The sequence below is a fragment of the Lasioglossum baleicum genome, unplaced genomic scaffold, assembly GCF_051020765.1.
Source record: "Lasioglossum baleicum unplaced genomic scaffold, iyLasBale1 scaffold0026, whole genome shotgun sequence".
Classification (NCBI taxonomy): Eukaryota; Metazoa; Arthropoda; class Insecta; order Hymenoptera; family Halictidae; genus Lasioglossum; species Lasioglossum baleicum.
Genome location: NW_027469086.1, coordinates 588,511 through 660,599, shown reverse-complemented (window position 1 = coordinate 660,599; position 72,089 = coordinate 588,511).

Sequence of the window (72,089 nt, the reverse complement as noted above, 5' to 3'; positions counted from 1 at the left end):
ATGTCTCGCCCAATCACGCGATCTCAAAGGGATCTCCGAGCAGATCCTAACGCAGACCTTCCTCCAATGACCGAGGAAGAGCTACTCCTTTATGCGCAAGACCTCGCCCGTAGATAGCAATATCGGTTGTCCTAGTGCATATGACAGCCCGCGGCTGTCTCGGCACGAAAGACCACTGTTTTAGACCCTCATTTTAATCATAATATCTCAACCGTCCGTCTGTCACTGTTCTCTTTTCTCTCTCCTGGTACCTGTAACAAAAACACAGTGACGGACGTGACACAGGATTCAGCAATTATACAAGACATTATACGACTCACCGCAATGCTGTATTAACGCCTAATAATATTGTTGCAGCAGGAACTGGCGGTACTGACAGTAGGTGTCGTACATCGGGTCTTCTATACAGATGTCCTCGAGGTGGGGAAGATCTGGCAGAGTTGCTGCTGCTCGGTTCGGGACGACATTAGTGGCCTTGGATGCTGGCCGCAAGACGACACGTTGATGATTTGGCAGAGGGACGTCACTGATGATTCGGCAACGGACCCTGGGAACGATGATCGTGTCTCGGCTGTCGTCGTCGTCGGCTATGTCGATCACCTCTGGACAATCGACCGGATGCAGAACTGGCGTCGGAGCTCGCGAGAGGTCCGCGTGGTTGACCTCTTTAGGAGGGTTGCAAGGGCAACCGTATACAGAAACGTAATCGGACGCGTCACACGGAATGTGCTCGGTGGTTCCCAGAAGTTCGGTCCACTCGGTAGTGGCAATGATTTGATCGAGCACCGCTTTATTTCTCAACGCGCGTCTCAATTTAGCAAGTTGATACTTGCGTCCCGCTCGACGTGGGCGTCGCATGGGTAAGGAATAGTAATGATGGAATATTAATAATATAATGAAAATGAACTTCCACTTGTTATTAACCTTTTTGGTAGTTAACTCGCTTCACGTCTATAGTGGCGGCTCAGCGTTTCCACTGCGCTCTTTAGACCAATTCTAGACGTGGCACGAGAACTTCTCTATGACTCGCTTCAAATTCCTTATTGGCGGCTCAGCGTTTCCACTGCGCACTTTAGACCAAGTCCGGATATGTCACGAGTTTAATATATTCGATGCAAGAACTGAATTGGAAGATGGTGTTGAACTAACACAAGAATAACAAGATCGAAGCACTGGTATAACAACGATATATTAAATAAGAACAGGTAAGTACACTGGTATACAATATGTAAGTAGTATTATAATAGGAGTAGTAATTGGATTAATGAATAATGGATATTGTAATATGTTATAGGATTAATGTATGAGAATTAGGACTTGAGTTGAGTTGAGTTAGAGTTGGAATTGGAATTGGAATTAGGAGTGAAGGATCGACACACTTCACTTCGCGGAGCTAGACTGAACACGTCTGCTCTTGAAGCCGGACTGGCGGCTGAGGCCAGGTAGGCACGTCTGTGCGAGTCGCTGGCTGAAGGCGGACTGTTGCAAGCGTCCGCTCTGCCTTGCCTCCTTCGTTCGGAGTGGGGATAGCTGACGCTGCAGTCTCTTTGTTCTTCAGTCGTCGGAGTGGGAGAACCGCTGACGCAGCAGCGTCTTCGCTCCCGGGGACTGCACGTGCATTTCTGCTGACGCTGCAGTCTCGTGGCTGTCCTATTGCCCTCTACGAGCGTGGGACTGCTGATGCAGCAGTCTTTGGACTTCTCGACGTTTCTAGAAGCTTCTAGATGCTTCCAGAGTGATGCAATACTTTATTGCATTATGTGTCGTGGTGATGGGTTGAAACTGAGGTAAGGTGTTGATCAAGGTGAAGTTATGGTGATGGGTAAAGACGGAGATAAGGATTAGAACAATAGAATATATGAGATCTTAATATTATGTTCTTATGTCTAGGGGACGGTGTATGGATCTTATGCAGATCAGACCTTGTATACATAGTGTGTGTACAAGGCCAACGTCGTACATCGGACGACGTAACAGAAGCTCTTTTCGTATTTCGTCGAGCATATTCTTTTGGTTTTGTGCGTCTTCTTCATATTTGAGACGCAATTTGGCAATAAAATCAGTTTCCTCTTTGAGATATTGCTCTCTACGGGCGAGGTCTTGCGCATAAAGGAGTAGCTCTTCCTCGGTCATTGGAGGAAGGTCTGCGTTAGGATCTGCTCGGAGATCCTTTTGAGATCGCGTGATTGGGCGAGACATTTTGAAAGATATAAATGGGATTTAAGAAATGTGAACTTCGTACTGACACGCGTCGGGGCTTATTAATGCAAATATCGGGGACCACTTCGATGTCCTACCGACTGCGCCAAATTTGTCACGTCCGTCACTGTGTTTTTGTTACAGGTACCAAGAGAGAGAAAAGGGTGGCACTCAAGAACAGTGACAGACGGACGGTGGATATATGACAAGTAATTGAGGAGTGGTCTTTCGTGCCGAGACAGCCGCGGGCTGTCATATGCACTAGGACAACCGATATTGCTATTGTTACGTCACGCCCCACGTCCTAGGCAAAGAAGATGACCCCAGGAGGCGGCACGTGGAATTGAAGAGGAAACGGTCTTTTACGCCAAGACAGCCAGACGGGCAGTCATATGCGCTAGGACACCGATAGTCATTTGGAAAACCGGCACCCGTTTGCAGTCAACGCGGATGGCGATACTTATACGTTAACGCAACGAACGCGGTGAGTTGACATGGGGTAAAGATGGATACAAGATACTGATTCTCACCAGTTTGTTGTTACGCCTTAATAATACTGTCGCAGGAGTTGTTTCCTCTGCGCTGCGTAGACCTCGTACTGTGGGTCCTTGATGCAAGTATCTTCCAGGCGAGGAAGATTGGGAAGACGCAACGTAATACGTTGACGTGGTGACAGGAACGTGCTGTTGGTGATGACGCAACGAGGACGTGGCAGGATCACTGTGTCCTGGCTATCGTCGTCGTCAGAGATGTCTATGAGATCGATGATCTCATAGCGGGCAGCTGGTGTATCGTTGACAGGCGTGGAACGCGAGAGATCCGCGTGGTTGATCTCTGTGTTCAGAATCGGACGGCACGGACAACCGTATACCGATACGTAATCTGACGCGTCACACTCGATATTCTCGGTCGTGACGTGATCGACGCATGAGGAGAGAGGAGCGAAAGGAACTTGGTTTAACAACTCCTTCTCAAGAAATCCTTTATAGGAATTTTGTCTATGTTCTGAATGAAAAAGGGAAAATTGGCCAGGGGTTCCCCGGAGGCGCTGGCCAGCGGTATTCCACCTGTGACTTTAATAAAATATAGTTATTGAAAAGGTCCGCTCGTTCATTGACACTACCCAAGCGGAGCGGACGAACTGGCCTCCAAGCCGGGTCACTGTGTAACGAACGAGGGCACTGTTAGAACTGTCACTATAGATCTAGCACTGCACGTATTCCTTGTGTGAACTGTCACTTGATGGAGACTTGATCGAACACTTGACCGAGAAAACACTTGACCGATCAAAATGTCGCTTGCAGACGTATTGTCTCGGCGGAGCTGTAAGCTTCTCCCTTTGTGACCGAGTTTCAATACTCAACAAGTGCACGATTGCTAATGGAAACAATTGTTCAAAATGTCGCTTGCAGACGTATTGTCTCGGCGGAGCTGTAAGCTTCTCCCTTTGTGACCGAGTTTCAATACTCTACAAGTGCACGATAAACGAAGATATAGTTTGAATATCGGAGAGAAATAGGTCACTGAATTGATTGAATTGTAAGAGAAGTCACTCACGAAGTTCTGGTAAAATAAGATATATTATAATAATAACTTGGTTACACTTGGTTACAATTGTATTAATATAAATGTGAATATGAATTAAATGAATTAATTGCGTAGGAGTTAGTAAATGAATTAGTATTGGAATAGAGACTGCGTTGAGTCGGAATTGGTATTGAGTTTGAATTAGAATTGGAATTAGATTTGGAATTGGAATTGTAGAACAAACGTCGATGAACGTCGAAGCGCGAATTAGAAGAGCGCAGATCGACACGTCTGCTCACTTCGCTGGCTTGGGCCAGACTGACTGATGTCGTTGTGTGAGAATGGAGTGAGCGCAGACCGACACGTCCGCTCACTCCGCTGGCTAGGACCAGACTGATGCAAGAGGCAGCTCTGCGTAGCCTCCTTCGCTCGGAGTGGGGGTTGCTGACGCTGCAGTCCCTTTGTCCTCGCTCGTCGGAGTGGTGACGGGTGCAAGACTGCTGACGTTGCAGTCTCTTTGTCCTCGCTCTCGACAGAGTGGTGACGCGTGCAAGACTGCTGACGTTGCGATCTCTTTGTTCTCGAGGTGGCGTTTACTCGAGCGGAGTTGAGGATTTGAACAAGTTGTAAGTGTAGATGAGGGTTTGAACAAGTGTTAAGTGTAGATGAGGGTTTAAACAAGTTATAAGTGTAGATGAGGGTTTGAACAAGTGTTAGGTAAGATTGAGAGTTTGGAGTGGTGGTTGGGTTTAGAACAATTGGGAGAGTCGAGATTTAAGTAGTGATGGGTATTAGAACAAGTTTAGGAAAAGTCGTGGGTGAAGTAGTGATGGGTTTAAGATGTATTAGAATTAGAACAAGAGTTTGATAGCGATGGGTTTAAGAGATATTAGATTTAGAACAAGAGTTTGATAGCGATGGGTTTAAGAGGTATTATGTACTTAATATTTAATCTTAGCCTAGAATCGAGGTACGGTCCTCGATTCGACCATAGTCGGAGGTCGTCCGACGTAACACTATGGATGCAGTCAAGAAGAGAACGTCCGACGCGGTTACAAGAAGTGTCCCGACAAGAATCACGCGCGCGATGATGCAACGGAAACGGTGAGTTTACAGGATTCAGCAATTATACAAGACATTATACGACTCACCGCAATGCTGTATTAACGCCTAATAATATTGTTGTAGCAGGAACTGGCGGTACTGACAGTAGGTGTAGTACATCGGGTCTTCTATACAGATGTCCTCGAGGTGGGGAAGATCTGGCAGAGTTGCTGCTGCTCGGTTCGGGACGACATTAGTGGCCTTGGATGCTGGCCGCAAGATGACACGTTGATGAGCTGGCAGAGGAACGTCACGGATGATTCGGCAACGGACCCTGGGAACGATGATCGTGTCTCGGCTGTCGTCGTCGTCGACTATGTCGATCACCTCTGGACAATCGACCGGATGTAGAACTGGCGTCGGAGCTCGCGAGAGGTCCGCGTGGTTGACCTCTTTAGGAGGGTTGCAAGGGCAACCGTATACAGAAACGTAATCGGACGCGTCACACGGAATGTGCTCGGTGGTTCCCAGAAGTTCTGTCCACTCGGTAGTGGCAATGATTTGATCGAGCACCGCTTTATTTCTTAACGCGCGTCTCAATTTAGCAAGTTGATACTTGCGTCCCGCTCGACGTGGGCGTCGCATGGGTAAGGAATAGTAATGATGGAATATTAATAATATAATGAAAATGAACTTCCACTTGTTATTAACCTTTTTGGTAGTTAACTCGCTTCACGTCTATAGTGGCGGCTCAGCGTTTCCACTGCGCACTTTAGACCAATTCTAGACGTGGCACGAGTTAAATATATTTGATGCAAGAACTGAATTGGAAGATGGTGTTGAACTAACACAAGAATAACAAGATCGAAGCACTGGTATAACAACGATATATTAAATAAGAACTGGTAAGTACACTGGTGTCACGTCCTGGCGGGGCTATAATAGCAAGAGAAGAGAATACCGCGGCCCGGCTACTCTACTCTTCCACTGACTGACATTTAATAAAAGTGTTGGTCTTTTTATCAACAGACTAGGACCCGATGCCGACACCTGCATGCAGTCTTACACAGATGAAAGATGCACGCGACCCTGAAACATACGCGATAATATGTTCCACTTACTTTTACGCTTCGCTTGTTTGTCGATTGACACGAGAAATGAATTCGCAACGGATGAACGGCTACGGTTGCGCTGATGACCTTGAATTCGGTCCGCTCTGCTTGACAGGCGTTAATCCAAATGGCTGGAAACGACCTTCAAGGATTGACGACTGCGCCAAACTCTGTCACGTCAATATTTGACAGGAACGACCTCCAATGATTGACAGCTGGCTGCTACGGTATTGTAGACGGATGCGCTCGTTGAGGAAACGGGCGTGGACGCTGTACGATACCGTGAATCTAACTCACGAATATCGTCCGCGTGATTGACGATATTTTAACTAGCGAAAACGGGCGTGGACGCTGTGCGATCCCGTGAATTTATCTCGCGAATATCGTCCGCGTGGTTGACGATACTTTGATTCAAGAAAACGGACGTGGATGCTGCGGAGCTTGCTATGCGAGCAAGTCTATCACTATCACGCACGTACGCGAACACGTAACAGGAAATTGAATAAGGAATACTATTCGCGAACTTTCCAGTGAGAACTCTATCTCTAACTAACAACGTGTCACTTCAAACTACGAAGTTAGGAGCAAGGAAATAATAATTGGGATTTAGATTGACTCTGGTAAAACAAAGTATATTATAAACGTAAAAGAATACAAAGGTAAAGATGCTTATTATTAACGAAATCGAAATACGTACTAAGTACGAAATATGAAACGCAATAAAAATGTTTAATTGAATAAACGAAGTAATATTTGAATTAAACGAATAAGAATACGATATTACTGAATGGTATTAGGGACTGTGTCTAAACAGTATGGATTTGGAAAGATTGTGTCTAAACAATCTGGATTTGGAAAGACTATGTCTAAATAGTCTGGACTTGGAAGATTGACGAAAACTCGACTGACCCACTCGGGTCCCCGGAGAGGACTGGGGACAATCGAACGTTCGTCGACGAATAACGTTCGTCCGAAAAATGCTGACTTCGCAAAAGGGGACCGTGTCCTCTTTGTGCCGGTCTTCGTCGTAAACAGCGCGATGGCCGCCGCACTAGAGTCAGCAGTTTTCGTTCCCAGTGGTGCAGGACTCGAAAATTAAGTGGTAACCATTGGCGTACCTATTTATTTATTTAAATAAATTGGGACTTAGAATATTTTCGAGCGCTTGGTTTTGCAAGGCGTTTCGATGTAAATTTTATATGTCATATGATTAGTTGACATCATTTGTCGACCGATCATATGTTTGAAAATATTCTAAGTACTTTTGAAAATTACCAAAAATCGAAATTTTGGTAAAGTCTAAACAAACGCGAATTGAGAACCTAACCTACAAATTTTTAGGTTAGTTTCATGATTTTCGCTCACGACTCCAATGATATTTCAATCTTCGAGTTTGGGCCATTTTTGGCTATTTTAGGAATTTGACAGATTTTGGATTTTAGGTTATGTTGATGGATTTCAATCAGATGTACGTGGTGTTAAGGATTCATTGTTATGAAGGATTTTTAGGAGTTTTGGAATCTTTAAAGGGGAACGCTCGCTCTTATGTATCTAATTTTACATGTAGTCTTAAAGCTAACGTCGGAGGTGCGACCGACGTCACACCTCCCCCCTTAGAGAAGAGATTTCACGCAGTGGAATCTCTGCCTCTGGGTGGCGGTAGACAGGATGCACTGAAATGTCATCCCTGTCTCGCAACGCTGGGTCAAGGGAATCGCAAATTAACGTTCGTTTCGTCAAGGGAGGACGGGTTCGGAATTCTCCGACACTGGCACTATCACTATCTTTGTCCTCGATGGCCGCTGAAGTCTTGTTGTCTCTCTGCTTCATGAATATAAAGAACCGGGTCAGTGAACTCCAGATGGCGACAACGAGATGCAGGCTCCAGCCGTATAGTGAGTGTAATGCGATGCCGTTAACGATCGTACTGATGATTGTTTTGATCGTTCGAATCGCTACGTACACTCCGATTATTCCAGCACTTATTGATCCGAATGTAGTGAATCCGGACCATAATTTCTGTGCTGTAGACTCCGCTATCTGCTGTAGGGAGTTTTCATCGAGCAGGTTGAACATATTGATGTTTCCTGCTGCAAACTGTCTTCCCGTCGCACCCTGTGCGATTGAATTTATGACTGCTACCTTCTCTACAGGAAACATTATATGATCCTGTAGTTTGTCCAGGTCGTCTTGTGAATAAATGCCTCCCGTTGCCAAGTTCTTCGGATCTATGTATTTCCAGGTTGACTTGGCGAGGGGGTGAAGCTCCGAAGGAGTGATGGCCTCCATCAATGACGGTGTTAGGCGATACCATGTTCCGTGCAGTCTATAATATGGGGGAAGTAGCTCATTGCATGGCTTTTCTGTCCCCGTATTTGAAATGATGTGGTCCCTTGGCTTCAGGAATTTTGATGTGTTCCGATACGTGATGGGTAGCTCATCATAACACCGTTCGGTTTTCCTCACTTGGACCGTGACTGGTATGCACTTTATTATGTGCACTACCTCTCCTGCTGGAACTGCGATAAATCCGACATCCTTCATGATGGCAGTGGCAACTTCTTCGGGTGCTGAATGTAATAATGTGAGGGCGTTCTGGAGAATCTGACGCTCTAGCTCACACTTCTGACGGATTACATCTTTGTAGAGTTGAGAAAATTGTTTCCGGAGGTGCTTCTCCACGTAAACAAATTTGCTGTTGACATACGTGAAGATGTCCAGATTGTTGACCAAGGTGTGTGTTTTCTCCTTGAATTTTCCTGAACTTCCAACTTCCAGAATGAACAGCTTGGGGTGTTCCGTTCGGATTATGACATATCCGCAAACTGACGATCTGCCTGTCTCCGTGAGTGCAAAAGTCGTGTCCTGCGATGCTACGGTATACAGGGTTGGAGAAGGATTCACCTTGGAGGATAGTTTAGTGGCTATCCCTTCGTACAAGACATCATAATTATTGAATTTGCACGAGTCCGTCGGCGTGGTTTCCCAGAACGTATGGCCATCTTGTGCGTCTAAGCAGCTTCCTTTTTGAAGGGGGCAGGTTTGCCCAGTTTGTAGATGAATCTGTCCGGTTGACAATCTGATTGGAGCGATGTAGTCGCGGATCGTGATTCGGACTAAAGCTTGTACCACGACATCGGTCCAAGTCCCAAACGGATCACTATACGTGGTTCCAGCGCAGCTACCATCGTTCTGAATAACTCCTGCTAACGTGAGGCCGTGAGAGGAGGTCGAGTTCGGCTGAATACCTGTGATCTGGGCGGCTGGGGTGATGAATATTGTCCCCGTCGTGTGTAGGCTCGAACAGGTTTCGCTGGAGATCGGTAATATATAGTCTTGTCGACCATTGGATACTACCGAATTATGTGAATGCATGCCACAATAGTATATGGTTCTGTCTATTCCGATATGGCATTGCAAAACACGAGCTTGCGAGAATTCAGCTAGCTGCAGGAGCTGAATTCTTTCTAAATTTTCAGCTGGTGCGATGTCTTCTGGCTCGCAGTTAAGAGTGTCAATAGTTGAATACGTGGTAATATTCAAGGTTGAACCTCCACAGTCATATCCAATGAGTGTTGAGGCTTGCGTGGCAATAGAGAGCAAGATAGCTGCTTGTATCGGCTGCATGGTTGCTGTTATAGCGTTGTCGAGAGACTGATGATCTTCAGGGGTGACGGTTTCTCCTTGAAGATCTCGTTGCGTCGCAGGGATATCGTCTTCCTGCTGTGGAGTGGGGTGATGCTGACCAGAGGTTTTAAATTTCGCTCTTGGGTCGCTGCGATAGTTTATCGTTGGCGTAACGATATTGGAGACTCTGTTAACGCTAGGAAGATTGAATTCGTTTCGCAAGATACATAACGAAAGCTTATAATCAGACTTAGTTGTCTCGGGCGAGTATAATGTATCGGCTTTATTTCTTTTTCTTGCTGACGCGAATCTCGCGGAATTGTATTTGCCAGACGCATGGACTTTGTTTTCGGTCGCACGGATACCTGATCGTTGAAGCTGCAAGAGGTCTTGTTCCGGCGAGGATTTGAAGATAGGAGTTTGTGGCAAAACATAAACTCCTTTTGATTTAACTTTAGGAATAGAAATGTTTTCTAAATTGTTCTCATATGAACATTCTAAAAGTTCATCTGAGGCGAAGGCGCTGATGTTTCTTTCCACACAGGACTTTGAATATAAATCGTCGGGATGGTTACCGGAATTCTTTAAAGTATCGGGATGGCTACCGGAATCGTCGGGATGGTTACCGGAATTATTTAAAGAATCGGGATGGCTACCGGAATCGTCGGGATGGTTACCGGAATTATTTAAAGAATCGGGATGGCTACCGGAATCGTCGGAATGGTTACCGGAATTATTTAAAGAATCGGGATGGCTACCGGAATCGTCGGAATGGTTACCGGAATTATCTAAAGAATCGGGATGGCTACCGGAATCGTCGGAATGGTTACCGGAATTAATAGAAGACGCGAGTTGATCGTTAACGATCGTCTCGTGCGCGCGGCACGCACGAGCATTGAATACGTCCGAATTGACTTCGGCTTGAATATTCGAAAAGGGAACCTCGATCTCTTCCACCTCCAACGTAGGCAGGGAGAAGGACGCCACTTCGGACGATGCGTTAAAGCATCGCAGGTATGCCTTTCCGTTACGGTTGGTGACTAAACAATCACCTAAGAACACATCGGGTTTTACATCTATTTTTCGCACATACCCTTCGCTTGGGCCCTTTACGTTGACGGCTATGCAGGCGGCGGTACGGCTTTCGATGGAATATTCCCGAGGATTCGAAAAGGGAATACGTAGGGTTTTATACTCTACGCATTCCTTCGCAAATGATATCTCTGCTCCCTCTCTGAAGAAGGGGGAGCCTAAGATACCATCTATATTAATTGGAAAACTGTCAGGCAGAACGTGTAGCGTGACTTTAATGGAATCTGCTAGCTCCGCATTGATATAACCGAGGGTCGCAATTTCTCCTTCTGTCACGCCATGGACGTGTATGACGCTGTCAGTTTTTAGATGAACGTCAGATTTGATACCAGACGCTCGGATTAAGTTGACCTCGGACCCGGTGTCCAAGAGGAACTCACACTCTTTTGAGAAGAGTGACGATTTTGCTTTTATTCGAGGGATAGGGGAGTCCGGCGCGAGATTTATTGCCGAGACTAATTTCGCGGATGGTCGTTCATTCTGCTGACCGTCCGGGTTATCTCTCCTATCTACTCGAATTTCATCTACTGCTGGTCGTCGCTGATGACGGCCAGCTGTGTTGCCTTTTGGCGATTCTCTTGGGATGCCTCCCGTCCTTTGGTCGCGTTTGTCGGGAGGCTTGATTCGTTTCCCGACTCATTTTTATTGTAATATTCGCGGCGGCGACATTCGTGTATGTCATGTCCCGTGCGCTTACAATATTTACAATACTTTTGATTCTCCGTAGGAAAGCGATCGCGACCTGGGGACTGGGAAGCGCGATCTTCGCGTTTATACGTTTCGCGCTGATTTGATTGCGACGGTTCGTGACGTCGCGGGGGAGGAGAGCGATACGCGTCTCTGTTATCGGGTTTCCTGTCTCGCCAGGATTCACGAGGTGAAAAGGAAGGTCGTTGATCTTTCCTTTCCGAAGATCTGTTGCGCTGCTCAGGCGCATTCCTATCATAATAAGAGTTGCTTGATCGCTCTGGTGTGCGATTACGAGAGTCGGAGAATGCAACGCGGCGTCCGTCGTCACGATAACGAACACGGTCAAGCTCGTACTGTTTGTACGCGGTTACTGCTTCATCGAATATTTTCTGTAATTCGAGTGACGCACAGAGCCTGACCTCGGCTCGAAGCGCTGGGATAAGACCACGCATGAAACAATCAATTGTGAATTTGTCAATCTCGTCTAGATTGGGGACCCCGCGGCCTGAATCTATGATCGCCGTTCTAAGGTCCTTTACTCGCGTAATATAATTCAACACGTGCTCGGACTGTTCCTGGTGTATCGAAGCTAATTCTCCGCGATACTGATCGATGAATTTATATGGGCCTAGTACATCTTTCAGGCGGTTGCACAATTCAGAGATTGTGTTAATATTTACGTCTTCAATCGCGGCGTATGCCTGTCCTCTAAGCTTATTGCATACTAATCTAGTGTGACGTCGGTCGCACCTCCGACGTTAGCTTTAAGACTACATGTAAAATTAGATACATAAGAGCGAGCGTTCCCCTTTAAAGATTCCAAAACTCCTAAAAATCCTTCATAACAATGAATCCTTAACACCACGTACATCTGATCGAAATCCATCAACATAACCTAAAATCCAAAATCTGTCAAAATCCTAAAATAGCCAAAAATGGCCCAAACTCGAAGATTGAAATATCATTGGACTCGTGAGCGAAAATCATGAAACTAACCTAAAAATTTGTAGGTTATGTTCTCAATTCGCGTTTGTTTAGACTTTACCAAAATTTCGATTTTTGGTAATTTTCAAAAGTACTTAGAATATTTTCAAACATATGATCGGTCGACAAATGATGTCAACTAATCATATGACATATAAATTTACATCGAAACGCCTTGCAAGAGCAAGCGCTCGAAAATATTCTAAGTCCCAATTTATTTAAATAAATAAATAGGTACGCCAATGGTTACCACTTAATTTTCGAGTCCTGCACCACTGGGAACGAAAACTGCTGACTCTAGTGCGGCGGCCATCGCGCTGTTTACGACGAAGACCGGCACAAAGAGGACACGGTCCCCTTTTGCGAAGTCAGCATTTTTCGGACGAACGTTGTTCGTCGACGAACGTTCGATTTTCCCCAGTCCTCTCCGGGGACCCGAGTGGGTCAGTCGAGTTTTCGTCAATCTTCCAAGTCCAGACTATTTAGACATAGTCTTTCCAAATCCAGATTGTTTAGACACAATCTTCCCAAATCCATACTGTTTAGACACAGTCCCTAATACCATTCAGTAATATCGTATTCTTATTCGTTTAATTCAAATATTACTTCGTTTATTCAATTAAACATTTTTATTGCGTTTCATATTTCGTACTTAGTACGTATTTCGATTTCGTTAATAATAAGCATCTTTACCTTTGTATTCTTTTACGTTTATAATATACTTTGTTTTACCAGAGTCAATCTAAATCCCAATTATTATTTCCTTGCTCCTAACTTCGTAGTTTGAAGTGACACGTTGTTAGTTAGAGATAGAGTTCTCACTGGAAAGTTCGCGAATAGTATTCCTTATTCAATTTCCTGTTACGTGTTCGCGTACGTGCGTGATAGTGATAGACTTGCTCGCATAGCAAGCTCCGCAGCATCCACGTCCGTTTTCTCGAATCAAAATATCGTCAACCACGCGGACGATATTCGCGAGATAAATTCACGGGATCGCACAGCGTCCACGCCCGTTTTCGCTAATTAAAATATCGTCAATCACGCGGACGATATTCGTGAGTTAGATTCACGGTATCGTACAGCGTCCACGCCCGTTTCCTCAACGAGCGCATCCGTCTACAATACCGTAGCAGCCAGCTGTCAATCATTGGAGGTCGTTCCTGTCAAATATTGACGTGACAGAGTTTGGCGCAGTCGTCAATCCTTGAAGGTCGTTTCCAGCCATTTGGATCAACCCCTGTCAAGCAGAGCGGACCGTATTCAAGGCCATCAGCGCAACCGTAGCTGTTCATCCGTTGCGAATTCATGTCTCGTGTCAATCGACAAACAAGCGAAGCGTAAAAGTAAGTGGAACATATTACCGCGTATGTTTCAGGGTCGCGTGCATCATTCATCTGTGTAAGACTGCATGCAGGTGTCGGCATCGGGTCCTAGTCTGTTGATAAAAAGACCAACACTTTTATTAAATGTCAGTCAGTGGAAGAGTAGAGTAGCCGGGCCGCGGTATTCTCTTCTCTTGCTCTTATAGCCCCGCCAGGACGTGACAAATTTGGCGCAGTCGGTAGGACACTCGTTGGTCACCGATGTTAGAGACACCGTCAACACTTTTGTAGGATACGTCATGTGTCCTACCTCTGCCAAAATTTGTTGTGACAAATTTGGCGCAGTCGGTAGGACACTCGTTGGTCACCGATGTTAGAAGCACGGCATCGAGGAATAAAAATAGAATCAGTGTTAGCACGCGAACCCCTGCGCGTTCCATCATTGTTTGACAATTTAACGCAGTAGACTTAGAGTCCGTGAAAGCATAGTGTCAGTTAAAAGTGCGACGGGCAGTGAAGGAAATGCCCTTTCGCCCACGTTACATACTCAAATTATTTTTCGCGATGTTCGTACTCAGTACAAATTCATCGAGAGTTTTAGTGAACGTTAAAGTGCGACGGGCGGTTTAGAAAACGCCCCTTCGCCCACGTTATATAGTCGGATTATTTTTCGCGAATTTCATACTTAGAAATTTTCAAGCGACGCAATCATGGAAACGCGTAGCGAGGCTAGAAAGAAGGTTCCTCCTACGGAAGAGGAATTAATTGAATTCCAGAAGGATTTAGCTCGTAGAGAAGCAGCTCTCATTAATCAAACCGCCGCGTTGACTCAACTCAAATTGCAATACGAAACAGAAACGCGTGAGCAAAGAGTAACGTACGAGGATATACGCCGCGAGATAGCAGAAATCCGATCGGCCAGAGATTCTCAATCAATTCCAGCTAGCCCAGTCGTTGCGCCCCGCGAACCCATAATGCACGATTCTTCGAATTTCACCGTTAAACAAGCGGTTGAACTTGTGCCTACCTTTGACGGCACCTCCATAACCGTGCTACAATTCGTTCGCGCGTGCAAGCGAGCCTTGGAAGCTGTTCCAGCCACAGCTGAGCGTACCCTCACTAGATTAGTATGCAATAAGCTTAGAGGACAGGCATACGCCGCGATTGAAGACGTAAATATTAACACAATCTCTGAATTGTGCAACCGCCTGAAAGATGTACTAGGCCCATATAAATTCATCGATCAGTATCGCGGAGAATTAGCTTCGATACACCAGGGACAGTCCGAGCACGTGTTGAATTATATTACGCGAGTAAAGGACCTTAGAACGGCGATCATAGATTCAGGCCGCGGGGTCCCCAATCTAGACGAGATTGACAAATTCACAATTGATTGTTTCATGCGTGGTCTTATCCCAGCGCTTCGAGCCGAGGTCAGGCTCTGCGCGTCACTCGAATTACAGAAAATATTCGACGAAGCAGTAACCGCGTACAAACAGTACGAGCTTGACCGTGTTCGTTATCGTGACGACGGACGCCGCGTTGCATTCTCCGACTCTCGTAATCGCACACCAGAGCGATCAAGCAACTCTTATTATGATAGGAATGCGCCTGAGCAGCGCAACAGATCTTCGGAAAGGAAAGATCAACGACCTTCCTTTTCACCTCGTGAATCCTGGCGAGACAGGAAATCCGATAACAGAGACGCGTATCGCTCTCCTCCTCCGCGACGTCACGAACCGTCGCAATCAAATCAGCGCGAAACGTATAAACGCGAAGATCGCGCTTCCCAGTCCCCAGGTCGCGATCGCTTTCCTACGGAGAATCGGAAGTATTGTAAATATTGTAAGCGCACGGGACATGACATACACGAATGTCGCCGCCGCGAATATTACAATAAAAATGAGTCGGGAAACGAATCAAGCCTCCCGACAAACGCGACCAAAGGACGGGAGGCATCCCAAGAGAATCGCCAAAAGGCAACACAGCTGGCCGTCATCAGCGACGACCAGCAGTAGATGAAATTCGAGTAGATGGGAGAGATAACCCGGACGGTCAGCAGAATGAACGACCATCCGCGAAATTAGTCTCGGCAATAAATCTCGCGCCGGACTCCCCTATCCCTCGAATAAAAGCAAAATCGTCACTCTTCTCAAAAGAGTGTGAGTTCCTCTTGGACACCGGGTCCGAGGTCAACTTAATCCGAGCGTCTGGTATCAAATCTGACGTTCATCTAAAAACTGACAGCGTCATACACGTCCATGGCGTGACAGAAGGAGAAATTGCGACCCTCGGTTATATCAATGCGGAGCTAGCAGATTCCATTAAAGTCACGCTACACGTTCTGCCTGACAGTTTTCCAATTAATATAGATGGTATCTTAGGCTCCCCCTTCTTCAGAGAGGGAGCAGAGATATCATTTGCGAAGGAATGCGTAGAGTATAAAACCCTACGTATTCCCTTTTCGAATCCTCGGGAATATTCCATCGAAAGCCGTACCGCCGCCTGCATAGCCGTCAACGTAAAGGGCCCAAGCGAAGGGTATGTGCGAAAAGTAGATGTAAAACCCGATGTGTTCTTAGGTGATTGTTTAGTCACCAACCGTAACGGAAAGGCATACCTGCGATGCTTTAACGCATCGTCCGAAGTGGCGTCCTTCTCCCTGCCTACGTTGGAGGTGGAAGAGATCGAGGTTCCCTTTTCGAATATTCAAGCCGAAGTCAATTCGGACGTATTCAATGCTCGTGCGTGCCGCGCGCACGAGACGATCGTTAACGATCAACTCGCGTCTTCTATTAATTCCGGTAACCATTCCGACGATTCCGGTAGCCATCCCGATTCTTTAAATAATTCCGGTAACCATCCCGACGATTCCGGTAGCCATCCCGATTCTTTAAATAATTCCGGTAACCATCCCGACGATTCCGGTAGCCATCCCGATTCTTTAAATAATTCCGGTAACCATCCCGACGATTCCGGTAGCCATCCCGATTTCCTAAGCAATTCCGGTAACCATCCCGACGATTTATATTCAAAGTCCTGTGTGGAAAGAAACATCAGCGCCTTCGCCTCAGATGAACTTTTAGAATGTTCATATGAGAACAATTTAGAAAACATTTCTATTCCTAAAGTTAAATCAAAAGGAGTTTATGTTTTGCCACAAACTCCTATCTTCAAATCCTCGCCGGAACAAGACCTCTTGCAGCTTCAACGATCAGGTATCCGTGCGACCGAAAACAAAGTCCATGCGTCTGGCAAATACAATTCCGCGAGATTCGCGTCAGCAAGAAAAAGAAATAAAGCCGATACATTATACTCGCCCGAGACAACTAAGTCTGATTATAAGCTTTCGTTATGTATCTTGCGAAACGAATTCAATCTTCCTAGCGTTAACAGAGTCTCCAATATCGTTACGCCAACGATAAACTATCGCAGCGACCCAAGAGCGAAATTTAAAACCTCTGGTCAGCATCACCCCACTCCACAGCAGGAAGACGATATCCCTGCGACGCAACGAGATCTTCAAGGAGAAACCGTCACCCCTGAAGATCATCAGTCTCTCGACAACGCTATAACAGCAACCATGCAGCCGATACAAGCAGCTATCTTGCTCTCTATTGCCACGCAAGCCTCAACACTCATTGGATATGACTGTGGAGGTTCAACCTTGAATATTACCACGTATTCAACTATTGACACTCTTAACTGCGAGCCAGAAGACATCGCACCAGCTGAAAATTTAGAAAGAATTCAGCTCCTGCAGCTAGCTGAATTCTCGCAAGCTCGTGTTTTGCAATGCCATATCGGAATAGACAGAACCATATACTATTGTGGCATGCATTCACATAATTCGGTAGTATCCAATGGTCGACAAGACTATATATTACCGATCTCCAGCGAAACCTGTTCGAGCCTACACACGACGGGGACAATATTCATCACCCCAGCCGCCCAGATCACAGGTATTCAGCCGAACTCGACCTCCTCTCACGGCCTCACGTTAGCAGGAGTTATTCAGAACGATGGTAGCTGCGCTGGAACCACGTATAGTGATCCGTTTGGGACTTGGACCGATGTCGTGGTACAAGCTTTAGTCCGAATCACGATCCGCGACTACATCGCTCCAATCAGATTGTCAACCGGACAGATTCATCTACAAACTGGGCAAACCTGCCCCCTTCAAAAAGGAAGCTGCTTAGACGCACAAGATGGCCATACGTTCTGGGAAACCACGCCGACGGACTCGTGCAAATTCAATAATTATGATGTCTTGTACGAAGGGATAGCCACTAAACTATCCTCCAAGGTGAATCCTTCTCCAACCCTGTATACCGTAGCATCGCAGGACACGACTTTTGCACTCACGGAGACAGGCAGATCGTCAGTTTGCGGATATGTCATAATCCGAACGGAACACCCCAAGCTGTTCATTCTGGAAGTTGGAAGTTCAGGAAAATTCAAGGAGAAAACACACACCTTGGTCAACAATCTGGACATCTTCACGTATGTCAACAGCAAATTTGTTTACGTGGAGAAGCACCTCCGGAAACAATTTTCTCAACTCTACAAAGATGTAATCCGTCAGAAGTGTGAGCTAGAGCGTCAGATTCTCCAGAACGCCCTCACATTATTACATTCAGCACCCGAAGAAGTTGCCACTGCCATCATGAAGGATGTCGGATTTATCGCAGTTCCAGCAGGAGAGGTAGTGCACATAATAAAGTGCATACCAGTCACGGTCCAAGTGAGGAAAACCGAACGGTGTTATGATGAGCTACCCATCACGTATCGGAACACATCAAAATTCCTGAAGCCAAGGGACCACATCATTTCAAATACGGGGACAGAAAAGCCATGCAATGAGCTACTTCCCCCATATTACAGACTCCACGGAACATGGTATCGCCTAACACCGTCATTGATGGAGGCCATCACTCCTTCGGAGCTCCACCCCCTCGCCAAGTCAACTTGGAAATACATAGATCCGAAGAACTTGGCAACGGGAGGCATTTATTCACAAGACGACCTGGACAAACTACAGGATCATATAATGTTTCCTGTAGAGAAGGTAGCAGTTATAAATTCAATCGCACAGGGTGCGACGGGAAGACAGTTTGCAGCAGGAAACATCAACATGTTCAACCTGCTCGATGAAAACTCCCTACAGCAGATAGCGGAGTCTACAGCACAGAAATTATGGTCCGGATTCACTACATTCGGATCAATAAGTGCTGGAATAATCGGAGTGTATGTAGCGATCCGCACGATCAAAACAATCATCAGTACGATCGTTAACGGCATCGCATTACACTCACTATACGGCTGGAGCCTGCATCTCGTTGTCGCCATCTGGAGTTCACTGACCCGGTTCTTTATATTCATGAAGCAGAGAGACAACAGGACTTCAGCGGCCATCGAGGACAAAGCCAGTGATAGTGCCAGTGTCGGAGAATTCCGAACCCGTCCTCCCTTGACGAAACGAACGTTAATTTGCGATTCCCTTGACCCAGCGTTGCGAGACAGGGATGACATTTCAGTGCATCCTGTCTACCGCCACCCAGAGGCAGAGATTCCACTGCGTGAAATCTCTTCTCTAAGGGGGGAGGTGTGACGTCGGTCGCACCTCCGACGTTAGCTTTAAGACTACATGTAAAATTAGATACATAAGAGCGAGCGTTCCCCTTTAAAGATTCCAAAACTCCTAAAAATCCTTCATAACAATGAATCCTTAACACCACGTACATCTGATCGAAATCCATCAACATAACCTAAAATCCAAAATCTGTCAAAATCCTAAAATAGCCAAAAATGGCCCAAACTCGAAGATTGAAATATCATTGGACTCGTGAGCGAAAATCATGAAACTAACCTAAAAATTTGTAGGTTATGTTCTCAATTCGCGTTTGTTTAGACTTTACCAAAATTTCGATTTTTGGTAATTTTCAAAAGTACTTAGAATATTTTCAAACATATGATCGGTCGACAAATGATGTCAACTAATCATATGACATATAAATTTACATCGAAACGCCTTGCAAGAGCAAGCGCTCGAAAATATTCTAAGTCCCAATTTATTTAAATAAATAAATAGGTACGCCAATGGTTACCACTTAATTTTCGAGTCCTGCACCACTGGGAACGAAAACTGCTGACTCTAGTGCGGCGGCCATCGCGCTGTTTACGACGAAGACCGGCACAAAGAGGACACGGTCCCCTTTTGCGAAGTCAGCATTTTTCGGACGAACGTTGTTCGTCGACGAACGTTCGATTTTCCCCAGTCCTCTCCGGGGACCCGAGTGGGTCAGTCGAGTTTTCGTCAATCTTCCAAGTCCAGACTATTTAGACATAGTCTTTCCAAATCCAGATTGTTTAGACACAATCTTCCCAAATCCATACTGTTTAGACACAGTCCCTAATACCATTCAGTAATATCGTATTCTTATTCGTTTAATTCAAATATTACTTCGTTTATTCAATTAAACATTTTTATTGCGTTTCATATTTCGTACTTAGTACGTATTTCGATTTCGTTAATAATAAGCATCTTTACCTTTGTATTCTTTTACGTTTATAATATACTTTGTTTTACCAGAGTCAATCTAAATCCCAATTATTATTTCCTTGCTCCTAACTTCGTAGTTTGAAGTGACACGTTGTTAGTTAGAGATAGAGTTCTCACTGGAAAGTTCGCGAATAGTATTCCTTATTCAATTTCCTGTTACGTGTTCGCGTACGTGCGTGATAGTGATAGACTTGCTCGCATAGCAAGCTCCGCAGCATCCACGTCCGTTTTCTCGAATCAAAATATCGTCAACCACGCGGACGATATTCGCGAGATAAATTCACGGGATCGCACAGCGTCCACGCCCGTTTTCGCTAATTAAAATATCGTCAATCACGCGGACGATATTCGTGAGTTAGATTCACGGTATCGTACAGCGTCCACGCCCGTTTCCTCAACGAGCGCATCCGTCTACAATACCGTAGCAGCCAGCTGTCAATCATTGGAGGTCGTTCCTGTCAAATATTGACGTGACAGAGTTTGGCGCAGTCGTCAATCCTTGAAGGTCGTTTCCAGCCATTTGGATCAACCCCTGTCAAGCAGAGCGGACCGTATTCAAGGCCATCAGCGCAACCGTAGCTGTTCATCCGTTGCGAATTCATGTCTCGTGTCAATCGACAAACAAGCGAAGCGTAAAAGTAAGTGGAACATATTACCGCGTATGTTTCAGGGTCGCGTGCATCATTCATCTGTGTAAGACTGCATGCAGGTGTCGGCATCGGGTCCTAGTCTGTTGATAAAAAGACCAACACTTTTATTAAATGTCAGTCAGTGGAAGAGTAGAGTAGCCGGGCCGCGGTATTCTCTTCTCTTGCTCTTATAGCCCCGCCAGGACGTGACACTAGTAAGGGTACGCTCAGCTGTGGCTGGAACAGCTTCCAAGGCTCGCTTGCACGCGCGAACGAATTGTAGCACGGTTATGGAGGTGCCGTCAAAGGTAGGCACAAGTTCAACCGCTTGTTTAACGGTGAAATTCGAAGAATCGTGCATTATGGGTTCGCGGGGCGCAACGACTGGGCTAGCTGGAATTGATTGAGAATCTCTGGCCGATCGGATTTCTGCTATCTCGCGGCGTATATCCTCGTACGTTACTCTCTGCTCACGCGTTTCTGTTTCGTATTGCAATTTGAGTTGAGTCAACGCGGCGGTTTGATTAATGAGAGCTGCTTCTCTACGAGCTAAATCTTTCTGGAATTCAATTAATTCCTCTTCCGTAGGAGGAACCTTCTTTCTAGCCTCGCTACGCGTTTCCATGATTGCGTCGCTTGAAAATTTCTAAGTATGAAATTCGCGAAAAATAATCCGACTATATAACGTGGGCGAAGGGGCGTTTTCTAAACCGCCCGTCGCACTTTAACGTTCACTAAAACTCTCGATGAATTTGTACTGAGTACGAACATCGCGAAAAACAATTTGAGTATGTAACGTGGGCGAAAGGGCATTTCCTTCACTGCCCGTCGCACTTTTAACTGACACTATGCTTTCACGGACTCTAAGTCTACTGCGTTAAATTGTCAAACAATGATGGAACGCGCAGGGGTTCGCGTGCTAACACTGATTCTATTTTTATTCCTCGATGCCGTGCTTCTAACATCGGTGACCAACGACTGTCCTACCGACTGCGCCAAATTTGTCACAACAAATTTTGGCAGAGGTAGGACACATGACGTATCCTACAAAAGTGTTGACGGTGTCTCTAACATCGGTGACCAACGAGTGTCCTACCGACTGCGCCAAATTTGTCACGTCCTGGCGGGGCTATAATAGCAAGAGAAGAGAATACCGCGGCCCGGCTACTCTACTCTTCCACTGACTGACATTTAATAAAAGTGTTGGTCTTTTTATCAACAGACTAGGACCCGATGCCGACACCTGCATGCAGTCTTACACAGATGAAAGATGCACGCGACCCTGAAACATACGCGATAATATGTTCCACTTACTTTTACGCTTCGCTTGTTTGTCGATTGACACGAGAAATGAATTCGCAACGGATGAACGGCTACGGTTGCGCTGATGACCTTGAATTCGGTCCGCTCTGCTTGACAGGCGTTAATCCAAATGGCTGGAAACGACCTTCAAGGATTGACGACTGCGCCAAACTCTGTCACGTCAATATTTGACAGGAACGACCTCCAATGATTGACAGCTGGCTGCTACGGTATTGTAGACGGATGCGCTCGTTGAGGAAACGGGCGTGGACGCTGTACGATACCGTGAATCTAACTCACGAATATCGTCCGCGTGATTGACGATATTTTAACTAGCGAAAACGGGCGTGGACGCTGTGCGATCCCGTGAATTTATCTCGCGAATATCGTCCGCGTGGTTGACGATACTTTGATTCAAGAAAACGGACGTGGATGCTGCGGAGCTTGCTATGCGAGCAAGTCTATCACTATCACGCACGTACGCGAACACGTAACAGGAAATTGAATAAGGAATACTATTCGCGAACTTTCCAGTGAGAACTCTATCTCTAACTAACAACGTGTCACTTCAAACTACGAAGTTAGGAGCAAGGAAATAATAATTGGGATTTAGATTGACTCTGGTAAAACAAAGTATATTATAAACGTAAAAGAATACAAAGGTAAAGATGCTTATTATTAACGAAATCGAAATACGTACTAAGTACGAAATATGAAACGCAATAAAAATGTTTAATTGAATAAACGAAGTAATATTTGAATTAAACGAATAAGAATACGATATTACTGAATGGTATTAGGGACTGTGTCTAAACAGTATGGATTTGGAAAGATTGTGTCTAAACAATCTGGATTTGGAAAGACTATGTCTAAATAGTCTGGACTTGGAAGATTGACGAAAACTCGACTGACCCACTCGGGTCCCCGGAGAGGACTGGGGACAATCGAACGTTCGTCGACGAATAACGTTCGTCCGAAAAATGCTGACTTCGCAAAAGGGGACCGTGTCCTCTTTGTGCCGGTCTTCGTCGTAAACAGCGCGATGGCCGCCGCACTAGAGTCAGCAGTTTTCGTTCCCAGTGGTGCAGGACTCGAAAATTAAGTGGTAACCATTGGCGTACCTATTTATTTATTTAAATAAATTGGGACTTAGAATATTTTCGAGCGCTTGGTTTTGCAAGGCGTTTCGATGTAAATTTTATATGTCATATGATTAGTTGACATCATTTGTCGACCGATCATATGTTTGAAAATATTCTAAGTACTTTTGAAAATTACCAAAAATCGAAATTTTGGTAAAGTCTAAACAAACGCGAATTGAGAACCTAACCTACAAATTTTTAGGTTAGTTTCATGATTTTCGCTCACGACTCCAATGATATTTCAATCTTCGAGTTTGGGCCATTTTTGGCTATTTTAGGAATTTGACAGATTTTGGATTTTAGGTTATGTTGATGGATTTCAATCAGATGTACGTGGTGTTAAGGATTCATTGTTATGAAGGATTTTTAGGAGTTTTGGAATCTTTAAAGGGGAACGCTCGCTCTTATGTATCTAATTTTACATGTAGTCTTAAAGCTAACGTCGGAGGTGCGACCGACGTCACACTGGTATACAATATGTAAGTAGTATTATAATAGGAGTAGTAATTGGATTAATGAATAATGGATATTGTAATATGTTATAGGATTAATGTATGAGAATTAGGACTTGAGTTGAGTTGAGTTAGAGTTGGAATTGGAATTGGAATTAGGAGTGAAGGATCGACACACTTCACTTTCGCGGAGCTAGACTGAACACGTCTGCTCTTGAAGCCGGACTGGCGGCTGAGGCCAGGTAGGCACGTCTGTGCGAGTCGCTGGCTGAAGGCGGACTGATGCAAGCGCCTGCTCTGCCTTGCCTCCTTCGGTCGGAGTGGGGATAGCTGACGCTGCAGTCTCTTTGTTCTTCAGTCGTCGGAGTGGGAGAACCGCTGACGCAGCAGCGTCTTCGCTCCCGGGGACTGCACGTGCATTTCTGCTGACGCTGCAGTCTCGTGGCTGTCCTATTGCCCTCTACGAGCGTGGGACTGCTGATGCAGCAGTCTTTGGACTTCTCGACGTTTCTAGAAGCTTCTAGATGCTTCCAGAGTGATGCAATACTTTATTGCATTATGTGTCGTGGTGATGGGTTGAAACTGAGGTAAGGTGTTGATCAAGGTGAAGTTATGGTGATGGGTAGAGACGGAGATAAGGATTAGAACAATAGAATAATGAGATCTTAATATTATGCTCTTATGTCTAGGGGACGGTGTATGGATCTTATGTAGATCAGACCTTGTATACATAGTGTGTGTACAAGGCCAACGTCGTACATCGGACGACGTAACAATAGATGGAATGATATTATCGCAGAAAATCACGTCTCTGCGTACGCAGGGCACAAAGGAATTACAAAAACCCTGAAGAGAATCCGCGAAAGATATTGGTGGAGCGGTATGAAGATCCAGATAACGAACTACGTTAATAACTGCCTCAGTTGCCAACGTAATAAACTGACCAGGGTAAAAACGCGCCTGCCGATGAGAATAACGGATACACCCGGTAGAGCGTTCGATAAGGTGTCCATGGACATTGTAGGGCCCCTTCCAACAACCAACGACGGAAACACATACATCTTAACCATACAGGATTTATTAACGAAACACTCAACTGCAATCCCTCTTAAATCCGCCGATGCCATCAGCACTGCGGACGCATTTATAAACAATTTTATCTGCCGTTTCGGAACACCTAAAGCCATCCTAACGGATCAAGGAGCGAATTTCACAAGTTCCCTGATGAAGGCCATCGCAAAACGATTCAGAATAACTCGGCTGCAAACAACAGCCTTCCACCCTCAAAGCAACGGGTCAATCGAAAGATCCCACCACGTCTTAGCAGAATACCTGAAGCAATACGTCCACAAAAACAACTGGGACAAATGGGTCGATTTAGCAATGTTTAGTTACAATACAAGTGTCCACGAGGGCACAGATTTCACGCCGCACGAGTTAGTATTCGGCTCTTTGGCACGAGTCCCATCCGCCGATTCCTACTCCTACGAATGCGAAAACGACTCCTATACCCACTACCTCTCCCAATTGCAAAGAAAGATAACCGAAACCCAGATTCGCGCGCGCGGAAACTTAGTCTCCGCGAAAAGAAAATCCAAATCATACTACGATAGAAGAATTAACCCGGTAGAATTCAAGGTGGGAGAACAAGTATTCCTACTCAAAGAACCCTGCAAGGGCAAATTCGATGCGCAATATACGGGTCCTCTCGAAATTTGCGACATCCTAGACTCAAACAATGTAAAAATTAAAGTAGGGAACCATTTTAAGATTGTACATGCAAACAAACTCAAGCGTGCGCCGAATAATCCAACGCAAAACCCGCGTCAGCGAAACGTGACACTCATCTGGACGCAGATAAGAAAAGACAAAAGTGCAAGTGAAAGTGTTAGTGAACAAAGTGATTCCCCACCCACCCTAAACCCCGAGAAAAGACAGTCGAAAAATGAACATTGCGAATACGACTTGTCGGACATTACAAAACCAGCCCCAGCCCCACGTGCCGACACCGACAACATTTCAGTGCGACCAGTGTTTCGTACAAATATAGGAAATACTCGCCGGGAACTGTGCTCCCTGCGCGGGGTACCTCCGGACGATGCGTCGCATGAATGAGTGTGTGATCGAGTGTTGAGCGAGAAATTTCTTCCTTGTAAGAAATTTCTTCTCCGCGTTGGGAGGTGTTACGTCGTCCGATGTACGACGTTGGCCTTGTACACATACTATGTATACAAGGTCTGATCTGCATAAGATCCACACACCGTCCCCTAGACATAAGAGCATAATATTAAGATCTCATATATTCTATTGTTCTAATCCTTATCTCCGTCTCTACCCATCACCATAACTTCACCTTGATCAACACCTTACCTCAGTTTCAACCCATCACCACGACACATAATGCAATAAAGTATTGCATCACTCTGGAAGCATCTAGAAGCTTCTAGAAACGTCGAGAAATCCAAAGACTGCTGCATCAGCAGTCCCACGCTCGTAGAGGGCAATAGGACAACCACGAGACTGCAGCGTCAGCAGAAATGCACGTGCAGTCCCCGGGAGCGAAGACGCTGCTGCGTCAGCGGTTCTCCCGCTCCGACGACTGAAGAACAAAGAGACTGCAGCGTCAGCTATCCCCACTCCGACCGAAGGAGGCAAGGCAGAGCGGACGCTTGCATCAGTCCGCCTCCATCTCGCGACTCGAGCAGTCCGCCTCCAGGCAGCGACTCGAACGGTCCGCTCCAAGCGAGCGACTCGCACGGACGTGCCAGTCCGGCTTCTTCCGACGACAAGAGCAGACGTGTTCAGTCTAGCTCCGCGAAAGTGAAGTGTGTCGATCCTTCACTCCTAATTCCAATTCCAATTCCAACTCTAACTCAACTCAACTCAACTCCTAATTCTCATACATTATTCCTATAACATATTACAATATCCATTATTCATTAATCCAATTACTACTCCTATTATAATACTACTTACATATTGTATACCAGTGTACTTACCAGTTCTTATTTAATATATCGTTGTTATACCAGTGCTTCGATCTTGTTATTCTTGTGTTAGTTCAACACCATCTTCCAATTCAGTTCTTGCATCGAATATATTAAACTCGTGACATATCCGGACTTGGTCTAAAGTGCGCAGTGGAAACGCTGAGCCGCCAATAAGGAATTTGAAGCGAGTCATAGAGAAGTTCTCGTGCCACGTCTAGAATTGGTCTAAAGTGCGCAGTGGAAACGCTGAGCCGCCACTATAGACGTGAAGCGAGTTAACTACCAAAAAGGTTAATAACAAGTGGAAGTTCATTTTCATTATATTATTAATATTCCATCATTACTATTCCTTACCCATGCGACGCCCACGTCGAGCGGGACGCAAGTATCAACTTGCTAAATTGAGACGCGCGTTGAGAAATAAAGCGGTGCTCGATCAAATCATTGCCACTACCGAGTGGACCGAACTTCTGGGAACCACCGAGCACATTCCGTGTGACGCGTCCGATTACGTTTCTGTATACGGTTGCCCTTGCAACCCTCCTAAAGAGGTCAACCACGCGGACCTCTCGCGAGCTCCGACGCCAGTTCTACATCCGGTCGATTGTCCAGAGGTGATCGACATAGCCGACGACGACGACAGCCGAGACACGATCATCGTTCCCAGGGTCCGTTGCCGAATCATCCGTGACGTTCTTCTGCCAGCTCATCAACGTGTCATCTTGCGGCCAGCATCCAAGGCCATTAATGTCGTCCCGAACCGAGCAGCAGCAACTCTGCCAGATCTCCCTCACCTCGAGGACATCTGTATAGAAGATCCGATGTACGACACCTACTGCCAGTACCGCCAGTTCCTGCTGCAACAATATTATTAGGCGTTAATACAACATTGCGGTGAGTCGTATAATAACTTGTATAATTGCTGAATCCTGTAAACTCACCGTTCTCGTTGCATCACCTCGCGCGTGATTCTTGTCGGACACTTCTTGTAACCGCGTCGGTCGTTCTTTTCTTGACTGCATCATAGCAATATCGGTTGTCCTAGTGCATATGACAGCCCGCGGCTGTCTCGGCACGAAAGACCACTCCTCATTTTAATCATAATATCTCAACCGTCCGTCTGTCACTGTTCTCTTTTCTCTCTCCTGGTACCTGTAACAAAAACACAGTGACGGACGTGACACATCCTCTCGCACGTGTTTTTACTCGACTAGCCTGCGGGATGCATCCTCTCGCACGTGTTTTTACTCGACTAGCCATGCGCATCCCAAAAAACCTGCGCATGCGCATCCCACAAAACCTCGCACGTGTTTTTACTCGACTAGCCTGCGGGATGCATCCTCTCGCACGTGTTTTTACACGACTAGCCTGCGGGATGCATCCTCTCGCACGTGTTTTTACTCGACTACCCTGCGGGATGCATCCTCTCGCACGTGTTTTTGCTCTACTAGCCATGCGCATCCCAAAAAACCTGCGCAAGCGCATCCCACAAAACCTCGCACGTGTTTTTACTCGACTAGCCTGCGGGATGCATCCTCTCGCACGTGTTTTTACTCGACTAGCCTGCGGGATGCATCCTCTCGCACGTGTTTTTGCTCGTGTCACGTCCGTCACTGTGTTTTTGTTACAGGTACCAGGAGAGAGAAAAGAGAACAGTGACAGACGGACGGTTGAGATATTATGATTAAAATGAGGAGTGGTCTTTCGTGCCGAGACAGCCGCGGGATGTCATATGCACTAGGACAACCGATATTGCTATGGATGCAGTCAAGAAAAGAACGTCCGACACGGTTACAAGGAGTGTCCCGACAAGAATCGCGCGCGAGAGGATGCAACGAGAACGGTGAGTTTACAGGATTCAACAATTATACAAGATATTATACGACTCACCGCAATGTTGTATTAACGCCTAATAATATTGTTGCAGCAGGAACTGGCGGTACTGACAGTAGGTGTCGTACATCGGATCTTCTATACAGATGTCCTCGAGGTGGGGAAGATCTGGCAGAGTTGCTGCTGCTCGGTTCGGGACGACGTTAGTGGCCTTGGATGCTGGCCGCAAGACGACACGTTGATGAGCTGGCAGAGGAACGTCACGGATGATTCGGCAACGGACCCTGGGAACGATGATCGTGTCTCGGCTGTCGTCGTCGTCGGCTATGTCGATCACCTCTGGACAATCGACCGGATGTAGAACTGGCGTCGGAGCTCGCGAGAGGTCCGCGTGGTTGACCTCTTTAGGAGGGTTGCAAGGGCAACCGTATACAGAAACGTAATCGGACGCGTCACACGGAATGTGCTCGGTGGTTCCCAGAAGTTCTGTCCACTCGGTAGTGGCAATGATTTGATCGAGCACCGCTTTATTTCTCAACGCGCGTCTCAATTTAGCAAGTTGATACTTGCGTCCCGCTCGACGTGGGCGTCGCATGGGTAAGGAATAGTAATGATGGAATATTAATAATATAATGAAAATGAACTTCTACTTGTTATTAACCTTTTTGGTAGTTAACTCGCTTCACGTCTTATAGTGGCGGCTCAGCGTTTCCACTGCGCACTTTAGACCAATTCTAGACGTGGCACGAGAACTTCTCTACGACTCGCTTCAAATTCCTTATTGGCGGCTCAGCGTTTCCACTGCGCACTTTAGACCAAGTCCGGATATGTCACGAGTTTAATGTATTCGATGCAAGAACTGAATTGGAAGATGGTGTTGAACTAACACAAGAATAACAAGATCGAAGCACTGGTATAACAACGATATATTAAATAAGAACTGGTAAGTACACTGGTATACAATATGTAAGTAGTATTATAATAGGAGTAGTAATGTCACGTCCGTCACTGTGTTTTTGTTACAGGTACCAGGAGAGAGAAAAGAGAACAGTGACAGACGGACGGTTGAGATATTATGATTAAAATGAGGAGTGGTCTTTCGTGCCGAGACAGCCGCGGGCTGTCATATGCACTAGGACAACCGATATTGCTATGGATGCAGTCAAGAAAAGAACGTCCGACGCGGTTACAAGGAGTGTCCCGACAAGAATCGCGCGCGAGTGGATGCAACGAGAACGGTGAGTTTACAGGATTCAACAATTATACAAGATATTATACGACTCACCGCAATGTTGTATTAACGCCTAATAATATTGTTGCAGCAGGAACTGGCGGTACTGACAGTAGGTGTCGTACATCGGATCTTCTATACAGATGTCCTCGAGGTGGGGAAGATCTGGCAGAGTTGCTGCTGTCACGTCCTGGCGGGGCTATAAGAGCAAGAGAAGAGAATACCGCGGCCCGGCTACTCTACTCTTCCACTGACTGACATTTAATAAAAGTGTTGGTCTTTTTATCAACAGACTAGGACCCGATGCCGACACCTGCATGCAGTCTTACACAGATGAATGATGCACGCGACCCTGAAACATACGCGATAATATGTTCCACTTACTTTTACGCTTCGCTTGTTTGTCGATTGACACGAGACATGAATTCGCAACGGATGAACAGCTACGGTTGCGCTGATGGCCTTGAATACGGTCCGCTCTGCTTGACAGGCGTTGATCCAAATGGCTGGAAACGACCTTCAAGGATTGACGACTGCGCCAAACTCTGTCACGTCAATATTTGACAGGAACGACCTCCAATGATTGACAGCTGGCTGCTACGGTATTGTAGACGGATGCGCTCGTTGAGGAAACGGGCGTGGACGCTGTACGATACCGTGAATCTAACTCACGAATATCGTCCGCGTGATTGACGATATTTTAACTAGCGAAAACGGGCGTGGACGCTGTGCGATCCCGTGAATTTATCTCGCGAATATCGTCCGCGTGGTTGACGATATTTTGATTCGAGAAAACGGACGTGGATGCTGCGGAGCTTGCTATGCGAGCAAGTCTATCACTATCACGCACGTACGCGAACACGTAACAGGAAATTGAATAAGGAATACTATTCGCGAACTTTCCAGTGAGAACTCTATCTCTAACTAACAACGTGTCACTTCAAACTACGAAGTTAGGAGCAAGGAAATAATAATTGGGATTTAGATTGACTCTGGTAAAACAAAGTATATTAATAACGTAAAAGAATACAAAGGTAAAGATGCTTATTATTAACGAAATCGAAATACGTACTAAGTACGAAATATGAAACGCAATAAAAATGTTTAATTGAATAAACGAAGTAATATTTGAATTAAACGAATAAGAATACGATATTACTGAATGGTATTAGGGACTGTGTCTAAACAGTATGGATTTGGGAAGATTGTGTCTAAACAATCTGGATTTGGAAAGACTATGTCTAAATAGTCTGGACTTGGAAGATTGACGAAAACTCGACTGACCCACTCGGGTCCCCGGAGAGGACTGGGGAAAATCGAACGTTCGTCGACGAACAACGTTCGTCCGAAAAATGCTGACTTCGCAAAAGGGGACCGTGTCCTCTTTGTGCCGGTCTTCGTCGTAAACAGCGCGATGGCCGCCGCACTAGAGTCAGCAGTTTTCGTTCCCAGTGGTGCAGGACTCGAAAATTAAGTGGTAACCATTGGCGTACCTATTTATTTATTTAAATAAATTGGGACTTAGAATATTTTCGAGCGCTTGCTTTTGCAAGGCGTTTCGATGTAAATTTTATATGTCATATGATTAGTTGACATCATTTGTCGACCGATCATATGTTTGAAAATATTCTAAGTACTTTTGAAAATTACCAAAAATCGAAATTTTGGTAAAGTCTAAACAAACGCGAATTGAGAACATAACCTACAAATTTTTAGGTTAGTTTCATGATTTTCGCTCACGAGTCCAATGATATTTTAATCTTCGAGTTTGGGCCATTTTTGGCTATTTTAGGATTTTGACAGATTTTGGATTTTAGGTTATGTTGATGGATTTCAATCAGATGTACGTGGTGTTAAGGTTTCATTGTTATGAAGGATTTTTAGGAGTTTTGGAATCTTTAAAGGGGAACGCTCGCTCTTATGTATCTAATTTTACATGTAGTCTTAAAGCTAACGTCGGAGGTGCGACCGACGTCACACCTCCCCCCTTAGAGAAGAGATTTCACGCAGTGGAATCTCTGCCTCTGGGTGGCGGTAGACAGGATGCACTGAAATGTCATCCCTGTCTCGCGACGCTGGGTCAAGGGAATCGCAAATTAACGTTCGTTTCGTCAAGGGAGGACGGGTTCGGATTTCTCCGACACTGGCACTATCACTATCTTTGTCCTCGATGGCCGCTGAAGTCTTGTTGTCCCTCTGCTTCATGAATATAAAGAACCGGGTCAGTGAACTCCAGATGGCGACAACGAGATGCAGGCTCCAGCCGTATAGTGAGTGTAATGCGATGCCGTTAACGATCGTACTGATGATTGTTTTGATCGTGCGGATCGCTACATACACTCCGATTATTCCAGCACTTATTGATCCGAATGTAGTGAATCCGGACCATAATTTCTGTGCTGTAGACTCCGCTATCTGCTGTAGGGAGTTTTCATCGAGCAGATTGAACATATTGATGTTTCCCGCTGCAAACTGTCTTCCCGTCGCACCCTGTGCGATTGAATTTATGACTGCTACCTTCTCTACAGGAAACATTATATGATCCTGTAGTTTGTCCAGGTCGTCTTGTGAATAAATGCCTCCCGTTGCCAAGTTCTTCGGATCTATGTATTTCCAGGTTGACTTGGCGAGGGGGTGAAGCTCCGAAGGAGTGATGGCCTCCATCAATGACGGTGTTAGGCGATACCATGTTCCGTGCAGTCTATAATATGGGGGAAGTAGCTCATTGCATGGCTTTTCTGTCCCCGTATTTGAAATGATGTGGTCCCTTGGCTTCAGGAATTTTGATGTGTTCCGATACGTGATGGGTAGCTCATCATAACACCGTTCGGTTTTCCTCACTTGGACCGTGACTGGTATGCACTTTATTATGTGCACTACCTCTCCTGCTGGAACTGCGATAAATCCGACATCCTTCATGATGGCAGTGGCAACTTCTTCGGGTGCTGAATGTAATAATGTGAGGGCGTTCTGGAGAATCTGACGCTCTAGCTCACACTTCTGACGGATTACATCTTTGTAGAGTTGAGAAAATTGTTTCCGGAGGTGCTTCTCCACGTAAACAAATTTGCTGTTGACATACGTGAAGATGTCCAGATTGTTGACCAAGGTGTGTGTTTTCTCCTTGAATTTTCCTGAATTTCCAACTTCCAGAATGAACAGCTTGGGGTGTTCCGTTCGGATTATGACATATCCGCAAACTGACGATCTGCCTGTCTCCGTGAGTGCAAAAGTTGTGTCCTGCGATGCTACGGTATACAGGGTTGGAGAAGGATTCACCTTGGAGGATAGTTTAGTGGCTATCCCTTCGTACAAGACATCATAATTATTGAATTTGCACGAGTCCGTCGGCGTGGTTTCCCAGAACGTATGGCCATCTTGTGCGTCTAAGCAGCTTCCCTTTTGAAGGGGGCAGGTTTGCCCAGTTTGTAGATGAATCTGTCCGGTTGACAATCTGATTGGAGCGATGTAGTCGCGGATCGTGATTCGGACTAAAGCTTGTACCACGACATCGGTCCAAGTCCCAAACGGATCACTATACGTGGTTCCAGCGCAGCTACCATCGTTCTGAATAACTCCTGCTAACGTGAGGCCGTGAGAGGAGGTCGAGTTCGGCTGAATACCTGTGATCTGGGCGGCTGGGGTGATGAATATTGTCCCCGTCGTGTGTAGGCTCGAACAGGTTTCGCTGGAGATCGGTAATATATAGTCTTGTCGACCATTGGATACTACCGAATTATGTGAATGCATGCCACAATAGTATATGGTTCTGTCTATTCCGATATGGCATTGCAAGACGCGAGCTTGCGAGAATTCAGCTAGCTGCAGGAGCTGAATTCTTTCTAAATTTTCAGCTGGTGCGATGTCTTCTGGCTCGCAGTTAAGAGTGTCAATGGTTGAATACGTGGTAATATTCAAGGTTGAACCTCCACAGTCATATCCAATGAGTGTTGAGGCTTGCGTGGCAATAGAGAGCAAGATAGCTGCTTGTATCGGCTGCATGGTTGCTGTTATAGCGTTGTCGAGAGACTGATGATCTTCAGGGGTGACGGTTTCTCCTTGAAGATCTCGTTGCGTCGCAGGGATATCGTCTTCCTGCTGTGGAGTGGGGTGATGCTGACCAGAGGTTTTAAATTTCGCTCTTGGGTCGCTGCGATAGTTTATCGTTGGCGTAACGATATTGGAGCCTCTGTTAACGCTAGGAAGATTGAATTCGTTTCGCAAGATACATAACGAAAGCTTATAATCAGACTTAGTTGTCTCGGGCGAGTATAATGTATCGGCTTTATTTCTTTTTCTTGCTGACGCGAATCTCGCGGAATTGTATTTGCCAGACGCATGGACTTTGATTTCGGTCGCACGGATACCTGATCGTTGAAGCTGCAAGAGGTCTTGTTCCGGCGAGGATTTGAAGATAGGAGTTTGTGGCAAAACATAAACTCCTTTTGATTTAACTTTAGGAATAGAAATGTTTTCTAAATTGTTCTCATATGAACATTCTAAAAGTTCATCTGAGGCGAAGGCGTTGATGTTTCTTTCCACACAGGACTTTGAATATAAATCGTCGGGATGGTTACCGGAATTCTTTAAAGTATCGGGATGGCTACCGGAATCGTCGGGATGGTTACCGGAATTATTTAAAGAATCGGAATGGCTACCGGAATCGTCGGGATGGTTACCGGAATTGCTTAGGAAATCGGGATGGCTACCGGAATCGTCGGGATGGTTACCGGAATTATTTAAAGAATCGGGATGGCTACCGGAATCGTCGGGATGGTTACCGGAATTATTTAAAGAATCGGGATGGCTACCGGAATCGTCGGGATGGTTACCGGAATTATTTAAAGAATCGGGATGGCTACCGGAATCGTCGGAATGGTTACCGGAATTAATAGAAGACGCGAGTTGATCGTTAACGATCGTCTCGTGCGCGCGGCACGCACGAGCATTGAATAAGTCCGAATTGACTTCGGCTTGAATATTCGAAAAGGGAACCTCGATCTCTTCCACCTCCAACGTAGGCAGGGAGAAGGACGCCACTTCGGACGATGCGTTAAAGCATCGCAGGTATGCCTTTCCGTTACGGTTGGTGACTAAACAATCACCTAAGAACACATCGGGTTTTACATCTACTTTTCGCACATACCCTTCGCTTGGGCCCTTTACGTTGACGGCTATGCAGGCGGCGGTACGGCTTTCGTTGGAATATTCCCGAGGATTCGAAAAGGGAATACGTAGGTTTTTATACTCTACGCATTCCTTCGCAAATGATATCTCTGCTCCCTCTCTGAAGAAGGGGGAGCCTAAGATACCATCTATATTAATTGGAAAACTGTCAGGCAGAACGTGTAGCGTGACTTTAATGGAATCTGCTAGCTCCGCATTGATATAACCGAGGGTCGCAATTTCTCCTTCTGTCACGCCATGGACGTGTATGACGCTGTCAGTTTTTAGATGAACGTCAGATTTGATACCAGACGCTCGGATTAAGTTGACCTCGGACCCGGTGTCCAAGAGGAACTCACACTCTTTTGAGAAGAGTGACGATCTTGCTTTTATTCGAGGGATAGGGGAGTCCGGCGCGAGATTTATTGCCGAGACTAATTTCGCGGATGGTCGTTCATTCTGCTGACCGTCCGGGTTATCTCTCCTATCTACTCGAATTTCATCTACTGCTGGTCGTTGCTGATGACGGCCAGCTGTGTTGCCTTTTGGCGATTCTCTTGGGATGCCTCCCGTCCTTTGGTCGCGTTTGTCGGGAGGCTTGATTCGTTTCCCGACTCATTTCTACTGTAATATTCGCGGCGGCGACATTCGTATATGTCATGTCCCGTGCGCTTACAATATTTACAATACTTCCGACTCTCCGTAGGAAAGCGATCGCGACCTGGGGACTGGGAAGCGCGATCTTCGCGTTTATATGTTTCGCGCTGATTTGAATGCGACGGTTCGTGACGTCGCGGAGGAGGAGAGCGATACGCGTCTCTGTTATCGGGTTTCCTGTCTCGCCAGGATTCACGAGGTGAAAAGGAAGGTCGTTGATCTTTCCTTTCCGAAGATCTGTTGCGCTGCTCAGGCGCATTCCTATCATAATAAGAGTTGCTTGATCGCTCTGGTGTGCGATTACGAGAGTCGGAGAATGCAACGCGGCGTCCGTCGTCACGATAACGAACACGGTCAAGCTCGTACTGTTTGTACGCGGTTACTGCTTCGTCGAATATTTTCTGTAATTCGAGTGACGCGCAGAGCCTGACCTCGGCTCGAAGCGCTGGGATAAGACCACGCATGAAACAATCAATTGTGAATTTATCAATCTCGTCTAGATTGGGGACCCCGCGGCCTGAATCTATGATCGCCGTTCTAAGGTCCTTTACTCGCGTAATATAATTCAACACGTGCTCGGACTGTCCCTGGTGTATCGAAGCTAATTCTCCGCGATACTGATCGATGAATTTATATGGGCCTAGTACATCTTTCAGGCGGTTGCACAATTCAGAGATTGTGTTAATATTTACGTCTTCAATCGCGGCGTATGCCTGTCCTCTAAGCTTATTGCATACTAATCTAGTGAGGGTACGCTCAGCTGTGGCTGGAACAGCTTCCAAGGCTCGCTTGCACGCGCGAACGAATTGTAGCACGGTTATGGAGGTGCCGTCAAAGGTAGGCACAAGTTCAACCGCTTGTTTAACGGTGAAATTCGAAGAATCGTGCATTATGGGTTCGCGGGGCGCAACGACTGGGCTAGCTGGAATTGATTGAGAATCTCTGGCCGATCGGATTTCTGCTATCTCGCGGCGTATATCCTCGTACGTTTCTCTCTGATCGCGCGTTTCTGTTTCGTATTGCAATTTGAGTTGAGTCAACGCGGCGGTTTGATTAATGAGAGCTGCTTCTCTACGAGCTAAATCTTTCTGGAATTCAATTAATTCCTCTTCCGTAGGAGGAACCTTCTTTCTAGCCTCGCTACGCGTTTCCATGATTGCGTCGCTTGAAAATTTCAAAGTATGAAATTCGCGAAAAATAATCCGACTATATAACGTGGGCGAAGGGGCGTTTTCTAAACCGCCCGTCGCACTTTAACGTTCACTAAAACTCTCGATGAATTAGTACTGAGTACGAACATCGCGAAAAATAATTTGAGTATGTAACGTGGGCGAAAGGGCATTTCCTTCACTGCCCGTCGCACTTTTAACTGACACTATGCTTTCACGGACTCTAAGTCTACTGCGTTAAATTGTCAAACAATGATGGAACGCACAGGAGTTCGCGTGCTAACACTGATTCTATTTTTATTCCTCGATGCCGTGCTTCTAACATCGGTGACCAACGAGTGTCCTACCGACTGCGCCAAATTTGTCACGTCCTGGCGGGGCTATAAGAGCAAGAGAAGAGAATACCGCGGCCCGGCTACTCTACTCTTCCACTGACTGACATTTAATAAAAGTGTTGGTCTTTTTATCAACAGACTAGGACCCGATGCCGACACCTGCATGCAGTCTTACACAGATGAATGATGCACGCGACCCTGAAACATACGCGATAATATGTTCCACTTACTTTTACGCTTCGCTTGTTTGTCGATTGACACGAGACATGAATTCGCAACGGATGAACAGCTACGGTTGCGCTGATGGCCTTGAATACGGTCCGCTCTGCTTGACAGGCGTTGATCCAAATGGCTGGAAACGACCTTCAAGGATTGACGACTGCGCCAAACTCTGTCACGTCAATATTTGACAGGAACGACCTCCAATGATTGACAGCTGGCTGCTACGGTATTGTAGACGGATGCGCTCGTTGAGGAAACGGGCGTGGACGCTGTACGATACCGTGAATCTAACTCACGAATATCGTCCGCGTGATTGACGATATTTTAACTAGCGAAAACGGGCGTGGACGCTGTGCGATCCCGTGAATTTATCTCGCGAATATCGTCCGCGTGGTTGACGATATTTTGATTCGAGAAAACGGACGTGGATGCTGCGGAGCTTGCTATGCGAGCAAGTCTATCACTATCACGCACGTACGCGAACACGTAACAGGAAATTGAATAAGGAATACTATTCGCGAACTTTCCAGTGAGAACTCTATCTCTAACTAACAACGTGTCACTTCAAACTACGAAGTTAGGAGCAAGGAAATAATAATTGGGATTTAGATTGACTCTGGTAAAACAAAGTATATTAATAACGTAAAAGAATACAAAGGTAAAGATGCTTATTATTAACGAAATCGAAATACGTACTAAGTACGAAATATGAAACGCAATAAAAATGTTTAATTGAATAAACGAAGTAATATTTGAATTAAACGAATAAGAATACGATATTACTGAATGGTATTAGGGACTGTGTCTAAACAGTATGGATTTGGGAAGATTGTGTCTAAACAATCTGGATTTGGAAAGACTATGTCTAAATAGTCTGGACTTGGAAGATTGACGAAAACTCGACTGACCCACTCGGGTCCCCGGAGAGGACTGGGGAAAATCGAACGTTCGTCGACGAACAACGTTCGTCCGAAAAATGCTGACTTCGCAAAAGGGGACCGTGTCCTCTTTGTGCCGGTCTTCGTCGTAAACAGCGCGATGGCCGCCGCACTAGAGTCAGCAGTTTTCGTTCCCAGTGGTGCAGGACTCGAAAATTAAGTGGTAACCATTGGCGTACCTATTTATTTATTTAAATAAATTGGGACTTAGAATATTTTCGAGCGCTTGCTTTTGCAAGGCGTTTCGATGTAAATTTTATATGTCATATGATTAGTTGACATCATTTGTCGACCGATCATATGTTTGAAAATATTCTAAGTACTTTTGAAAATTACCAAAAATCGAAATTTTGGTAAAGTCTAAACAAACGCGAATTGAGAACATAACCTACAAATTTTTAGGTTAGTTTCATGATTTTCGCTCACGAGTCCAATGATATTTTAATCTTCGAGTTTGGGCCATTTTTGGCTATTTTAGGATTTTGACAGATTTTGGATTTTAGGTTATGTTGATGGATTTCAATCAGATGTACGTGGTGTTAAGGTTTCATTGTTATGAAGGATTTTTAGGAGTTTTGGAATCTTTAAAGGGGAACGCTCGCTCTTATGTATCTAATTTTACATGTAGTCTTAAAGCTAACGTCGGAGGTGCGACCGACGTCACACTGCTGCTCGGTTCGGGACGACGTTAGTGGCCTTGGATGCTGGCCGCAAGACGACACGTTGATGAGCTGGCAGAGAGACGTCACGGATGATTCGGCAACGGACCCTGGGAACGATGATCGTGTCTCGGCTGTCGTCGTCGTCGGCTATGTCGATCACCTCTGGACAATCGACCGGATGTAGAACTGGCGTCGGAGCTCGCGAGAGGTCCGCGTGGTTGACCTCTTTAGGAGGGTTGCAAGGGCAACCGTATACAGAAACGTAATCGGACGCGTCACACGGAATGTGCTCGGTGGTTCCCAGAAGTTCTGTCCACTCGGTAGTGGCAATGATTTGATCGAGCACCGCTTTATTTCTCAACGCGCGTCTCAATTTAGCAAGTTGATACTTGCGTCCCGCTCGACGTGGGCGTCGCATGGGTAAGGAATAGTAATGATGGAATATTAATAATAATAATATATGAAATGAACTTCCACTTGTTATTAACCTTTTTGGTAGTTAACTCGCTTCACGTCTATAGTGGCGGCTCAGCGTTTCCACTGCGCACTTTAGACCAATTCTAGACGTGGCACGAGAACTTCTCTATGACTCGCTTCAAATTCCTTATTGGCGGCTCAGCGTTTCCACTGCGCACTTTAGACCAAGTCCAGATATGTCACGAGTTTAATATATTCGATGCAAGAACTGAATTGGAAGATGGTGTTGAACTAACACAAGAATAACAAGATCGAAGCACTGGCATAACAACGATATATTAAATAAGAACTGGTAAGTACACTGGTATACAATAAGTAAGTAGTATTATAATAGGAGTAGTAATTGGATTAATGAATAATGGATATAGTAATATGTTGTAGGAATAATGTATGAGAATTAGGAGTTGAGTTGAGTTGAGTTAGAGTTGGAATTGGAATTGGAATTAGGAGTGAAGGATCGACACACTTCACTATCGCGGAGCTAGACTGAACACGTCTGCTCTTGAAGTCGGAAGAAGCCGGACTGGCACGTCCGTGCGAGTCGCTCGCTTGGAGCGGACCGTTCGAGTCGCTGTCTGGAGGCGGACTGCTGCAAGCGTCCGCTCTGCCTTGCCTCCTTCGGTCGGAGTGGGGATAGCTGACGCTGCAGTCTCTTTGTTCTTCAGTCGTCGGAGTGGGAGAACCGCTGACGCAGCAGCGTCTTCGCTCCCGGGGACTGCACGTGCATTTCTGCTGACGGTGCAGTCTCGTGGCTGTCCTATTGCCCTCTACGAGCGTGGGACTGCTGATGCAGCAGTCTTTGGACTTCTCGACGTTTCTAGAAGCTTCTAGATGCTTCCAGAGTGATGCAATACTTTATTGCATTATGTGTCGTGGTGATGGGTTGAAACTGAGGTAAGGTGTTGATCAAGGAGAAGTTATGGTGATGGGTAGAGACGGAGATAAGGATTAGAACAATAGAATAATGAGATCTTAATACTATGCTCTTATGTCTAGGGGACGGTGTGTGGATCTTATGCAGATCAGACCTTGTATACATAGTGTGTGTACAAGGCCAACGTCGTACATCGGACGACGTAACACCTCCCAACGCGGAAAAGAAATTTCTTACAAGGAAGAAATTTCTCGCTCAACACTCGATCACACACTCATTCATGCGACGCATCGTCCGGAGGTACTCCGCGCAGGGAGCACAGTTCTCGGCGAGTATTTCCTATATTTGTACGAAACACTGGTCGCACTGAAATGTTGTCGGTGTCGGCACGTGGGGCTGGGGCTGGTTTTGTAATGTCCGACAAGTCGTATTCGCAATGTTCATTTTTCGACTGTCTTTTCTCGGGGTTTAGGGTGGGTGGGGAATCACTGGTGTCACTGTCACTTTTGTCTTTTCTGATCTGCGTCCAGATGAGTGTCACGTTTCGCTGACGCGGGGTTTGCGTTGGATTATTCGGCGCACGCTTGAGTTTGTTTGCATGTACAATCTTAAAATGGTTCCCTACTTTAATTTTTACATTGTTTGAGTCTAAGATGTCGCAAATTTCGTGAGGACCCGTATATTGCGCATCGAATTTGCCCTTGCAGGGTTCTTTGAGTAGGAATACCTGTTCTATATCTTCCGGTGGTCGAAGGAGATTTTGCCGATGCTGGGCTTTGAATTTCGCTCGCTTATTCTCATAGGAATATCCGTTATCGCGAGGGTATTCGGATTTACATTTCTTTCTTGCTGACGCGTATTTCGCTGTAGCGCAGAGATTAATTTTATCGTATTTGTTTCGCTTCGCATGGCAACGTGCAGATGGAAGTTGAAAGGAATCGAGTTTCTGTGGATCATCAAAGATATGATTTCGAAGTAAGTTATGAAGTTCTTTTACTTTGGAGGCTTTGATATCCTTCTCTGGTTTAGAACTGTCACTGGATTTATCGTGCAGTATAGAACAGACCTGCTTACATATGGGTCTTGAAGATCTTTGATTGTCGTAAGAATGGAGTTGGTTTTGGAATTGATCGGGCTGGTTACCGGAGTTAGTATAAAAGTCGGGCTGGTTACCGGAGTTAGTATAAAGATCGGGCTGGTTACCGGAGTTAGAATAAGAATCGGGCTGGTTACCGGAGTTAGTATGAGAATCGGGCTGGTTACCGGAGTTAGTATAAAGATCGGGCTGGTTACCGGAGTTAGTATGAGAATCGGGCTGGTTACCGGAGTTAGTATAAAGATCGGGCTGGTTACCGGAGTTAGTATAAGAATCGGGCTGGTTACCGGAGTTAGTAATGTCGGGATGGTTACCGAATGCGTCGGGATGATACCCGGAATTAGAAAGGTCGGGATGGTTACCGAATGCGTCGGGATGGTTCCCGGAATTAGAAAGGTCGGGATGGTTACCGAATACGTCGGGATGGTTCCCGGAATTAGTAAGGTCGGGATGGTTACCGAATGCGTCGGGATGGTTCCCGGAATTAGTAAGGTCGGGATGGTTACCGAATGCGTCGGGATAGTACCCGGAATTAGAAAGGTCGGGATGGTTACCGAATGCGTCGGGATGATACCCGGAATTAGAAAGGTCGGAAGAGTACGACTCGATTTCTTCCATCTCCAATGGGGGCAATCGAAATGAAACTCTTTCCGACGAGGTGTTAAAACACCGGAGGCTCGCTTTGCCTTTACGATTGGTGACGACGCAGTCACCCAGGAATACATCCGGCGCTACATTAACACGGCGGATATATCCCTGTTTGGGTCCTTCGACGTCGACCGCTATACACGCAACGGTACGAGGTTCGAGGACGAATTCTTCGGATTTCGGAGGAGTCTTTGTTCGGACTCGATCCTCACGCTCCACGATCCGACTTCTCGCAGTGTACTCCGATATCTCTCGAGTCTCCTTCGATTCCGGCCGGCTTTTCACGGCGTTTTTCTCTAGGGAGTACTCGATTGAATCCCGAGGAGGCATTGAAATAACCTCCGTCACCGGGGCTCTGCAAGGTCTGACCGCAGGTGCACGAGGATTTGAGGAAGACACTCGAACGTTCCTTGCCGAATGTTCCTCACGCTTGGCGGCTGGAGTTTTAACGAGATCGTTGGTCATAGACGAAGGCATTGAAATAACCTCTGCTGCCAATTTATCGCGAGGCTCAGCCGTGGGCGCGCGAGGGTTCGAGAAGGGAACCCGAATGTTTCCTATCGTTATGGATTGATTCGCAAAGGAGATCTCGGCTCCTGTTCTGAAGAAGGGAGAACCGAGGATTCCGTCGATGTTAATTGGGAAGTTTTCTTCCAAGACATGAAATTCGATAGGGTTTTGACCCTGTAAGTGTATTTTAATTTGACCGAGAGTTGGAATGGATCCCTCGGTTATTCCTTGGACTTCTATAGTGTTCGTATGATCTATAGGTAGATTTGGTTCTAGACTTGACGCACGAATTAAATTGATCTCCGAACCCGTGTCTAACAAAAATTCACACTTCTTTTGTAATTGAGGGGCGGAGATTTTTACGCGCGGAATTGGTGAGTCTGCAGCAAGATTTATTGCTGAGACGAATCGTCGGACTGGTCGTTCGTCCGGATAGCTGTTTGGGTGCGGGCTGTAGTTTGAGTTGAAGATGCGGCCTCCCGCCTTGGGTTGGCTTCGGTCGGGAGGCCGGACTCGTTTCCCGACCTCCTATTATTATTAAAAGCGCGCTTACGGCACTCGTGAATATCGTGCCCGGGGACTTTGCAGTAGTTGCAAAATTTGTTAGGGCTTGAGGGGCGATCTGTGCGACCATCGCGGTACGTGTTTTGGTCGCGAGGATTGTTTTCCCATCGCCGTTGCGGCGTCGGGGAGCGATAAGAGTCCCGGTTTGAGTTTCTTGAGGACTGCTGAGACGAGTCCGGTCTGTTATCGCGGCGTTCCTGAGTTCGCTCTGGAATGTCACGAGCGGACTCGTACGTGGAACGCTGGCGATACGGCCGGTTATCAGAGAAGCTGACTCGTTTTTCTTCGCGGATCAGTTCTCGTCGACGAGTCTGGTCTGACTCATACTGCCTGTAAGCAGAGATGGCTGCTTCGAAAACAGTGGCAGGATTTCGCGAAGGGCAATGAAGCACTTCGGCACGCAGCTGGGGAAGGAGACCTCGTAGAAAACAATCTACCACGAAGCGATCTAGTTCTTCGTAATCAAGGCCAATATCTGTGGCATCTTGAATCGCGGTTCGAAGGTCTTTAACGCGATTGATGAAGTCTAAGATGTGCTCGTTTGGAGCTTGGAGTACACTCGCGAGATCGCCACGGTACTGGTCCACGAATTTGTATGGGCCCAGCACTGTACGTAACTTTTCGCATAGTGCAGAAATTGTGGATATGTGCTCGCCTTCTATAGCGGCATAAGCACGATCGTGGAGTTTATTGCAGAGCAATTTTGTGAGGGCACGCTCTGCAGTGGCCGGTACGGTGTCACGCGCGCGTTTGCATGCACGTATGAATTGTAGGACGGAAGACGAAGTTCCGTCGAATCTAGGGACAAGCTCGGCAGCTTGTTTTAGAGCGAAATTACCAGTAGGTTCATACTGTGGGATTTCGCGTGGCTCTGGCGGTGAAGGTTCCCGCATATTAGAGACGTTACTAGGGCCTGGTGTAGGCGATTGTTGACGTAGGGTTTGACTCGTGATTTGGATGTTGCGAAGCTCTTTTCGTATTTCGTCGAGCATATTCTTTTGGTTTTGTGCGTCTTCTTCGTATTTGAGACGCAATTTGGCAATGAAATCTGTTTCCTCTTTGAGATATTGCTCTCTACGGGCGAGGTCTTGCGCATAAAGGAGTAGCTCTTCCTCGGTCATTGGGGGAAGGTCTGCGTTAGGATCTGCTTGGAGATCCCTTTGAGATCGCGTGATTGGGCGAGACATTTTGGAGGATATAAATGAGATTTAAAATGTGAATTTCGTACTGACACGCGTCGGGGCTTATTAATGCAAATATCGGCGACCACTTCGATGTCCTACCGACTGCGCCAAATTTGTCACGTCCGTCACTGTGTTTTTGTTACAGGTACCAGGAGAGAGAAAAGAGAACAGTGACAGACGGACGGTTGAGATATTATGATTAAAATGAGGAGTGGTCTTTCGTGCCGAGACAGCCGCGGGCTGTCATATGCACTAGGACAACCGATATTGCTATGGATGCAGTCAAGAAAAGAACGTCCGACGCGGTTACAAGGAGTGTCCCGACAAGAATCGCGCGCGAGTGGATGCAACGAGAACGGTGAGTTTACAGGATTCAACAATTATACAAGATATTATACGACTCACCGCAATGTTGTATTAACGCCTAATAATATTGTTGCAGCAGGAACTGGCGGTACTGACAGTAGGTGTCGTACATCGGATCTTCTATACAGATGTCCTCGAGGTGGGGAAGATCTGGCAGAGTTGCTGCTGCTCGGTTCGGGACGACGTTAGTGGCCTTGGATGCTGGCCGCAAGACGACACGTTGATGAGCTGGCAGAGAGACGTCACGGATGATTCGGCAACGGACCCTGGGAACGATGATCGTGTCTCGGCTGTCGTCGTCGTCGGCTATGTCGATCACCTCTGGACAATCGACCGGATGTAGAACTGGCGTCGGAGCTCGCGAGAGGTCCGCGTGGTTGACCTCTTTAGGAGGGTTGCAAGGGCAACCGTATACAGAAACGTAATCGGACGCGTCACACGGAATGTGCTCGGTGGTTCCCAGAAGTTCTGTCCACTCGGTAGTGGCAATGATTTGATCGAGCACCGCTTTATTTCTCAACGCGCGTCTCAATTTAGCAAGTTGATACTTGCGTCCCGCTCGACGTGGGCGTCGCATGGGTAAGGAATAGTAATGATGGAATATTAATAATAATAATATATGAAATGAACTTCCACTTGTTATTAACCTTTTTGGTAGTTAACTCGCTTCACGTCTATAGTGGCGGCTCAGCGTTTCCACTGCGCACTTTAGACCAATTCTAGACGTGGCACGAGAACTTCTCTATGACTCGCTTCAAATTCCTTATTGGCGGCTCAGCGTTTCCACTGCGCACTTTAGACCAAGTCCAGATATGTCACGAGTTTAATATATTCGATGCAAGAACTGAATTGGAAGATGGTGTTGAACTAACACAAGAATAACAAGATCGAAGCACTGGCATAACAACGATATATTAAATAAGAACTGGTAAGTACACTGGTATACAATAAGTAAGTAGTATTATAATAGGAGTAGTAATTGGATTAATGAATAATGGATATAGTAATATGTTGTAGGAATAATGTATGAGAATTAGGAGTTGAGTTGAGTTGAGTTAGAGTTGGAATTGGAATTGGAATTAGGAGTGAAGGATCGACACACTTCACTATCGCGGAGCTAGACTGAACACGTCTGCTCTTGAAGTCGGAAGAAGCCGGACTGGCACGTCCGTGCGAGTCGCTCGCTTGGAGCGGACCGTTCGAGTCGCTGTCTGGAGGCGGACTGCTGCAAGCGTCCGCTCTGCCTTGCCTCCTTCGGTCGGAGTGGGGATAGCTGACGCTGCAGTCTCTTTGTTCTTCAGTCGTCGGAGTGGGAGAACCGCTGACGCAGCAGCGTCTTCGCTCCCGGGGACTGCACGTGCATTTCTGCTGACGGTGCAGTCTCGTGGCTGTCCTATTGCCCTCTACGAGCGTGGGACTGCTGATGCAGCAGTCTTTGGACTTCTCGACGTTTCTAGAAGCTTCTAGATGCTTCCAGAGTGATGCAATACTTTATTGCATTATGTGTCGTGGTGATGGGTTGAAACTGAGGTAAGGTGTTGATCAAGGAGAAGTTATGGTGATGGGTAGAGACGGAGATAAGGATTAGAACAATAGAATAATGAGATCTTAATACTATGCTCTTATGTCTAGGGGACGGTGTGTGGATCTTATGCAGATCAGACCTTGTATACATAGTGTGTGTACAAGGCCAACGTCGTACATCGGACGACGTAACAGTAATTGGATTAATGAATAATGGATATTGTAATATGTTATAGGATTAATGTATGAGAATTAGGACTTGAGTTGAGTTGAGTTAGAGTTGGAATTGGAATTGGAATTAGGAGTGAAGGATCGACACACTTCACTATCGCGGAGCTAGACTGAACACGTCTGCTCTTGAAGCCGGACTGACTCTGAGGCCAGGTAGGCACGTCTGTGCGAGTCGCTGGCTGAAGGCGGACTGATGCAAGCGTCTGCTCTGCCTTGCCTCCTTCGGTCGGAGTGGGGATAGCTGACGCTGCAGTCTCTTTGTTCTTCAGTCGTCGGAGTGGGAGAACCGCTGACGCAGCAGCGTCTTCGCTCCCGGGGACTGCACGTGCATTTCTGCTGACGCTGCAGTCTCGTGGCTGTCCTATTGCCCTCTACGAGCGTGGGACTGCTGATGCAGCAGTCTTTGGACTTCTCGACGTTTCTAGAAGCTTCTAGATGCTTCCAGAGTGATGCAATACTTTATTGCATTATGTGTCGTGGTGATGGGTTGAAACTGAGGTAAGGTGTTGATCGAGGTGAAGTTATGGTGATGGGTAGAGACGGAGATAAGGATTAGAACAATACAATAATGAGATCTTAATACTATGCTCTTATGTCTAGGGGACGGTGTGTGGATCTTATGCAGATCAGACCTTGTATACATAGTGTGTGTACAAGGCCAACGTCGTACATCGGACGACGTAACACCTCCCAACGCGGAAAAGAAATTTCTTACAAGGAAGAAATTTCTCGCTCAACACTCGATATCACACTCATTCATGCGACGCATCGTCCGGAGGTACTCCGCGCAGGGAGCACAGTTCTCGGCGAGTATTTCCTATATTTGTACGAAACACAGGTCGCACTGAAATGTTGTCGGTGTCGGCACGTGGGGCTGGGGCTGGTTTTGTAATGTCCGACAAGTCGTATTCGCAATGTTCATTTTTCGACTGTCTTTTCTCGGGGTTTAGGGTGGGTGGGGAATCACTTTGTTCACTAACACTTTCACTTGCACTTTTCCTGTATCTTGCTGCATACGTGTAAGTATTGTCCTTTTGCTTCAGGAAGATGAAGAATCTTGTGAGGGAGCTCCATACGGCGACTGCTAGATGCAAACTCCATCCGTAAAGTGAGTGCAATGCAATACCATTGATTATGGTACTTATGATAGTCTTTATTGTTCGGATTGCTATATATATTCCTAGCACTCCGGCACTGATTGAACCAAATGTGGTGAATCCTGACCACAGTTTTTGTGCTGTTGACTCCGCTATCTGTTGCAGGGAGTTTTCGTCAAGCAGGTTGAACATATTAACGTTTCCTGTTGCGTAATTTCTGCCGGATGCTCCTTGGGCGATAGAATTTATTACGGCCACTCTTTCCACTGGAAACATGATGTGGTCCTGTAGTTTGTTGAGATCCTCTTGGGAATAAATTCCGCCTGTTGCGATATTTGTTGGATCCACGTACTTCCACGTGGGTTTGATGAGCGGTTGTAATGTTGCTGGGGCAACGGTCTCTGTGAGTGACGGCGTTAAACGATACCAAATTCCGTTTATTTTGTAGAGAGGCGGCAGGAGTTCATTGCATGGCTTTTCTGTACCTGTGGCAACTATAATATGGTCTCCTGGCTTTAAGAACTTGGAAGAATTCTGGTAAGTGATCGGAAGTTCATCGAAACACTTATCCGTTTTCCGAACTTGTACGGTTACTGGAATGCACTTTATAATATGCACCACTTCTCCAGCTGGAACTGCGACGAATCCTGGTTCTCGCATAATGGCAGCTGCTATTTCTTCCGGTGATGAGTGTAACATCGTTAGTGCGTTTTGAAGGACCTGTTTCTCCAGTTCGCACTTTTGCCGGATGACATCCTGGTACAACTGGGTAAGTTGACTTTTCAGATGTTTTTCTACGTAGATGAACTTACTATTCACGTAGGTGAATATGTCCAGATTGCTTACTATGGTGTGAGTGCGTTCCTTGAATTTACCGGACAAACTTGTATCCAGAATAAAGAGCTTGGGGTGCTCCGTGCGAATAATAATATAACCGCAAATTGATGTACGACCAGATTCTGTCAACGCGAACGTGGTGTCTTCAGATTCCACCATATATAGTGTTACGTCGGACGACCTCCGACGTTGGTCGAATCGAGGACCGTACCTCGATTCTAGGCTAAGATTAAATATTAAGTACATAATACCTCTTAAACCCATCGCTATCAAACTCTTGTTCTAATTCTAATACATCCTAAACCCATCACTACTTCACCCACGACTTTTCCTAAACTTGTTCTAATACCCATCACTACTTAAATCTCGACTCTCCCAATTGTTCTAAACCCAACCACCACTCCAAACTCTCAATCTTACCTAACACTTGTTCAAACCCTCATCTACACTTATAACTTGTTCAAATCCTCAACTCCGCTCGAGTAAACGCCACCTCGAGAACAAAGAGATCGCAACGTCAGCAGTCTTGCACGCGTCACCACTCTGTCGAGAGCGAGGACAAAGAGACTGCAACGTCAGCAGTCTTGCACCCGTCACCACTCCGACGAGCGAGGACAAAGGGACTGCAGCGTCAGCAACCCCCACTCCGAGCGAAGGAGGCTACGCAGAGCTGCCTCTTGCATCAGTCTGGTCCTAGCCAGCGGAGTGAGCGGACGTGTCGGTCTGCGCTCACTCCATTCTCACACAACGACATCAGTCAGTCTGGCCCAAGCCAGCGAAGCGAGCAGACGTGTCGACCTGCGCTCTTCTAATTCGCGCTTCGACGTTCATCGACGTTTGTTCTACAATTCCAATTCCAATTCTAATTCCAATTCTAATTCAAACTCAATACCAATTCCGACTCAACGCAGTCTCTATTCCAACACTAATTCATTTACTAACTCCTACGCAATTAATTCACTTAATTCATATTCACATTTATATTAATACAATTGTAACCAAGTGTAACCAAGTTATTATTATAATATATCTTATTTTACCAGAACTTCGCGAGTGACTTCTGTTACAATTCAATCAATTCAGTGACATATTTCTCTCCGATATTCAAACTATATCTTCGTTTATCGTGCACTTGTAGAGTATTGAAACTCGGTCACAAAGGGAGAAGCTTACAGCTCCGCCGAGACAATACGTCTGCAAGTGACATTTTGAACAATTGTTCCATTAGCAATCGTGCACTTGTTGAGTATTGAAACTCGGTCACAAAGGGAGAAGCTTACAGCTCCGCCGAGACAATACGTCTGCAAGCGACATTTTGATCGGTCAAGTGTTTTCTCGGTCAAGTGTTCGATCAAGTCTCCATCAAGTGACAGTTCACACAAGGAATACGTGCAGTGCTAGATCTATAGTGACAGTTCTAACAGTGCCCTCGTTCGTTACACAGTGACCCGGCTTGGAGGCCAGTTCGTCCGCTCCGCTTGGGTAGTGTCAATGAACGAGCGGACCTTTTCAATAACTACATTTTATTAAAGTCACAGGTGGATTACCGCTGGCCAGCGCCTCCGGGGAACCCCTGGCCAATTTTCCCTTTTTCATTCAGAACATAGACAAAATTCCTATAAAGGATTTCTTGAGAAGGAGTTGTTAAACCAAGTTCCTTTCGCTCCTCTCTCCTCATGCGTCGAACACGTCACGACCGAGAATATCGAGTGTGACGCGTCAGATTACGTATCGGTATACGGTTGTCCGTGCCGTCCGATTCCGAACACAGAGATCAACCACGCGGATCTCTCGCGTTCCACGCCTGTCAACGTTACACCAGCTGCCCGCTATGAGATCATCGATCTCATAGACATCTCTGACGACGACGACAGCCAGGACACAGTGATCCTGCCACGTCCTCGTTGCGTCATCACCAACAGCACGTTCCTGTCACCACGTCAACGTATTACGTTGCGTCTTCCCAATCTTCCTCGCCTGGAAGATATTTGCATCGAGGACCCACAGTACGAGGTCTACGCAGCGCAGAGGAAACAACTCCTGCGACAGTATTATTAAGGCGTAACAACAAACCGACATCTCTGACGACGACGATAGCCAGGACACAGTGATCCTGCCACGTCCTCGTTGCGTCATCACCAACAGCACGTTCCTGTCACCACGTCAACGTATTACGTTGCGTCTTCCCAATCTTCCTCGCCTGGAAGATATTTGCATCGAGGACCCACAGTACGAGGTCTACGCAGCGCAGAGGAAACAACTCCTGCGACAGTATTATTAAGGCGTAACAACAAACCGGTGAGAATCAGTATCTTGTATCCATCTTTACCCCATGTCAACTCACCGCGTTCGTTGCGTTTACGTATAAGTATCGCCATCCGCGTTGACTGCAAGCGGGTGCCGGTTTTCCAAATGACTATCGGTGTCCTAACGCATATGACTGCCCGTCTGGCTGTCTTGGCGTAAAAGACCGTTTCCTCATCAATTCCACGTGCCGCCTCCTGGGGTCATCTCCTTTGCCTAGGACGTGGGGCGTGACGTAACAAAATTTGGCGCAGTCGGTAGGACACGAAAACGGTCGCCGGTAGTTGAACCATTAACAAATTGTTTTCGTACGTCTGACATTTGTTCTCTATATCGTGTGTCGAGTAAGAATTCACACTAATATCGCAAAATGTCTCGCCCAATCACACGATCCCAAACGGATCCCCGAGCGGATCCTAATCAAGACCTTCCTCCGCCAACCGAGGAAGAGCTACTTCTTTACGCGCAAGATCTCGCCCGTAAAGAGGAATATTTAAAAGAGCAAACCGAATTCATTGCTAAATTGCGTCTTAAATATGAAGAAGACGCACAGAATCAAAATAACATGCTCGATGAAATACGCAAAGAGCTCCACAATATTCAAGCCTTGAACCAAAACTTACGTCACCAAGCGCCTACACCAGGCCCCAGTAACGTCTCTAACACGCGAGAACCTTCATTATCAGAGCCACGCGAAACCCCGCAATATGAGCCAACAGGAAATTTCGCGTTGAAACAAGCCGCAGAACTCGTACCCAAATTCGACGGAACATCGATTCCCGTCCTAAAATTCATCCGCGCCTGCAAACGCGCGCGTGATTCTATCCCCGAATCCATAGAACGTGCCCTTACTAAACTAATCTGCAATAAACTTTCCGATCGTGCGTACGCTGCCATTGAAGGCGAAAACATACGTACGATCTCACAACTTTGCGATAAGCTACGAACAGTACTGGGACCCTACAAATTCGTGGACCAGTACCGTGGCGAATTGGCAAGCGTAGCCCAGGGCAACAATGAGCATATTCTTGACTTCATAAATCGAGTCAAAGATTTACGAACCGCCATCAGCGATTCTACCGAAGGACATTACGACTACAGAGAAATCGATCGTTTCACAGTCGAGTGCTTCCTTCGCGGTCTACTCCCACAACTTCGCAGCGAAGTTTTGCATTGCCGTTCTCAGAATTCGGCAGAGATCTTCGAAGCAGCCATCTCTGCATATAAGCAATATGAGCTGTATCAAAACCGTCGTCGCGAATCTAATCGTGACGATCCCCGCAAGGTAAGCTTCTCAGATAACAGAAGCTCCTATCGCCCACGCTCTTCTGACAATTTCAATTCTCGCGAACGCATCCCTGAACGTCGCGACAACAGACCGGATGAGCGTCGCGATAACGGGTCCGACCAACGTCGAGACTCGTGGAGAAACTCGAACCGCAACTCTTATCGTTCTCCAACTCCGCAGTGGCGATCCGAAACCCCTCGCGAACAAAACCCGCAGCGCGAAAACCGGGACCCGAATTCAAATCGCGACAGACGTTCGGGAGAGCCCCGCAAGTTTTGCAACTATTGCAAAACTCCCGGGCATGACATTCACGAATGTCGAAAAAGAGCCTATAACAATAACCTGCGCTCGGGAAACGAGTCAGGCCTCCCGACAGGAACGAATCAACAGCGGGAGGCCGCCCCAACAAAGCGCAACCAAACATTCACGCAGACCGCCGTTCGAACGAACGAGCTCCCCGAAGACCAGATCGACGATTCGTCTCTGCAGTTAACCTCGCAGTAGACTCGCCGATCCCGCGCGTACAAATCTCCGCCCCTCAGCTTCGCGAGAAAAGTGAATTCTTATTAGACACGGGCTCGGAAGTCAATTTGATACGCGCGTCTAGTTTAAAACCTGGGATAACCATTGATCCCACGAGCACGATCGAAGTTCATGGAATAACCGAGGGTTCCATAGTAACACTCGGCGAAGTCGTTATATTCATTCAGGGGACAATCCCTGTCAAATTCCACGTGCTCGGGGACGATTTCCCAGTCAGTGTTAACGGAATTCTCGGCTCGCCCTTCTTTATAGGAGGAGCTGAGATTTCCTTTGCAAGGCAATTTGTTTTAATCGGAAACATTTCTATTCCGTTCTCTAATTCACGCGCACTGCCGACTGAGCCCCGCGATAGTTCAATGACGAGGGTTATTTCAATGCCTTCTCCGAAAACGGAGGTCTCTCTTGAAAAGCACGCCGCAAGGACAGAGGAAGAAACATTCCCTCTCTCAAAACGTCGGGTGCAACCGGGAGAGATTCGTATCACATCGAATAATATCGTAGAGGAACCGGTCAATAAGCGCAAAAATCTAAATCAACAGTCCGAATCAAGGACTGCAGCAGACTCTAATGAGTTTGCCGTTGAGCCCCGAACAGCCGCCTGCATTGCAGTCAGCGTACAGGGCCCGAAACAGGGATATATCCGCCGCGTCAGCGTAGCGCCGGATGTATTCCTCGGTGACTGTGTAGTCACTAATCGCGGAGGCAAAGCGAGCCTCAGATGTTTCAACACATCTCCGCGTCCGATCTCATTCCGATTACCCGTGTTAGAGGTGGAAGAGATCGAGCGTTATTCAACTAATTCCGGGTACTATCCCGACGCATTCGGTAACCATCCCGACCTTTCTAATTCCGGTAACCATCCCGACGTATTCGGTAACCATCCCAACCTTTCTAATTCCGGTAACCATCCCGACGCATTCGGTAACCATCCCGACCTTTTCAATTCCGGTAACCATCCCGACGTATTCGGTAACCATCCCGACAATTTTAATCCAGAGTCCAAAGAAGACTCCCACGAATTCAAACCTATGAAGGTTTATTCTACAAGCTCCGGTATCAAGTCCGATTGTTTCTATTCCGAGTCTAGGTTGAAAGGAAATGTCCCCGCCTTTGATTCTCTAAAGACGACAGAACGTCTACATAAAATAAAGCATAAAACTCTACCTCGTATAGACCGAGTATACGAGTCGATCATAAAAGATCATCCCGCGATAATTTCTAAATCAGAGTCAAAGAGAGTCTATATTTCATTTCAAAAACCTACCTCTGATTTTTCGCCGGAACATGATCTCTTCCAATCTAAACGGTCAAGTATCCGTGCACCGCAAAGCGAGTTTCATCCATCTAGGAATTATACGTCTGTAAAATACGCGTCAGCAAAAAGGAGAAACAAATTTCGTATTATACTATACCTCTGCGATAACCCGCGAACAATGATTGTAGCATCTCCTGCGACTTGCGATAAGAAACCCTCCCAGGAGATTTCATTACAGTCCTCCGCTGACGCGAAATTAGAATCCGCGATAATCACGCGTCCGGTCAACACCGATAAGCGAGCGAAATCCGAAACCCAGCGTCGACAGAATCTCCTTCCACAGCCGGAAGATAAGCTTGTCGCATCACGACTCAGCCCCTCGGAAGATAGGATCATTCCAGAGGAGCTCCAGTCTTCAGACAATTTCGCAACCACAAACATGTATCCGTTACAAGTTGCCATCCTATGCACCATTACCACGCAAGTTTATACCCTCATTGGATATGATTGCGGTGGACCGACACTCAACGTCACTACGTACTCTACCATCGATAACCTGAATTGCGAACCCGAAGATGTCACACCGATCGAGAGTTTAGAGCGAATTCAACTTCTGCAGCTAGCCGAGTTTTCGCAAGCCCGAGTCCTCCAATGCCACATTGAAATAGACAGAACGATCTACTACTGTGGCATGCATTCGCATAATTCCGTCGTCGCCAATGGTAGACAAGAGTATCTCCTAACCACCACCAGTGAAACATGCTCTAATCTACACACTACTGGAACTCTGTATATTACGCCAGCGGCACAGATCACAGGAGTCCAGCCAAATTCCACAACCTCTCGTAGCCTCACAATGGCAGGAGAAATCAAGAATGACGGAAGCTGCTCAGGCACAACCTACAACGATCCTTTTGGAACCTGGACGGACGTCGTGGTGCAAGCCATAATACGCATCACGATACGGGACTACATTGCACCGATAAAGCTATCCACAGCACAAATTCATTTACAATCCGGACAAACCTGTCCTCTTCAGAAAGGCAACTGCCTCGATTCACAGGACGGATACACATTCTGGGAACCCGCACCAACAGATTCATGCAGATTCAACAACTACGATGTTCTATACGAAGGTCTAGCGACCAAGCTATCCCCACAGTTAAAATCCTCGCCAACCTTGTATACAGTTGCCTCTCAGGATACAACATTTGCACTAACCGAGACAGGACGATCTTCAGTCTGCGGATTTATCATAATCCGTACAGAACATCCAAAACTGTTCATACTAGAAACGGGGAAGTCAGGGAAATTCAAGGAGAAGTCACCCACCCTCGTCAACAATCTCGACATATTCACCTATGTCAACAGCAAATTCGTCTACGTAGAGAAACATCTCCGTACACAATTTTCTCAACTATATAAGGACGTCATTCGTCAAAAGTGCGAACTAGAACGACAAATTCTCCAGAACGCACTCACTCAGCTGCACACAGCCCCTGAAGAAGTGGCAACCGCCATCATGAAAGACGCTGGATTTATTGCAGTCCCAGCAGGTGAAGTGGTCCATATTATCAAATGTATCCCAGTGACAGTCCAGATCCGGAAAACGGAACGCTGTTATGACGAACTGCCCGTCACGTACAAGAATTCTTCAAGATTCCTGAAACCAAAGGACCACATTATTTCAAACACCGGTACAGAGAAGCCGTGCAGCGAGTTACTATCTCCATATTACAGAATACATGGAACATGGTACCGACTCACTCCATCACTAACAGAAACTATTGCACCGTCAGAACTCCATCCAATCTCTAAGGCCACATGGAAATACGTGGACCCCAAAAACCTTGCGACTGGAGGCATATATTCGCAAGACGACCTCGACAAACTGCAGGATCACATAATGTTCCCTGTAGAAAAGGTAGCCGTAATAAATACTATTGCACAAGGCGCCTCAGGTAGACAATACGCAGCAGGAAATATTAACATGTTCAACCTGCTCGACGAAGAGTCGCTTCAACAAATAGCTGAATCTACCGCACAGAAGTTATGGTCAGGATTTACCACGTTCGGATCCGTAACCGCTGGATTAATAGGAATATATGTGGCAATTCGCACAATAAAAACTATTATCAGCACAATCATCAATGGCATCGCTCTCCATTCGTTATACGGCTGGAGCCTCCACCTCATCGTCGCCATCTGGAGTTCCTTGACAAGATTCTTCATTTTCCTGAAACAAAGAGACGAAACATACACATACGCTGTCAGATATCGGAAAAGTGAAAGTGAAAATGACATAAGTGAGCCCATTCCCTCCCAAGACCCCAATAAAAGACAGTCAAATAATGAACATTGCGATTATAGACTGTCGGACATTGCGAAACCTACCCCAACTCCTCGCGCAGAATCAGACAACATCTCAGTGCATCCAGTGTTTCGTACTGTTAATACAGTTGTCACGTCCGTCACTGTGTTTTTGTTACAGGTACCAGGAGAGAGAAAAGAGAACAGTGACAGACGGACGGTTGAGATATTATGATTTAAATGAGGAGTGGTCTTTCGTGCCGAGACAGCCGCGGGCTGTCATATGCACTAGGACAACCGATATTGCTATGGATGCAGTCAAGAAAAGAACGTCCGACGCGGTTACAAGGAGTGTCCCGACAAGAATCGCGCGCGAGAGGATGCAACGAGAACGGTGAGTTTACAGGATTCAACAATTATACAAGATATTATACGACTCACCGCAATGTTGTATTAACGCCTAATAATATTGTTGCAGCAGGAACTGGCGGTACTGACAGTAGGTGTCGTACATCGGATCTTCTATACAGATGTCCTCGAGGTGGGGAAGATCTGGCAAAGTTGCTGCTGCTCGGTTCGGGACGACGTTAGTGGCCTTGGATGCTGGCCGCAAGACGACACGTTGATGAGCTGGCAGAGGAACGTCACGGATGATTCGGCAACGGACCCTGGGAACGATGATCGTGTCTCGGCTGTCGTCGTCGTCGGCTATGTCGATCACCTCTGGACAATCGACCGGATGCAGAACTGGCGTCGGAGCTCGCGAGAGGTCCGCGTGGTTGACCTCTTTAGGAAGGCTGCAAGGGCAACCGTGTACAGAAACGTAATCGGACGCGTCACACGGAATGTGCTCGGTGGTTCCCAGAAGTTCTGTCCACTCGGTAGTGGCAATGATTTGATCGAGCACCGCTTTATTTCTCAACGCGCGTCTCAATTTAGCAAGTTGATACTTGCGTCCCGCTCGACGTGGGCGTCGCATGGGTAAGGAATAGTAATGACGGAATATTAATAAGATAATGAAAATGAACTTCCATTTGTTGTTAACCTTTTAGGTAGTTAACTCGCTTCACGTCTATAGTGGCGGCTCAGCGTTTCCACTGCGCTCTTTAGACCAATTCTAGACGTGGCACGAGAACTTCTCTATGACTCGCTTCAAATTCCTTATTGGCGGCTCAGCGTTTCCACTGCGCACTTTAGACCAAGTCCGGATATGTCACGAGTATAATACATTCAATGTAAGAACTGAACTGGAAGATAGTGTTGAACTAACACAAGAATAACACGATCGAAGCACTGGTATAACAACGATATATTAAATAAGAACTGGTAAGTACACTGGTATACAATATGTAAGTAGTATTATAATAGGAGTAGTAATTGGATTAATGAATAATGGATATTGTAATATGTTATAGGATTAATGTATGAGAATTAGGACTTGAGTTGAGTTGAGTTAGAGTTGGAATTGGAATTGGAATTAGGAGTGAAGGATCGACACACTTCACTATCGCGGAGCTAGACTGAACACGTCTGCTCTTGAAGCCGGACTGACTCTGAGGCCAGGTAGGCACGTCTGTGCGAGTCGCTGGCTGAAGGCGGACTGATGCAAGCGTCTGCTCTGCCTTGCCTCCTTCGGTCGGAGTGGGGATAGCTGACGCTGCAGTCTCTTTGTTCTTCAGTCGTCGGAGTGGGAGAACCGCTGACGCAGCAGCGTCTTCGCTCCCGGGGACTGCACGTGCATTTCTGCTGACGCTGCAGTCTCGTGGCTGTCCTATTGCCCTCTACGAGCGTGGGACTGCTGATGCAGCAGTCTTTGGACTTCTCGACGTTTCTAGAAGCTTCTAGATGCTTCCAGAGTGATGCAATACTTTATTGCATTATGTGTCGTGGTGATGGGTTGAAACTGAGGTAAGGTGTTGATCGAGGTGAAGTTATGGTGATGGGTAGAGACGGAGATAAGGATTAGAACAATACAATAATGAGATCTTAATACTATGCTCTTATGTCTAGGGGACGGTGTGTGGATCTTATGCAGATCAGACCTTGTATACATAGTGTGTGTACAAGGCCAACGTCGTACATCGGACGACGTAACACCTCCCAACGCGGAAAAGAAATTTCTTACAAGGAAGAAATTTCTCGCTCAACACTCGATATCACACTCATTCATGCGACGCATCGTCCGGAGGTACTCCGCGCAGGGAGCACAGTTCTCGGCGAGTATTTCCTATATTTGTACGAAACACAGGTCGCACTGAAATGTTGTCGGTGTCGGCACGTGGGGCTGGGGCTGGTTTTGTAATGTCCGACAAGTCGTATTCGCAATGTTCATTTTTCGACTGTCTTTTCTCGGGGTTTAGGGTGGGTGGGGATGTCACGTCCGTCACTGTGTTTTTGTTACAGGTACCAAGAGAGAGAAAAGAGAACAGTGACAGACGGACGGTTGAGATATTATGATTAAAATGAGGAGTGGTCTTTCGTGCCGAGACAGCCGCGGGCTGTCATATGCACTAGGACAACCGATATTGCTATGGATGCAGTCAAGAAAAGAACGTCCGACGCGGTTACAAGGAGTGTCCCGACAAGAATCGCGCGCGAGAGGATGCAACGAGAACGGTGAGTTTACAGGATTCAACAATTATACAAGATATTATACGACTCACCGCAATGTTGTATTAACGCCTAATAATATTGTTGCAGCAGGAACTGGCGGTACTGACAGTAGGTGTCGTACATCGGATCTTCTATACAGATGTCCTCGAGGTGGGGAAGATCTGGCAGAGTTGCTGCTGCTCGGTTCGGGACGACGTTAGTGGCCTTGGATGCTGGCCGCAAGACGACACGTTGATGAGCTGGCAGAGGAACGTCACGGATGATTCGGCAACGGACCCTGGGAACGATGATCGTGTCTCGGCTGTCGTCGTCGTCGGCTATGTCGATCACCTCTGGACAATCGACCGGATGTAGAACTGGCGTCGGAGCTCGCGAGAGGTCCGCGTGGTTGACCTCTTTAAGAGGGTTGCAAGGGCAACCGTATACAGAAACGTAATCGGACGCGTCACACGGAATGTGCTCGGTGGTTCCCAGAAGTTCTGTCCACTCGGTAGTGGCAATGATTTGATCGAGCACCGCTTTATTTCTCAACGCGCGTCTCAATTTAGCAAGTTGATACTTGCGTCCCGCTCGACGTGGGCGTCGCATGGGTAAGGAATAGTAATGATGGAATATTAATAATATAATGAAAATGAACTTCCACTTGTTATTAACCTTTTTGGTAGTTAACTCGCTTCACGTCTATAGTGGCGGCTCAGCGTTTCCACTGCGCACTTTAGACCAATTCTAGACGTGGCACGAGAACTTCTCTATGACTCGCTTCAAATTCCTTATTGGCGGCTCAGCGTTTCCACTGCGCACTTTAGACCAAGTCCGGATATGTCACGAGTTCAATATATTCGATGCAAGAACTGAATTGGAAGATGGTGTTGAAGTAACACAAGAATAACAAGATCGAAGCACTGGTATAACAACGATATATTAAATAAGAACTGGTAAGTACACTGGTATACAATATGTAAGTAGTATTATAATAGGAGTAGTAATTGGATTAATGAATAATGGATATTGTAATATGTTATAGGAATAACGTATGAGAATTAGGACTTGAGTTGAGTTGAGTTAGAGTTGGAATTGGAATTGGAATTAGGAGTGAAGGATCGACACACTTCACTTTCGCGGAGCTAGACTGAACACGTCTGCTCTTGAAGCCGGACTGGCATGTCCGTGCGAGTCGCTGGCTGAAGGCGGACTGCTGGAGTCGCGAGATGGAGGCGGACTGATGCAAGCGTCCGCTCTGCCTTGCCTCCTTCGTTCGGAGTGGGGATAGCTGACGCTGCAGTCTCTTTGTTCTTCAGTTGTCGGAGTGGGAGAACCGCTGACGCAGCAGCGTCTTCGCTCCCGGGGACTGCACGTGCATTTCTGCTGACGCTGCAGTCTCGTGGCTGTCCTATTGCCCTCTACGAGCGTGGGACTGCTGATGCAGCAGTCTTTGGACTTCTCGACGTTTCTAGAAGCTTCTAGATGCTTCCAGAGTGATGCAATACTTTATTGCATTATGTGTCGTGGTGATGGGTTGAAACTGAGGTAAGGTGTTGATCAAGGTGAAGTTATGGTGATGGGTAGAGACGGAGATAAGGATTAGAACAATAGAATAATGAGATCTTAATATTATGTTCTTATGTCTAGGGGACGGTGTATGGATCTTATGCAGATCAGACCTTGTATACATAGTGTGTGTACAAGGCCAACGTCGTACATCGGACGACGTAACACCTCCCAACGCGGAAAAGAAATTTCTTACAAGGAAGAAATTTCTCGCTCAACACTCGATATCACACTCATTCATGCGACGCATCGTCCGGAGGTACTCCGCGCAGGGAGCACAGTTCTCGGCGAGTATTTCCTATATTTGTACGAAACACAGGTCGCACTGAAATGTTGTCGGTGTCGGCACGTGGGGCTGGGGCTGGTTTTGTAATGTCCGACAAGTCGTATTCGCAATGTTCATTTTTCGACTGTCTTTTCTCGGGGTTTAGGGTGGGTGGGGAATCACTTTGTTCACTAACACTTTCACTTGCACTTTTGTCTTTTCTTATCTTCTTCCAGATGAGTGTCACGTTTCGCTGACGCGGGGTTTGCGTTGGATTATTCGGCGCACGCTTGAGTTTGTTTGCGTGTACAATCTTAAAATGGTTCCCTACTTTAATTTTTACATTGTTTGAGTCTAAGATGTCGCAGATTTCATGTGGACCCGTATATTGCGCATCGAATTTGCCCTTGCAGGGTTCTTTGAGTAGGAATACCTGTTCTCCTACCTTGAATTCTACCGGGTTAATTCTTCTATCGTAGTATGATTTTGATTTTCTTTTCGCGGAGACTAAGTTTCCGCGCGCGCGAATCTGGGTTTCAGTTATCTTTCTTTGCAATTGGGAGAGGTAGTGGGTATAGGAGTCGTTTTCGCATTCGTAGGAGTAGGAATCGGCGGATGGGACTCGTGCCAAAGAGCCGAATACTAACTCGTGCGGCGTGAAATCTGTGCCCTCGTGGACACTCGTATTGTAACTAAACATTGCCAAATCGACCCATTTGTCCCAGTTGTTCTTGTGGACGTATTGCTTCAGGTACTCTGCTAAGACGTGGTGGGATCTCTCGATTGACCCGTTGCTTTGAGGGTGGAAGGCTGTTGTTTGCAGCCGAGTTATTCTGAATCGTTTTGCGATGGCCTTCATCAGGGAGCTTGTGAAATTTGCTCCTTGATCCGTTAGGATGGCTTTAGGTGTTCCGAAACGACAGATAAAATTGTTTATAAATGCATCCGCAGTGCTGATAGCATCGGCGGATTTGAGAGGGATTGCGGTTGAGTGTTTCGTTAATAGATCCTGTATGGTTAAAATGTATGTGTTTCCGTCGTTGGTTGTTGGAAGGGGCCCTACAATGTCCATGGACACCTTATCGAACGCTCTACCGGGTGTATCCGTTATTCTCATCGGCAGGCGCGTTTTTACCCTGGTCAGTTTATTACGTTGGCAACTGAGGCAGTTATTAACGTAGTTCGTTATCTGGATCTTCATACCGCTCCACCAATATCTTTCGCGGATTCTCTTCAGGGTTTTTGTAATTCCTTTGTGCCCTGCGTACGCAGAGACGTGATTTTCTGCGATAATATCATTCCATCTATCTTCGGCCGGTATCTGGATTTCGTTTGCGCAGAAGAATATGTGTACGGGGGTGTCTTCGAATGTCGCGATGAGGAGGTTCGAGACGTACTCCATGGAATTGTCGTCTATATAGGTTTTAGAGATTGAAAATGTTCGCAGTCTGAGTTCGTTGGCTACATCAAGTAATGTCCGGAAACATTCTTTTAGGTCGTCAGTTGAAACCTCGTGAGTCAGGGATGGTTTGATGGGTATCTGTATCAGCTTGTTGCTACCGAAATTACTTATCTTTGCTTTGAATAAGGTCAGATCTCGACCGTCGGACAGTTTCCTTTGTCTATGGAGGTCTACGGCTCCTGGGTCTATAGGTTGACCATCCAGGGTTGTGAAACATACTAAATTATCTTTCCTCATAATTAGTCGGTCGCGGAGGTACGTTATTCTCCCTTGTCGTCTTGGCTCCTCATCTTCTTCCTCGTCCTCGGAGGGTAAGGTTTCTTCTTCTTCATCGAGCCAGTTTGGTCCCGTTGGTTGGGGAATTAGGCTGGGGACGGCGGTTAAAATGTCCTCTAGTTCTGTTATGGGTGACTCCTCTTGACTGGAGGCGGGTACTAGGGGTGGTGATACCAAAAGGCTGTCGTCATCTGAACTCGCCCTAGGGCGTGGTGGCGTTTTCGATGGTGGTTCAGATGTTGAATTTGACGATGATTTCCTCTGCCTCGGGGGAATTGACTGAGGCGGTGGCATAAGATGCGAGTCGGCCCATCTCCTTCGGCGGTTATCGAAGAGAGGGGTTCCTGGATTTGATAACGGTGCTCTTGGCGGCGATGTGCCTCCAGGGGTGCTCCATGAGAGGGGCAACGTAACTGGGTTTCGGGAGAGGGCATCAGCGTTAGAATTCGCTTTTCCAGGTTTGTAGACGACTTTATATTCAAACTCGGCCAGTTTTAGGCGCCATCTGAGGAGGCGCGACGTAGGGTCTTTTACTGACGTCATCCAGACCAGCGGTTTATGGTCTGTGATTAGTGTAAATTTTCGGCCGTAAATATATGGTCTAAAATACTGTACTGCGAATATTATTGCTAAGCACTCCTTCTCTATTGTAGAATAGTTCACTTCAGCGCCCTGCAGGATCCTTGAGGCATAGGCAACGGGACGATCCTTGCCTACTTCGCCTTGGCTTAGTACGGCGCCGATGGCATATCCAGATGCATCGCAGGTGACGTTAAATGGCTTATCGAAATCCGGGTATTGAAGGACCGGTTCGTCACACAGAGCTTGTCGTAGGTCTTCGAAGGCCTTTTCTTGTTTTGCACCCCATTCGAAATTGTGCTCTTTGGCGAGGAGTTGGGTTAGGGGTTTGGAGATTTTAGCGAAGTCATTAATAAATTTGCGGTAGTACCCTGCAAGGCCTAAAAATTCGCGCACGTTTTTCGCGTTCTTAGGTCGTGGGAAATTTTGTACGGCATTAATTTTCTTTGGACATGGTCTGACGCCGTCTTGACTAATCTGGTGTCCCAGGTATGCCTGTCACGTCCGTCACTGTGTTTTTGTTACAGGTACCAAGAGAGAGAAAAGGATGGCACTCAAGAACAGTGACAGACGGACGGTGGAGATATGAAGAGTAATTGAAGAGTGGTCTTTCGTGCCGAGACAGCCGCGGGCTGTCATATGCACTAGGACAACCGATATTGCTATGGATGCAGTCAAGAAGAGAACGTCCGACGCGGTTACAAGGAGTGTCCCGACAAGAATCGCGCGCGAGAGGATGCAACGAGAACGGTGAGTTTACAGGATTCAACAATTATACAAGATATTATACGACTCACCGCAATGTTGTATTAACGCCTAATAATATTGTTGCAGCAGGAACTGGCGGTACTGACAGTAGGTGTCGTACATCGGATCTTCTATACAGATGTCCTCGAGGTGGGGAAGATCTGGCAAAGTTGCTGCTGCTCGGTTCGGGACGACGTTAGTGGCCTTGGATGCTGGCCGCAAGACGACACGTTGATGAGCTGGCAGAGGAACGTCACTGATGATTCGGCAACGGACCCTGGGAACGATGATCGTGTCTCGGCTGTCGTCGTCGTCGGCTATGTCGATCACCTCTGGACAATCGACCGGATGCAGAACTGGCGTCGGAGCTCGCGAGAGGTCCGCGTGGTTGACCTCTTTAGGAGGGTTGCAAGGGCAACCGTATACAGAAACGTAATCGGACGCGTCACACGGAATGTGCTCGGTGGTTCCCAGAAGTTCGGTCCACTCGGTAGTGGCAATGATTTGATCGAGCACCGCTTTATTTCTCAACGCGCGTCTCAATTTAGCAAGTTGATACTTGCGTCCCGCTCGACGTGGGCGTCGCATGGGTAAGGAATAGTAATGATGGAATATTAATAATATAATGAAAATGAACTTCCACTTGTTATTAACCTTTTTGGTAGTTAACTCGCTTCACGTCTGTAGTGGCGGCTCAGCGTTTCCACTGCGCACTTTAGACCAATTCTAGACGTGGCACGAGAACTTCTCTATGACTCGCTTCAAATTCCTTATTGGCGGCTCAGCGTTTCCACTGCGCACTTTAGACCAAGTCCGGATATGTCACGAGTTTAATATATTCGATGCAAGAACTGAATTGGAAGATGGTGTTGAACTAACACAAGAATAACAAGATCGAAGCACTGGTATAACAACGATATATTAAATAAGAACTGGTAAGTACACTGGTATACAATATGTAAGTAGTATTATAATAGGAGTAGTAATTGGATTAATGAATAATGGATATTGTAATATGTTATAGGAATAACGTATGAGAATTAGGACTTGAGTTGAGTTGAGTTAGAGTTGGAATTGGAATTGGAATTAGGAGTGAAGGATCGACACTGTGACGTCGGTCGCACCTCCGACGTTAGCTTTAAGACTACATGTAAAATTAGATACATAAGAGCGAGCGTTCCCCTTTAAAGATTCCAAAACTCCTAAAAATCCTTCATAACAATGAAACCTTAACACCACGTACATCTGATTGAAATCCATCAACATAACCTAAAATCCAAAATCTGTCAAAATCCTAAAATAGCCAAAAATGGCCCAAACTCGAAGATTAAAATATCATTGGACTCGTGAGCGAAAATCATGAAACTAACCTAAAAATTTGTAGGTTATGTTCTCAATTCGCGTTTGTTTAGACTTTACCAAAATTTCGATTTTTGGTAATTTTCAAAAGTACTTAGAATATTTTCAAACATATGATCGGTCGACAAATGATGTCAACTAATCATATGACATATAAAATTTACATCGAAACGCCTTGCAAAAGCAAGCGCTCGAAAATATTCTAAGTCCCAATTTATTTAAATAAATAAATAGGTACGCCAATGGTTACCACTTAATTTTCGAGTCCTGCACCACTGGGAACGAAAACTGCTGACTCTAGTGCGGCGGCCATCGCGCTGTTTACGACGAAGACCGGCACAAAGAGGACACGGTCCCCTTTTGCGAAGTCAGCATTTTTCGGACGAACGTTGTTCGTCGACGAACGTTCGATTTTCCCCAGTCCTCTCCGGGGACCCGAGTGGGTCAGTCGAGTTTTCGTCAATCTTCCAAGTCCAGACTATTTAGACATAGTCTTTCCAAATCCAGATTGTTTAGACACAATCTTCCCAAATCCATACTGTTTAGACACAGTCCCTAATACCATTCAGTAATATCGTATTCTTATTCGTTTAATTCAAATATTACTTCGTTTATTCAATTAAACATTTTTATTGCGTTTCATATTTCGTACTTAGTACGTATTTCGATTTCGTTAATAATAAGCATCTTTACCTTTGTATTCTTTTACGTTTATAATATACTTTGTTTTACCAGAGTCAATCTAAATCCCAATTATTATTTCCTTGCTCCTAACTTCGTAGTTTGAAGTGACACGTTGTTAGTTAGAGATAGAGTTCTCACTGGAAAGTTCGCGAATAGTATTCCTTATTCAATTTCCTGTTACGTGTTCGCGTACGTGCGTGATAGTGATAGACTTGCTCGCATAGCAAGCTCCGCAGCATCCACGTCCGTTTTCTCGAATCAAAATATCGTCAACCACGCGGACGATATTCGCGAGATAAATTCACGGGATCGCACAGCGTCCACGCCCGTTTTCGCTAGTTAAAATATCGTCAATCACGCGGACGATATTCGTGAGTTAGATTCACGGTATCGTACAGCGTCCACGCCCGTTTCCTCAACGAGCGCATCCGTCTACAATACCGTAGCAGCCAGCTGTCAATCATTGGAGGTCGTTCCTGTCAAATATTGACGTGACAGAGTTTGGCGCAGTCGTCAATCCTTGAAGGTCGTTTCCAGCCATTTGGATCAACGCCTGTCAAGCAGAGCGGACCGTATTCAAGGCCATCAGCGCAACCGTAGCTGTTCATCCGTTGCGAATTCATGTCTCGTGTCAATCGACAAACAAGCGAAGCGTAAAAGTAAGTGGAACATATTATCGCGTATGTTTCAGGGTCGCGTGCATCATTCATCTGTGTAAGACTGCATGCAGGTGTCGGCATCGGGTCCTAGTCTGTTGATAAAAAGACCAACACTTTTATTAAATGTCAGTCAGTGGAAGAGTAGAGTAGCCGGGCCGCGGTATTCTCTTCTCTTGCTCTTATAGCCCCGCCAGGACGTGACAAATTTGGCGCAGTCGGTAGGACACTCGTTGGTCACCGATGTTAGAAGCACGGCATCGAGGAATAAAAATAGAATCAGTGTTAGCACGCGAACTCCTGTGCGTTCCATCATTGTTTGACAATTTAACGCAGTAGACTTAGAGTCCGTGAAAGCATAGTGTCAGTTAAAAGTGCGACGGGCAGTGAAGGAAATGCCCTTTCGCCCACGTTACATACTCAAATTATTTTTCGCGATGTTCGTACTCAGTACTAATTCATCGAGAGTTTTAGTGAACGTTAAAGTGCGACGGGCGGTTTAGAAAACGCCCCTTCGCCCACGTTATATAGTCGGATTATTTTTCGCGAATTTCATACTTTGAAATTTTCAAGCGACGCAATCATGGAAACGCGTAGCGAGGCTAGAAAGAAGGTTCCTCCTACGGAAGAGGAATTAATTGAATTCCAGAAAGATTTAGCTCGTAGAGAAGCAGCTCTCATTAATCAAACCGCCGCGTTGACTCAACTCAAATTGCAATACGAAACAGAAACGCGCGATCAGAGAGAAACGTACGAGGATATACGCCGCGAGATAGCAGAAATCCGATCGGCCAGAGATTCTCAATCAATTCCAGCTAGCCCAGTCGTTGCGCCCCGCGAACCCATAATGCACGATTCTTCGAATTTCACCGTTAAACAAGCGGTTGAACTTGTGCCTACCTTTGACGGCACCTCCATAACCGTGCTACAATTCGTTCGCGCGTGCAAGCGAGCCTTGGAAGCTGTTCCAGCCACAGCTGAGCGTACCCTCACTAGATTAGTATGCAATAAGCTTAGAGGACAGGCATACGCCGCGATTGAAGACGTAAATATTAACACAATCTCTGAATTGTGCAACCGCCTGAAAGATGTACTAGGCCCATATAAATTCATCGATCAGTATCGCGGAGAATTAGCTTCGATACACCAGGGACAGTCCGAGCACGTGTTGAATTATATTACGCGAGTAAAGGACCTTAGAACGGCGATCATAGATTCAGGCCGCGGGGTCCCCAATCTAGACGAGATTGATAAATTCACAATTGATTGTTTCATGCGTGGTCTTATCCCAGCGCTTCGAGCCGAGGTCAGGCTCTGCGCGTCACTCGAATTACAGAAAATATTCGACGAAGCAGTAACCGCGTACAAACAGTACGAGCTTGACCGTGTTCGTTATCGTGACGACGGACGCCGCGTTGCATTCTCCGACTCTCGTAATCGCACACCAGAGCGATCAAGCAACTCTTATTATGATAGGAATGCGCCTGAGCAGCGCAACAGATCTTCGGAAAGGAAAGATCAACGACCTTCCTTTTCACCTCGTGAATCCTGGCGAGACAGGAAACCCGATAACAGAGACGCGTATCGCTCTCCTCCTCCGCGACGTCACGAACCGTCGCATTCAAATCAGCGCGAAACATATAAACGCGAAGATCGCGCTTCCCAGTCCCCAGGTCGCGATCGCTTTCCTACGGAGAGTCGGAAGTATTGTAAATATTGTAAGCGCACGGGACATGACATATACGAATGTCGCCGCCGCGAATATTACAGTAGAAATGAGTCGGGAAACGAATCAAGCCTCCCGACAAACGCGACCAAAGGACGGGAGGCATCCCAAGAGAATCGCCAAAAGGCAACACAGCTGGCCGTCATCAGCAACGACCAGCAGTAGATGAAATTCGAGTAGATAGGAGAGATAACCCGGACGGTCAGCAGAATGAACGACCATCCGCGAAATTAGTCTCGGCAATAAATCTCGCGCCGGACTCCCCTATCCCTCGAATAAAAGCAAGATCGTCACTCTTCTCAAAAGAGTGTGAGTTCCTCTTGGACACCGGGTCCGAGGTCAACTTAATCCGAGCGTCTGGTATCAAATCTGACGTTCATCTAAAAACTGACAGCGTCATACACGTCCATGGCGTGACAGAAGGAGAAATTGCGACCCTCGGTTATATCAATGCGGAGCTAGCAGATTCCATTAAAGTCACGCTACACGTTCTGCCTGACAGTTTTCCAATTAATATAGATGGTATCTTAGGCTCCCCCTTCTTCAGAGAGGGAGCAGAGATATCATTTGCGAAGGAATGCGTAGAGTATAAAAACCTACGTATTCCCTTTTCGAATCCTCGGGAATATTCCATCGAAAGCCGTACCGCCGCCTGCATAGCCGTCAACGTAAAGGGCCCAAGCGAAGGGTATGTGCGAAAAGTAGATGTAAAACCCGATGTGTTCTTAGGTGATTGTTTAGTCACCAACCGTAACGGAAAGGCATACCTGCGATGCTTTAACGCATCGTCCGAAGTGGCGTCCTTCTCCCTGCCTACGTTGGAGGTGGAAGAGATCGAGGTTCCCTTTTCGAATATTCAAGCCGAAGTCAATTCGGACTTATTCAATGCTCGTGCGTGCCGCGCGCACGAGACGATCGTTAACGATCAACTCGCGTCTTCTATTAATTCCGGTAACCATTCCGACGATTCCGGTAGCCATCCCGATTCTTTAAATAATTCCGGTAACCATCCCGACGATTCCGGTAGCCATTCCGATTCTTTAAATAATTCCGGTAACCATCCCGACGATTCCGGTAGCCATCCCGATACTTTAAAGAATTCCGGTAACCATCCCGACGATTTATATTCAAAGTCCTGTGTGGAAAGAAACATCAACGCCTTCGCCTCAGATGAACTTTTAGAATGTTCATATGAGAACAATTTAGAAAACATTTCTATTCCTAAAGTTAAATCAAAAGGAGTTTATGTTTTGCCACAAACTCCTATCTTCAAATCCTCGCCGGAACAAGACCTCTTGCAGCTTCAACGATCAGGTATCCGTGCGACCGAAATCAAAGTCCATGCGTCTGGCAAATACAATTCCGCGAGATTCGCGTCAGCAAGAAAAAGAAATAAAGCCGATACATTATACTCGCCCGAGACAACTAAGTCTGATTATAAGCTTTCGTTATGTATCTTGCGAAACGAATTCAATCTTCCTAGCGTTAACAGAGGCTCCAATATCGTTACGCCAACGATAAACTATCGCAGCGACCCAAGAGCGAAATTTAAAACCTCTGGTCAGCATCACCCCACTCCACAGCAGGAAGACGATATCCCTGCGACGCAACGAGATCTTCAAGGAGAAACCGTCACCCCTGAAGATCATCAGTCTCTCGACAACGCTATAACAGCAACCATGCAGCCGATACAAGCAGCTATCTTGCTCTCTATTGCCACGCAAGCCTCAACACTCATTGGATATGACTGTGGAGGTTCAACCTTGAATATTACCACGTATTCAACCATTGACACTCTTAACTGCGAGCCAGAAGACATCGCACCAGCTGAAAATTTAGAAAGAATTCAGCTCCTGCAGCTAGCTGAATTCTCGCAAGCTCGCGTCTTGCAATGCCATATCGGAATAGACAGAACCATATACTATTGTGGCATGCATTCACATAATTCGGTAGTATCCAATGGTCGACAAGACTATATATTACCGATCTCCAGCGAAACCTGTTCGAGCCTACACACGACGGGGACAATATTCATCACCCCAGCCGCCCAGATCACAGGTATTCAGCCGAACTCGACCTCCTCTCACGGCCTCACGTTAGCAGGAGTTATTCAGAACGATGGTAGCTGCGCTGGAACCACGTATAGTGATCCGTTTGGGACTTGGACCGATGTCGTGGTACAAGCTTTAGTCCGAATCACGATCCGCGACTACATCGCTCCAATCAGATTGTCAACCGGACAGATTCATCTACAAACTGGGCAAACCTGCCCCCTTCAAAAGGGAAGCTGCTTAGACGCACAAGATGGCCATACGTTCTGGGAAACCACGCCGACGGACTCGTGCAAATTCAATAATTATGATGTCTTGTACGAAGGGATAGCCACTAAACTATCCTCCAAGGTGAATCCTTCTCCAACCCTGTATACCGTAGCATCGCAGGACACAACTTTTGCACTCACGGAGACAGGCAGATCGTCAGTTTGCGGATATGTCATAATCCGAACGGAACACCCCAAGCTGTTCATTCTGGAAGTTGGAAATTCAGGAAAATTCAAGGAGAAAACACACACCTTGGTCAACAATCTGGACATCTTCACGTATGTCAACAGCAAATTTGTTTACGTGGAGAAGCACCTCCGGAAACAATTTTCTCAACTCTACAAAGATGTAATCCGTCAGAAGTGTGAGCTAGAGCGTCAGATTCTCCAGAACGCCCTCACATTATTACATTCAGCACCCGAAGAAGTTGCCACTGCCATCATGAAGGATGTCGGATTTATCGCAGTTCCAGCAGGAGAGGTAGTGCACATAATAAAGTGCATACCAGTCACGGTCCAAGTGAGGAAAACCGAACGGTGTTATGATGAGCTACCCATCACGTATCGGAACACATCAAAATTCCTGAAGCCAAGGGACCACATCATTTCAAATACGGGGACAGAAAAGCCATGCAATGAGCTACTTCCCCCATATTATAGACTGCACGGAACATGGTATCGCCTAACACCGTCATTGATGGAGGCCATCACTCCTTCGGAGCTTCACCCCCTCGCCAAGTCAACCTGGAAATACATAGATCCGAAGAACTTGGCAACGGGAGGCATTTATTCACAAGACGACCTGGACAAACTACAGGATCATATAATGTTTCCTGTAGAGAAGGTAGCAGTCATAAATTCAATCGCACAGGGTGCGACGGGAAGACAGTTTGCAGCGGGAAACATCAATATGTTCAATCTGCTCGATGAAAACTCCCTACAGCAGATAGCGGAGTCTACAGCACAGAAATTATGGTCCGGATTCACTACATTCGGATCAATAAGTGCTGGAATAATCGGAGTGTATGTAGCGATCCGCACGATCAAAACAATCATCAGTACGATCGTTAACGGCATCGCATTACACTCACTATACGGCTGGAGCCTGCATCTCGTTGTCGCCATCTGGAGTTCACTGACCCGGTTCTTTATATTCATGAAGCAGAGGGACAACAAGACTTCAGCGGCCATCGAGGACAAAGATAGTGATAGTGCCAGTGTCGGAGAAATCCGAACCCGTCCTCCCTTGACGAAACGAACGTTAATTTGCGATTCCCTTGACCCAGCGTCGCGAGACAGGGATGACATTTCAGTGCATCCTGTCTACCGCCACCCAGAGGCAGAGATTCCACTGCGTGAAATCTCTTCTCTAAGGGGGGAGGTGTGACGTCGGTCGCACCTCCGACGTTAGCTTTAAGACTACATGTAAAATTAGATACATAAGAGCGAGCGTTCCCCTTTAAAGATTCCAAAACTCCTAAAAATCCTTCATAACAATGAAACCTTAACACCACGTACATCTGATTGAAATCCATCAACATAACCTAAAATCCAAAATCTGTCAAAATCCTAAAATAGCCAAAAATGGCCCAAACTCGAAGATTAAAATATCATTGGACTCGTGAGCGAAAATCATGAAACTAACCTAAAAATTTGTAGGTTATGTTCTCAATTCGCGTTTGTTTAGACTTTACCAAAATTTCGATTTTTGGTAATTTTCAAAAGTACTTAGAATATTTTCAAACATATGATCGGTCGACAAATGATGTCAACTAATCATATGACATATAAAATTTACATCGAAACGCCTTGCAAAAGCAAGCGCTCGAAAATATTCTAAGTCCCAATTTATTTAAATA